The sequence below is a fragment of the Anopheles cruzii genome, chromosome 2 (assembly GCF_943734635.1).
Source record: "Anopheles cruzii chromosome 2, idAnoCruzAS_RS32_06, whole genome shotgun sequence".
NCBI classification, from domain to species: Eukaryota; Metazoa; Arthropoda; class Insecta; order Diptera; family Culicidae; genus Anopheles; species Anopheles cruzii.
The window spans coordinates 45764135-45823008 of record NC_069144.1 but is presented as its reverse complement, the minus strand read 5'-3'; the positions used below and the strand labels follow the sequence as shown (position 1 = coordinate 45823008).

General features: G+C 50.9%; 11 protein-coding genes across 12 annotated transcripts; 7 read left to right on the top strand and 4 right to left on the bottom strand.

The window, feature by feature from the left end:
- The first annotated feature begins 575 nt into the window (after window positions 1-575).
- LOC128279153 (palmitoleoyl-protein carboxylesterase NOTUM) lies at window positions 576-2726 on the top strand. The gene is made up of 4 exons (XM_053017872.1): window positions 576-1002; window positions 1070-1366; window positions 1434-1640; window positions 1711-2726. The coding sequence occupies exons 1-4, from the start codon at window positions 576-578 to the stop codon at window positions 2724-2726; spliced, it is 1947 nt and encodes a 648-aa protein (XP_052873832.1).
- A 979-nt stretch (window positions 2727-3705) lies between these two features.
- LOC128279152 (general odorant-binding protein 67-like) lies at window positions 3706-4592 on the bottom strand. The gene is made up of 3 exons (XM_053017871.1): window positions 4348-4592; window positions 4019-4276; window positions 3706-3948 (listed from the first exon to the last, which is right to left on the bottom strand). Exons 1-3 carry the CDS (start codon window positions 4582-4584, stop codon window positions 3706-3708), a joined length of 738 nt encoding a protein of 245 aa, XP_052873831.1. The 5' UTR covers window positions 4585-4592.
- Window positions 4593-5743: 1151 nt separating this feature from the next.
- On the top strand, window positions 5744-6596 carry LOC128279151 (uncharacterized). Its single transcript, XM_053017870.1, has 5 exons — window positions 5744-5794; window positions 5874-5912; window positions 5981-6103; window positions 6164-6434; window positions 6500-6596. Exons 1-5 carry the CDS (start codon window positions 5744-5746, stop codon window positions 6556-6558), a joined length of 543 nt encoding a protein of 180 aa, XP_052873830.1. The 3' UTR covers window positions 6559-6596.
- A 257-nt stretch (window positions 6597-6853) lies between these two features.
- Window positions 6854-7615, top strand: LOC128279150 (general odorant-binding protein 67-like). Its single transcript, XM_053017869.1, has 4 exons — window positions 6854-6979; window positions 7045-7161; window positions 7226-7468; window positions 7532-7615. The coding sequence occupies exons 1-4, from the start codon at window positions 6854-6856 to the stop codon at window positions 7613-7615; spliced, it is 570 nt and encodes a 189-aa protein (XP_052873829.1).
- A 17-nt stretch (window positions 7616-7632) lies between these two features.
- LOC128267481 (probable cytochrome P450 301a1, mitochondrial) lies at window positions 7633-13668 on the bottom strand. Its single transcript, XM_053004321.1, has 8 exons — window positions 13518-13668; window positions 11010-11433; window positions 9580-9730; window positions 9399-9511; window positions 8685-9080; window positions 8446-8611; window positions 8122-8370; window positions 7633-8060 (listed from the first exon to the last, which is right to left on the bottom strand). The coding sequence occupies exons 2-8, from the start codon at window positions 11321-11323 to the stop codon at window positions 7734-7736; spliced, it is 1716 nt and encodes a 571-aa protein (XP_052860281.1). The 5' UTR covers window positions 11324-11433; window positions 13518-13668; the 3' UTR covers window positions 7633-7733.
- A 4007-nt stretch (window positions 13669-17675) lies between these two features.
- On the top strand, window positions 17676-23698 carry LOC128277416 (monocyte to macrophage differentiation factor). Its single transcript, XM_053015870.1, has 4 exons — window positions 17676-17698; window positions 20553-21072; window positions 21145-21507; window positions 21574-23698. The coding sequence occupies exons 2-4, from the start codon at window positions 20623-20625 to the stop codon at window positions 21880-21882; spliced, it is 1122 nt and encodes a 373-aa protein (XP_052871830.1). The 5' UTR covers window positions 17676-17698; window positions 20553-20622; the 3' UTR covers window positions 21883-23698.
- Window positions 23699-23849: 151 nt separating this feature from the next.
- Window positions 23850-24384, bottom strand: LOC128268323 (uncharacterized). Its single transcript, XM_053005381.1, has 3 exons — window positions 24251-24384; window positions 24057-24179; window positions 23850-23985 (listed from the first exon to the last, which is right to left on the bottom strand). Exons 1-3 carry the CDS (start codon window positions 24382-24384, stop codon window positions 23850-23852), a joined length of 393 nt encoding a protein of 130 aa, XP_052861341.1.
- Window positions 24385-24925: 541 nt separating this feature from the next.
- On the top strand, window positions 24926-25779 carry LOC128279149 (cilia- and flagella-associated protein 20-like). The gene is made up of 2 exons (XM_053017867.1): window positions 24926-25201; window positions 25270-25779. The coding sequence occupies exons 1-2, from the start codon at window positions 24926-24928 to the stop codon at window positions 25777-25779; spliced, it is 786 nt and encodes a 261-aa protein (XP_052873827.1).
- A 3526-nt stretch (window positions 25780-29305) lies between these two features.
- Window positions 29306-32160, top strand: LOC128277856 (regulator of G-protein signaling 7-like). 2 transcript variants are annotated; one of them, XM_053016440.1, is made up of 6 exons: window positions 29306-29424; window positions 29551-29728; window positions 29803-30521; window positions 30595-30708; window positions 30781-30906; window positions 30972-32160. In XM_053016440.1, exons 1-6 carry the CDS (start codon window positions 29306-29308, stop codon window positions 31297-31299), a joined length of 1584 nt encoding a protein of 527 aa, XP_052872400.1. In that variant the 3' UTR covers window positions 31300-32160. The 2 variants fall into 2 exon arrangements, with proteins under 2 accessions (XP_052872400.1, XP_052872399.1); XM_053016439.1 differs by having other exon boundaries at window positions 29314-29728.
- A 280-nt stretch (window positions 32161-32440) lies between these two features.
- Window positions 32441-33000, top strand: LOC128267829 (uncharacterized). Its single transcript, XM_053004765.1, has 3 exons — window positions 32441-32606; window positions 32745-32831; window positions 32891-33000. Exons 1-3 carry the CDS (start codon window positions 32508-32510, stop codon window positions 32915-32917), a joined length of 213 nt encoding a protein of 70 aa, XP_052860725.1. The 5' UTR covers window positions 32441-32507; the 3' UTR covers window positions 32918-33000.
- Window positions 33001-40044: 7044 nt separating this feature from the next.
- On the bottom strand, window positions 40045-45476 carry LOC128278228 (uncharacterized). Its single transcript, XM_053016906.1, has 11 exons — window positions 45367-45476; window positions 43240-45253; window positions 42701-43165; window positions 42482-42614; window positions 42047-42418; window positions 41654-41977; window positions 41400-41586; window positions 41162-41321; window positions 40962-41088; window positions 40315-40469; window positions 40045-40245 (listed from the first exon to the last, which is right to left on the bottom strand). Exons 1-11 carry the CDS (start codon window positions 45474-45476, stop codon window positions 40045-40047), a joined length of 4248 nt encoding a protein of 1415 aa, XP_052872866.1.
- Between the last annotated feature and the right edge of the window lie 13398 nt (window positions 45477-58874).

Below are 58874 nucleotides of genomic sequence, written 5' to 3'. Positions count from 1 at the left end.
TGACGGCCCGCCGAACTCGACGGGAGGCGGACACACTTTGATCGGCGCCGCACCACGCCAGGAGGCAGCGCGTGATCCTGGCGGAGATTAATTGGACCGGGGCGCGCACCGAGCCGCACGCACCCAAATGAATCGTTTGTTTACGGCCCGGGGTTGAGGCCCCGGTGATTGATTTATCGCACCGACCTCGGTGGCGTCTCGCGCGCGTGGTTCTATCAGACCGCTGAGTTAGGTGGCGGATGTCCTGTGGCGTTTCAGACGGCATCTGATGTGATGCCGACCTGTGGGCACCCGCGGCGCGCTATTCCAGGGCCGTTGCCGTTTCCGGTTGGCCGGAATCGCCGGGAATTCTTATTTCCAAAAGGCCGCCTGGCAGCGTGATGGACGGTACCTGGAAGCTTCCTAAATATAGCCGCGGGCCATCTGCGAAATCCGACATTCCGTAGTCAGAAACTCGCGGGGTTCATCGCTTGCGCGGCTGTTGATGTCTTTCGTTTGCGCTGGTCGCTGCCGGTGCCATCAAAGTCCAACTAACGTTTCGCTATCGTTTGCAGGTGACGGTACTGTGTCTGACGATGGGGAGCCACCGGGTCCGGGGTAGCCCCGCCAACATGAATCACCCGCACAGCCGGCATCACCGGGCCAACATCTCGATTGAGAGCAACGAAATTCAACGGTCCATTCAGCGGCTCGATGGAACGGGTGGTGCTCACGGTGCCGGCGGTCGACAATCGGGTGGCGGGGGCCAGGGCCAAGGTGGTGCCTTGGCAAGCGGCCTGCCGTCGCCTGGTCTGCTGAAGCGCGTGTTCCTGTCGAACCGAACGGTCACGTGTAACGATGGGTCTCAGGCGGGGTTCTATCTGCGCAAGTCGCCCGGTTCGCGCCGTTGGGTCGTGTTCTTCGAGGGCGGCTGGCACTGCTACGACCACAAGTCGTGTCGGACGCGCTGGCTGAAGCAGCGCCACCTGATGACCTCGGTCCAGTGGCCCGAAACCAGGGACGGTAAGTTGAAGGATGACGTGGCAGCCAAACCAGTGGCCGTTAATCTAATGTTTCCGTCGCTTCGCAGTGGGCGGACTGCTGTCGGCGCATCCGTCAGAGAACCCTTACTGGTACAACGCGAACCACGTGTTCGTGCCGTACTGCAGCAGCGACTCGTGGAGCGGCACCAAGGTGCGGCCGGACACGCGCGACGGGCTGCGCTTCATGGGGTCGCTCATCGTGCGCCAGGTGATGTCGGACCTGGTGCCGCTCGGGCTCGGCCACTCGCAGGGCGCCGACCTGCTGATGGCCGGCTCGTCGGCCGGCGGGCTCGGCGTGATGCTCAACCTGGACAAGGTGCGGACGTTGCTGCAGAGTGAACGAGGTATGTAGCAGGAGGCATCTCCCCACCGGCACCAGAAGATCTAATCGATTCTCTCAATTCCTGACAGGTCTGAAGGTGAGCGTTCGCGGGGTGAGCGATTCCGGCTGGTTCCTCGACCGGGAACCGTACACACCGGGCGCGGTGGCCGCATCCGAAGCCGTCCGGCAGGGCTGGAAGCTATGGGACGGTGCCCTGCCGCAGGCATGCGTCGCCGAGCACCCGAAGGAACCGTGGCGGTGTTACTTCGGCCACCGGCTCTACAACACGCTGAAATGTGAGTTCCGAAGTTTGCGGACGATACTCTGAGATCGGGAGATTCTAATTCCGGGCCTTTCCAATTTCAGCGCCCCTGTTCGTGTTCCAGTGGCTGTTCGACGAGGCGCAGATGCGGGCGGACAGCGTGGGGGCACCGGTGACGCCGCAGCAGTGGGACTACATCCACGACATGGGCGGAGCGCTGCGCGAGTCGCTTAGCAACGTGTCGGCCGTGTTTGCGCCGTCCTGCATCGGCCACTCGGTGCTGACCAAGCGCGACTGGCTGAAGATCCGGATCGACGACATCTCGCTGGCGGACGCACTCCGCTGCTGGGAGCAGTCGGTGAACGGGGACGGGCGTCAGTCGCAGTGGCGCTCGGTCAACCGGAGCCCTCAGAAGCTGCACCGGAAGCACAACCAGGGCGCCAGCCGGCGCAAACAGCAACCGGCGGACGGTGACGCCGGCACCGGGCGGCCTCCCCAGCGGCCCAAGCTAACCAAAGAGGAGCGCGAACGGCGGCGCCAGGAGCGTCGGAAGCGGCAGCAGCAGCAGCAGCAGCGGAAACAGAGCCCCGAGTCGGTCACTAAAGTTCCTAAGCTGGACCGCCCGTCGAACGGTACCACTTCCGTCCAGCGACCGAACGGTGGCCACACGAGGCGCCCTCCGCAACAGCGGCGCAACAACAACAACCAAGCGCAGCAGCTGAAAGATCCCCAGGCGCAGCAGCACAAGCTGCGCAACCGGAACAAGAAGCGGCTGGGTGGCGGCGGTGGCGGCGGCGGCGGTGGTGGGCACCGGAACCGCAACCGGAAGGCGCGTGGCAACGGGGGCCGGAATCGGGCGCCGGCCCAGGCGGTGCCGGTGGCCGAACCAAAGAAGTGCTCGCTCCGGCTGCTGGAGCGCTGCAGCTGGCCGCAGTGCAACCCCGTGTGCCCGACACTCACCAACCCCCTGACGGGTGAGGAGATGAAGTTCCTGGAGCTGCTGGCCTCGTTCGGGCTGGACATGGACGCGGTGGCCACCGCGCTCGGCGTCGACATGCAGACGCTCAACAACATGGACCACGCGGAGTTGGTCAACCTCCTGACGCAGCAGGTGACGTAGTGGTAGCGCAGCAGCGACTCCTGCCTCCTGCCATTCCACCGCAACCAAGAGAAACCAAAACCGCCCCCAGACCCGACCCGACCTGCGCACCCGTCCGCTCCAAGGTCCGCTCCAGTATTTATTGCCTGATATTAAATGTGGCCCCAGCCCGGCCCAGTCCAGCCTGGCGGCCCATGCCTGTGAATACTCCGCGTGAAGAACCGTTCCGGATCGGACCAGTATTTCCAGACCAGCCCACTCCGGGAGCCCAGAATGCCGACACCCAGACATCGGAGACACCGTCCGGTGTCTCGGAGCTGTACATTCGGTCCCGAATGCCGACGAACCCGACGGCAATCCGTCCGTATCCCGCCGGAAGCGACGCACTTCCCGTAGCTGTGTAAATACTAGTTCTCCCAAGCCCAAGCTGCAGCAGAATCGTAGACCGTAAGGAACAGCCCAACACCCAATGCCCAATGTCCCCCGCCGGAACGAAATGACTACCTCACCGAATGAATGTATGAACGAGGGCACCCGGGGAATCGCGGAGTCCGGAACACTCTAGTCAGAGTGGCCGCTCCCGACTCCGGCCGCCACGCGTGTGTTTTTATAGGTTAGGGTTACTCTGTATTATCTGTACCTGCGATTAGTCATAGTGATGGTATAGTAAGTGCTCTCGCGCCATCGTGCGCCCTTCGAGAGTCCGTCTCGGTCAGCCCAGAGGGAGCCATCGAGCCCCGCTGCCTTGAGCCCGTTTTTTCTTCGCGTAGCTGGCAAACGGTGGAATTCTTCCCGCCACAGTTGTACATAGCGCGTCAAGCTGCTGCGCTCACGTCTCTTGATTAATTTATGCTAAGGTCCAGTATGTGGCCACTCCTAATTTAAACAACCCAGCGATCGTCCGGATCCCGGACCGAATCCCGGAAGAGAATTGTACGAAGAGTGTAATAAAACAATCGGAAACCGCTTATCCACCTGGCTCCACTCTACGTTTATTCGCTTAGACCACGTAGTCGTCGTCGGTTGCGTCCCCCGGGTATCCGTGAGCTTCTCCGGTCCGCCTCGGGTACGGGCGACCGTAATCGTCGTCGTCGTCGCCGTACGCCGTCTGATCGTCCCGTACGTGGCCTTCGTCATCTAGGGCGATCACTTCGCCGAGCGATTTATAGGGACATCCGGCGGCCAGCTGCTCGCGCATGACATCGCAAACCCCGGAGCTAATCCACGCGGGTCTTGGACAGTGCTGCGCGGGAACGACGGATCGCACGGTTAGTATCGCGCGGTTTCGTGGTAACCGTCGACGGCCAGCTTACCATAAACATCTGCCCGTGGACACAGTCCCGAAAAATGTCCTCAGCCATCTCGCACTGTTCCATCTCTTCGTCGGTTCGCACGTGGCGACCCTCGAGCGCGGTCAGCCGTGGCTTGCAGGTCCGCAGCGCTTCCACGATCACCTGGGCCCAGGACGCGTCCAAACCGCGGGTCTGAAACCGTGGACGGAAGATACGAACTCGTCCGATCCGGTCCGTCATCGTCACGTTCAGTTTGTACAGACCGCACTTGGCCGCACACTGTCCGGGCGAGAGAAGGGAGGGTCATTCCACGTCACATGCTGCACGGGGGGCCCTTGCACTACCCTTACCGAGCCCCGTTCGTAGCGGCCCTCGTCCACTTCGGTGTGGACGAACTGACACCGGCGCACGGTGTACCGGTTGATCCACTGCGGCTTGGTGCAGCACTCGCCCGGGCTGGGGAAGTCCTCGTGGCGCAGGCAGCGCTCTTTGCCACGCAGAAGCTCCTCGCTGTCGGCGGTGGCCACCGAGCTGAACTGAACCAAAGCAACGACCAGAAAGCCGCAGAACGCTACCGAACGGGTCATCCTGTCCACCTGGTACGCCATCGCGGAACTGAGTGAGCCGGACCCCGGAGCCGATCGATGATTTATGAGGCTACGCGGACGATGGCCGGATGTTGATAGGGAGTTCCCCGGTCTGTTACCGCATTGGCCGTTATCGAGATGGCTGGTTATTCGGTTGCCACCGTGAGTAATGTAGAACGACTGCAGTGGCACTTTGGTCACGTTTGTCTGGGCGTGCGTGCGCCAATGCGTCGTGAATGTCATAAAATTTGTTTCAATTAAATCGTAGTTATTTTTATTTTCTCGTGTCCATTTGATTTTATCGTGACAGATGGAAACTTATACCCAGAAATTGATAGTAACTGTTTGAGTGTAAAGTGGTCAAAAGTGGTTTTTTTCCTAGTTGTAGGCTTACATTATTTCGATGAAAATCAATTCGGTGCCGGTTTCGGTTTGAATCAGTAAACCGATTTATGTTAAACAATGGTTAGTAGAGCAAAGCAATGGACGAAATGAAACCGGCAACAGCAGAAGTCGAGTCCGATTCGCATTATCGTAACCGTCATTTGAAAACTTGAAAAAAATCGTCGCGGATTTTGTGCGGCGAAATATTTCGCGAAACATTTCACGTCATCTAACTTGTTGTGTTTCGCGGATTGTTAATTGAATTTACTCTCTCTTATCGACTGCTTCCGGTTCCGGAACGTCTGTCCCATGAGACGCCTCATAGCGCAACGTGTGTAAGAAGTGAATTAAATAAAATATCTATCGATTGCATGTAAATATGATTTCTTTAAAACAATCGACGTTTGACTATTGTTCCGTTGCAAACAAAGGATTGTGTTGAGGCAGCACGAACCGAAAAGGGTAGCCTAGTAACTGAACTGAACTGAATTCCTTGAATTTCACATTTTCTTTGGAATGCGTTATGCTCCGTCCGCAGAGTGTGATGAGTCACAAAAGTACAGACGGCAAACCCAATTCAATACGATGAACAATTGATCGTGCAATTGACCAAATCTTGGCTGAAAGTCTCCCCGAAACGTTTTTTAATATGCACTTCCACTTCGCGTTAATTGCAGGTCACCGCGAATCAGATTGTCACTTCCGATTCCGGCGTATCGAAAGCGATGGGGCCCAGCTACATCGAAGCACATCAGCCAGCCAGTAGTGTTCCGAAATGAATCCACGAACCGTGGCGAACGCATTCTGCTTCGTGGCCATCGTTCAGGCGAGTATTTCGTGTGACTCCAAAACAAGATCGACGCCAAAACTAAACTCTTGCTTTCCAATCGTTTTCGCCCGGAAAGGTATCCGCCATAGTGGACTTTAACATCGACGGAGATCCGGTAAGTGTATGGCACTGGCGCTGGGTGAGTGTTCAGCGATGTAAGACCCCGGGGCGTTCCGCTTTCAGAAGTCCGACTCGCAGGTCTGCTGCAAGCTGGAGTACGGCTTCCCACAGGACCCGTTTCATGAGTGCGTCCAGCAGGGGAACCTGGACCCAGGGAGAACCAACGTGACCTACGAAGAGCTGATGGTAAGGGCGCACAAAATGGGAGAGTCCTGTTATGGACATAACTCCCTGGTTCCATTGCAGTGTCTCCACAAGTGCTACTACGAGAGTATCGGCATGTTTTCGGGCTCCAAAATGATCGTGGCCAAATACCGACAGTACGCCGAGAGTCTCGACCAGGAGCAGCGGGTCGCGTTCAACCGTTGCCTGGCGGTGTGTGTCGCGTTCACCGCCAACACGATGCAGAACTCCAAACTCCTGAAACAGATGGCCTGCTCGCCCGTGCCGTATCTGTTCAACCGCTGCCTGGCGGAAGTGGGCATCGCCGTGTGTCCCACGGCACGATGGATTAATGGTACGACGCACAGGTGTGGCACGGGTTGACATGCTGAGCTATCGTCTATCCCTCTACTCTTGTAGCATCATTCTGCGACGAGCTTGCGCAACGGATCAAGCGAAAGTATGGGATGAAGCCATAACGCTGCGATGCCCAGCAAACGTAGATGCCGCTCCGAACGAAGCAATAAACTGGGTGGCGGACAAAAACACACGCCACGGTTGAGTGGCCACGTATTATTATTTGGCTTCATTTTGGGATTTTGGGTCTCCATTCAAATGCCGCCGGTGGGCTCTGCTTTCCGGTGTTTGTGTTCCGAAATGGGGGGCTCCTTTTTTGCCCCGATACCTCGTCCAAAAGTAAACATTCGAACAGACCTTTGGTGGTTGCCATGCATTCAGCGTTGACCAACGACTCCATGCAGACACGATTCTGGGATGGCAAGCGGCACACGATTCGAGCTGCTGCGCCTTGTGACGATGCTGTTTGTGATCTGCGGTCAGTTAAACAGCCTTACCGAAGCGGCCACGGCTATCGACTGCAATTTTCCGCCACTGGAAGTGGTGAGCAACTGGACGGGTCCGGAGCGGCAAACAGGGTCCTAATCGGGCAACGTGTTCCATTGCAGCACCCAAAAGACTGCTGCCAATTGCCATCGCTAATCGACGAGGATCTCCTACAGCACTGCAAAGCCCTCTACGGTGGGGAGCCATTACAGCGCAAGCTCATCTACGAGCGTGGAAAGGTAGGTTCCCCGTAGACCCTACCACTGACCACTTAAATCTGACTGGGTTGACCCCATTTACCAGTGTTTCATAGAGTGTGCCCTCAACGCGACCGGTACGATGGTGAACGGGCAGCTGGACCAAGGCCGAATAATGGGACTCATCGAAAGCGGGACGCGCGATGATCCGGTCGTCATGCAACTGCTCCAGGCTAACACCATGGCGTGTCTGCAGCAGTGGGTGGCGCCACTAGCGACCCCGACCACGGTTGGCTGCGGCAGTCAAGGCGTCGACTTTGTCGGATGCGTCAACATCCAGAACTTTCTGGTAAGTGGCGCTTACGAGTGCCGACGAGTGGTCCGTCCCGCTAATGCTACCTTCCTCCGGCAGAACTGTCCCCTGGCCCGTTGGACCAACAGCGACGAGTGTAACAGCCTGAAACAGTTCATCAGCCTGTGCCCTCGGCCACTGTGAGTCTCGCGACGGGGGAGTCCAGAAGAGAATATTTGATTTATTACCTAAACATAAAAACCGCAAACAGTAGTAGTAGAAGTAGTAGTTAGTCAGATCTTCCCACCCCCGCCACCGGGTCCTAGGCCTCGCGCGGGGTCATTTTGAACTTAAGTGCCCCTTCCGGGGCGTACATGAACGTGACGACGTAGTCGAGCGGTTTGTGGTGGTACTCGAGTTTGAACGAACGCAGCAGCTTCGCCAGCAGGATCTGCATCTCCAGATCGGCGAAGCGCCGTCCAAGGCACATCCGGGCCCCGTAACCGTAAGGGAGCGATGCGAACGGGTGCAGCTGGTCGCCGGAGCCACCCTGGTTCGGCTTCAGCCAACGCTCCGGCTTGAAGCGCTGCGCATCCGATACGTACTCCTCCATCGTGCCGAGAACTAGGTTCGGGAACACACACTGCACCTACAAAATCAGAACGGAGTGTTAGCGTTTAGTCTATCCCCGGACAGCGGACGTTACCTACCCCCTTCGGAATCCGATAGCCACAGATGACGGTGTCCTCCTGGAGCGTGCGCCCGTTCCCGATCACGGTGCTGTACACCCGGAGCACCTCCTTGATAAATGCCTTCAGGTAGTGCGCCTGGTCGAGAAGCTGGATCGTGAGCGGGGTCTTCGGGTCCGGTATCAGGCGTTTCAGCTCCTCGTACAGCTTCTGCTGCTCGGCCGGTCTCGTCGCCAGCTGGTACAGGATCGAACAGACCGCCATCGAAATCTGTGTTGAGGGGGAGCGTTGCGGTTAAGGGGCCACATAATAAATCCAGCTTGCTGCCGAGGCCAGCCCACATACCGTGTCGATGCCAACTAGAATCAGATCCAGTGCCATCACGACAGCCAGCTTCTCGTCATTTTCACTCTTGATGACGCGCTCCAGCAGCGAAGGTTCGCCTTCCAGCGCTCGGCCCTCGTTCTGTTTCATCCTCTGGGTGGCGTTTTTGATGTACTTCATGCACACTCTGCAGCGGGAACCAGAGATAAGACCTGGATTAGACAGCGGGATACCTGATGGGGCACCCTTGGGCGACTTACTTCACAAAGTAGTCCATATTGTTGACGTAGCGTGACCAGAGCGGCGTGGGAAAGTAGCGCCAGTAAGGGGCCTTCAGCTCGAGGGTGGCCACATTGCGCAGGGCGTACTTGGCCGCGTTGATGATCTGCTGCGGTTCGGAGCTGGGCTCGAGGTTGGGCTCGAGGCAGCCGAGCCGCGCATCGAGCGCCACCAACCCGATGCACTCCAGGCTCCACTTGTGGATCTCGTTGTCGAAGTCGTCCGGCAGCTCGCTCCGCTCGTCCAGCAACGCCTGGCAGCGGTCGATGAACTCCTCGGTGACCTGCTCCAGCGGGGCCACGTACCGCCGGACCGTCGACAGCTGGAGGACCGGTTTTTGGACGCGCGAGCGAAACTCACGCCAGGGTTCCCCGTGGCTATCATCGAGATGGGGGGGAGGGCAGAGTGGAGAGCCGGTAAGCAAATGGTCAACAGTTCCCAGGGTCACGTGTTTGCACACGTAAGTGTTACTTCCACCGAAGCCCGAAAAGGGGCTTGAGAGCATCATCATCACCGACTGCTCGCGGGAGATCCGCAAACGGGCGCACAATTAAGCCGCGGCCAATTTGGTTATCTAACGTCATAGGAGCGGGCTTTTATGGCAACTGGGGGATAGCTGAAGGCCCCACGGCAAAATAATTGCTTCCCTCCACCACGGGCGCGCAGAGAGTGAGAGACAAGAAAAGGTCACTTACACGCCAACGACACCCGGAAGATCGCCAAAGAAGTCTTTGCGCAGTTCACTCTTGTACTTCACGAGGCTGGGCATCGACGGACGGAAGGGCGTTGGTCCCTCGTTGCGGTAAACCTGTGGGCAGGAAATGGTAAGGCTCGTTAGGTTCAGAATAGCGCCGGTTTCCGCGTCCGCTGCGTTACCTTTTCGATTTCGTCACAATCGTACACGAACAGCAGATCCGGACGGCCGATCAGCCCACCGAGGCGCACGATCCGGCCGTAGTCGCGGTGTAGCAGAAACGATATCATGGCCACGTCTGATATTTTGTACTGCCCAATAATCGGGAACACACTGCAATAGGGAGACAAAACGGAAGTGGATCATAGCGGGTATTCTTCCAAATATTTCTTAACACAAAACCCAGTTTATTTAGCACGATCGGAGGACAGTCGCTTCCTGAGGCATTTGTTGTGGGGACAACCAGTGACAGATAATCCCACAGAACGGTGTGCTCCGGGAATAATGATCAACCAACAGTAGGCGAGTTGTGTATGAGATCGGTGATGTCATCTGCTGAAAGTAAACTCGTTCACAGCCTACCGAGAGGCCGATGGGCGATGGTTCCAAAGGGCATACAGTTCCAAAATTTACAATGTTTTCTTCGTCCGCTGTCAATAAATAATTCTTAGCACATATCAACAACAATGTGCTAGACCTACGAGCCAGCTCCACCTGACGGAGAGTATTGTCGGGAAGTTACGGGCACGATTCTGATGGAACCATTCCACATCGAAGCATGCCTGAGGTCCAAGTGAGAAAAGTGACCAATTTTCAGCAGATTCAGATGATTTTACTGAAAAATTAAGCACCATCACAAACGGTACGAAACAACAATTTACTGTTATTTGCTATCTAACCTACAGCCACTTTAGAGCAAATGAGCAATCGAGCGGTACCGGACCGCTCTGCGAAATTCTGCGTGCTGGGAATTCTGCGCTCTAATGAATTATTAATGACCAGAACCGCGGTGTGCAATGGTGCGTGCTAGAAACACACACACACAAACAGGCACAGGCCAACATCAGAAACGGCCGCCCAGAGTAAACAAGTTTTTCCTATTGCTTGTTTGCGCGAGACTACCGAGTAAATGCCTGGCCGGATAGAATTTGGGTTCGGTTTTTTGTGAGTATTTTGCCCACACTTTTGCCACCTGATTCGCACCCGCTAATGATCGGTTTTGTGGAGCGTCAAACGTTCAAATGAATGACTACATAATATGAAACAGTTTGATTCTAGGGCGAATGCCGTTTGATTATCACCTCCCGGCTACTATTTCATTAGTATGGGAATTCCAACGAGAACGATACCGACGATCAGTTCATTGACATAGTTCCTTCCGGGAACAGGTTTATGATCGAAATTAGGCGCCCGAGCACCTCTAAAAATCTGCCAAACCTGGTTCTACGAATTCCCCGATATTGCGTCAAGCAATAAACTAAACCAGTTTTGCGGACGGCCGACAGTTTTGCTGACGCAAAACCGACTCGCCTCTGATCGGAATGTATCGCACGGTGATCGCCAGACGTCGAACCAGTTGTGCAGTCCGGCTGGAATGCTGGCCCGTACTTACCGCCAGGTGTTGCCCAGTATTGGCAACGGTTTCGGTCCGGGTACCTCCGAGTACGGCCGAGCGTCCTCCAACCGGACGGTGTTCCGGGCGATGGTGGCTGGCTGCTGGGCCGCGGGTGTCTGTCTGGCGTCGGCCACGTTGCCCTGTTGCAGTGCTCCGACCATATGCGGACAGGAGGCGGTCGAGTGTGTGTAGCGTATCGCGGATCCGTCTGTGCTGCTGTGACGCTGCTGCTGGCCGGATCGTGGACCTCCTTTGGCCACAGTGACCGCCGTCGTCAGCTCACGGATCAGACGGTGCCGGGTGTGGTTCATTGTTGCGGCTGCTGCTGTGCGATCGGAACACTAGAACCCTTGAGGGGTTTTCTTCACTACACACGGCACACTGACTCCGGGTTCCGGAGGTTGTCCTATGGACCGAAGAACTGCAAAAAGAATAATCGGGGCTCGTCACAGATACATCCTCGGATTGCTAACACACACACACACACGCGATGAAGACGATCGCCAGGATGCTATGCTGAATGGGCTGGTTGGAATCGCCGTCGGTTGGCAATCAAAACAAATATGCTCGTTCGCCGGCGAGGTGCGTGAGAAAATTTGAAACGGATCGTTTGGGCCACTTTCACCATCATATCGTCGGGGGGAGCCCGGCGTTACACAGTTTCGAATCGCGCTCTCTACTCTTCACGCCATCACGTGTCGCAGAAATTGCGACCATCAAACGTTGCGCCAGCTCGCCCTCTGTGGCAACCGCGACTGACCAGATCACTCGGCATCGGCGGTCAATTTCCCGATCGGTCGCTCGCCAAAATGGCCGTGCCGTGAAATGAGGTGGCCAAGGTGGCGTAAGAGTTTAATTAAAATCGGTTTCAAATCGGTTCCAACGGAAGGCTCCTTTCTGGTTTCTGGCGGAGTGCCACGATCGTGTCCCCCCGGTGAAGGGGATCTGCAAAAAAAGCCACCGTCGTCGTTGCACTGAAAACCTGTTGCAGCAGCCACCGCCATCGGTGGAGTCGGTGCAGCCCGTTTTCGGAGCTGCACCGGCGACGCGGTGGAGTCGATTAACTGACCCACTCTTCAGCTGCGGGGCGACAGTCAAGTCGTCACCCAGCGAGTCAAGGTTAGCGAGGCCTGGCTCCGAAAAGCAACGGCCATCGGCCGACCATCGTGTCAGGTGTTGAAACCGGTCGACGAAGTGCGTACTGCGCTGGGTCGGAGTTTGGACTTTGTGAAGCTCACACGCGCATCTTCGTCGATGAGGTTTCCAAATACTCCACGCCTAATGACGCTGAGGCAGCATAGCTGAAGATACCCCACACAATAGGCCCCCTCCCGCCAAAGGTGCTGCACAAAGCACCATCGGTGGCGAAGGTCTTCGACGAGAACCATCGTGAGATTGTCACCCTCTGAACCCACGGGGGGGCTGCAAGATATGGAATGCCGTCGGGGGGGTTCATTGTTGGCCACTTGCGAGGTGCGTGTGCGGTGGACCGTACAGCCGTCGTCACATCGCCGACCAAAAGCTGTTTGCGTCTGTTTTGCTGCTTCGGTAATCATTGCGGATATTAACACTCCCCCCGACTCCGTTGCATCCGATCCAAACGAAGACGAAAACATCGAAAACTGTCTAGCCCGAGGGCAAACGTGTAAAGTGCTGTGCAAATAGGGCCGCGGTTCCTGTAGCTGCAATCCCAGTTCTGCTGGCGATGCCAGTTCTGCCGGTACGCCTTAATCGTATCTCCGAATCTCGCTGAGTCTCACTGGGTTTCACCTTCGGTTTCGATTCCAAGACGCAGACACACATGGTGCCTCCGCCGTCACGTCACGGTGATATCGGTCGAGTGTCTCGAAGCCGTTTGCCACGTTGTTGGCCGACCATCTTCGGGGCCGTGCGTGCCAAACGGTGCCAGCTCGATTTCACTTCGCGCGCCCCACCGATCGGATCGCGGGGCCTCTTATGGAAATTGTTTGATCGCAACCAAACCCCTGCGGCCGAAGACGGTGACACTTCTGGCTGCTTGGTGATGCGGCTGCCTGCCGATGCTCAAATAGTGAACGTCTCGGCTAGTGATAGGGCCTTTGGCGTGGCCTTCCCCGAGCAATCGATCGCTCGTTGGGTGTGTTCCAACTTTTCGGCAGCTGGTGAGCAGTCTTGCGTCGCGAAACCTTGCAACCTTGGCCTTTTTCTGGCTGTAGACGCTTAACAATCACCAGGACAGAAGCAGCTTGGGACACAAGAAACATACAAAAAGCGTCCCAATCGAAGACCTCGTTTTGGGGGCCCTGGAGAGTGATGCAACGTGAGTCGCGAGCTCTCGGTGGCAGTTTCATTCACAATCCGGTTTGGAGGTCAACACCATTCAGACCCGCGCTAGGGGTTGTACGGGGTTGACCACAGCGGCTGGCCCCGTCGTGGCCCCCGGCGGGTACAGCATCTTTTCGACGGCGCTGGCTTTCGAATCGCGCTCGTTCCAAACAATATTATCTGCGGTGTAGGATGTATTACCGGCACTCGCTCTAAAACCATATACAATAGTCACACACACACATATGCGCACACGCGCACACTGTTGGTCTAAATTTCTCTTCCCTAACGCGCGGCACAGTTGCAGGGTGGCCAAAAATCCCGTTGCGTGGTTCGCGAACGGACGCCGCGAGTGACTTCACCGAGTGGATGCGCGAGAAACACTGAATTTTGTCGAACGCACAACGATCGTACCTCGCGATCGCGATTTACGTCAGAGAGAGAGAGAGAGAGTTATCGAGAGAACCCGTCGACGTTGCACACACATACGTATGCGCCCACACTATGGGGTAAGAGCGGTCATAAACCAACTTTTAAAAAGTGAGGATTTTACCTTTATTTTCCTAAAATAGATAAGTTAGCTATGAGCGATACGAATTTTTTACCTTTCAGCTTGCGTAGATTCTGGCAATAGATCCTTTTTCGCATTTCTTTCACGTTAGATCCTTAAAATAATCACGTTTGGCATTGCTTGGAATTAGTATAGAACACTACGAAAAAATACACTTTATCAACTTTGTTAATGCGGCAAAATTATGTCGGTGCTTGGCGCAACTAAACTAGGCATTACAGTTAAAATGTAGGTAATTTTAAGTGATTTCCAGTAAGTTTTGCATCCGTCTCTATCCGTTCGTGTCCGGTAGGCTTATTTAAAAAAAAAAAAAGGCTGTCGGATCGCCGCGCCTCTCGATCTCGCCACTGGGCACCATCCTGACGACCAGCGCGGAGCTCGAGCGAACCCGGAGCGCCACACCGAGCGATCGGAACAACAACACGGCGGCCACCGTAGCTGCGACGGCGTCGTCCACCACGATCAAAGCTAGTCCCAAAGGGAAGCAGCAATCTCTCGGCCTCCGGCCCAAGTCGCTCGATCGGAGCAACAACAATCCGTTCGGGGTCGGCAGTCCGCTTGCGGCGAAGACCTTCTCGATCGCCGGGGCGATCATCCGTCAGAGCGGAGGATCGCTGGCCAGCTAGCAGGCATCCCTGCTGCGGAGTTACTTAATAATATTACTTACTACTTACTTAACTTACTTATTTACTCAATAATAATATATACAAGTACAAACTTAAAGTTTAAAAATTAAACATTCGAGCAACATTGATGGCTCCAGAGAGGACGTCTCAAATCAGTTACAAAGTTACGGGCGAGACAGGACGATCACCACCACCACTATGACACAAAACCCACTAACTCTCTGCAAACGATTCAGACAGAGGATGAAAAGATATCTGTCCAGGCATCCAAACTATACAAAGTTTACAAATTATATCTTTCAACATATATTCTTGTTGTTTCTGCAGTTTGTTTTTGTTACGTGTGGCAAACACGTCCAAGCCAATAGGATTCTTGAAAGGATTCGTGGTAAGCGTTAGTTGTTCCGTCAGGGGTTGCCCATAAACAACAAACGGCTTAGTTGTAGCTGATAAAAATTTTACAACAATGCCACGGCTTAAAGTGTCCGAGCCCGCTACCATAAACCAACTATCTGTATCATTAGAAAGGTTGTTTAAATACAAATTCTTCCTAATATGCACTCCTCTTTTCGTACGGTACGGAAAAATTGGGTCACTGCGTGGTCGTGCTCTTTCTCGTATGAGCAGAGCCGTTGCTGTCTGTTGCACCGGCGAATGTTGTTTCGTGATGTCGACTGTTTGTCGCAGAACACTAAGATCGTGTGCAAAAGGGTTACTCGATTGTCCCGGTAAAGGGCCAAACCTTTGTACTTCATCTCTTATGTGAAGCATGCTATTAAAACTATCCGTTACATTGCCGAACAATTTCTTGTGCTTTTCTACGTACGTACGCAGATACTCTCCTGCAAAGTTTCGATACCTACTAAATCTTGCATGGTTGCATATGGCAATGGCCGAATGCAAATAACAGAAGGCTTCGTAGAGCTCCGCGTGCCCGATATTCTGAAAAAGTACAATGCCCACCACATCCAACATGTAGCCCCACATTGGAGGCGTCCAGAGCGGAGTTTCTTTTGCAAAGTGCCTTGCGGTCGCACACCTTTCACGTGGGAATTGCACTTTCGATAGTGCGTGTTGCACTAATTCCACATATTGTGGCTTCATTTCCTTGACACGATCATTATTACAACCCTTGATGAAAGTAAAAAACAGTATTTGCATTGCTTCCAAATGCAATAAATGGCGATCGTTGCCTACTGTTACATCCTTTACAATATCTATCGGGAATTTCCCCAAGGGGGTAGCGATAACCCGATGCTTAGTTTCCTCTGTAATGGTGCATGTTGTGCTGCCGTTTGTAGCGGCTGTTCCTGCAATTAGAAAAATACATATTATGATTAATGTATAAATAATGGATGTGTCATGCCACCTACCTTTTACGAAAGCTCGTGCCGCGGAATCGGTAATCACTGCTCGTGCTGTGATGCCGACCGATCTACCATTATCAAGTACCAATTGGCGTGGTTGTCCTCGTCTACCAACAAACGTCTGCGCTTCGTCGCACAAACGGCCGAGGAAGTGTTCAATAGGAGGCTTACCTTCGCCGCAAAACACGACGATGATGAATGGATTGCCCAGTTTGGTGTTTTCGTTCAAACGCCCTTGAATAACCCATGAGGTAAATTTGGGTTTTGACAGTTGGGGCAACGGCGCTACTCCGACGTGGATATCTAATTCTACGTTGTTGCTGGCCACATTGGTCACGTTTTCAAGAACTGCGGCTTCTGCAATGGTAATGTGAATGTAATATAAATATATTTAAATATACGTAACACGCAGGCGAACTTACTTAAACCACGATACCACATGAAGCCAACCACGTTGCCATCAGAGTCACGGATTTCTTCGGGCTTGATTTCCCACCCTGTCCCATGTCCCGATGGCCCCTGCAGCGCGACTCGGGCATCCTTTGGCATACCGGGGAAATATTGGCTCAGCTTGCATAGAATCTGCTGCAACATTGCTGGCCCGTGTTCGGGGTATTGTTGTGTAATGTGTGCTATGTCGCGTACCACTTCCTCCGCCGTTCGACGTTCTTGCTCCGTGGCATCTTCGAAGCCTCTGCGATCCTCAGCGTCATCGTCGAATTCCATGTCCGAGTCGTTGTCGCTGCTCGAGCTCGGACCTGTTTCAGGAGCTTCTTGTCGTTGCTTGTACGGTCGCAGCTTCTGGCTCGGACCTGCTACAGCAGCCCTCTGTCGCTGCTTGGACGATTTCTTCCGGGAGGCCGACCGTTGTATGATTCCTTCCTTGTTGGCTTCCGTTTCTGCAGCAAGGAAAAAAACATATCAAAATATGTTGAATGTAACTGAGTTTATAGCGTTCGGTGGACCGCGGCAACGTGTCCACCCTAATTATCCTATAACGCGGCTTAAACAGTACGGCTTGACAAACGGTTTGGCGTGGTGAACGTTTAGAGAGTGTGGAATTGTTGAAATTGGTGCGTGCGTAAGATTATGATTCCGCTTGCCGCGCAGCTGCCACTGCCACTTACCAGCCTACCACTTACCAAAACCTAAGTAGAAGAGCGAATGATGATTTTCAAACGAAATTTTCACGAAATTTTCAACAAATTACGGTGGATTTTGCGGGAATTGAAACGATCTGTAGAACAATTAACCTCAAGAATTTTGAACTGTCAGTTCGGTGACAGATCTCAGATGGCTGCAAAACTGACAGCACAGCAGATTGTTTGGTGTAAGTTTAAATAATAAACGGTGTAAAATGCAGCATAAATGTTTTAGATAACGTAGGGCAACAGACGCAAGAAACTCTTCCAGAGAGAACAATTTAGAAGACACTTTTATTATAGCAATAACAGATGTAACAGACACATAAGATGTTGAATTTAATCAAAACAAAAACGTTGACAAAAGTCCGTAGATAATAAAACAATAAATGTAGTGTATCAGAAGGTGTTCAACTGAAGAAAAAATAAACTCTAAAAAAGTCCAAAAAGCCCACTGAAGAATCGATAAAATACTAGATTTTTTTTTATCTGTAAAAGAAAGTCTTGTTCGCCAAAAACTTATCATTCAAGAACATATAACATATTTGGTCAGGTTCGTCATCAGCAAGGAAGGTTGGTCAGGTTCGAAGTTACAAAGTTGGGTTGAAAAACCATATTAGTAAACCTTATTAAAAAACAAAATTCAAATGTCAAAAAAAATCGCGCGTGCTCGGAGGTAATTTTCGTTGCTCGGCGAATTGATGCCCTGGTTTCTAGTTATGCTGTTTCAGTATTTCTTCTTAGCGTTAGCATCAATCAATATGTGAAAATACCGTGTGTAACGGGAAAGAGTACCGAACGGTGATAAGTTTCCGTCGAGCAGAAGGAAAGATCTCCCAAAGCCCCGTTCTTTGGCCAAGTGTTCCCTTCTCCAAAACGAGTGGGGAGAGCATAATTACAAAAGTGTACCGCCGTGTACTGCATGTTTAAAAGCGCCAGCTGTGTGCTCCAGTGCCACAAATAAGGCCCGTTCCGTGGCAAGGGTTTCGCAAACTCAATTACAGGCCCAAAAGGTGCAGTGCAATTTCTGCCTGACCAGAAGCGCGGTGGTGGTGCATTTTCTCGGTGCACAGAATTTGCGCAAACGATGGTGTTTATGAATAGAGAGATTGTGGCTATCGCTGAAAAGGCAAATTCTGCGCTGGGAGCTGGACGGCTGAATCGTGTGAATGCGAACCGCCCAGCTGTTGAAATTGTAATTGAATAATTGGCTCAAGACGGCCATAACCGACATTCAGTGTGCGAGCAACACGCAAACAAATCCGTACGGCTTCAGCGGATGTGGACTGTTTTCGTTTTCGAGGGAACTTCCTTTTCCATATCTGTTGTTTGCGATCGATGCACATTTCCTGGACGCACCGTGGAGTTGTGTGTGGGTGAACGAGATGGCTCACGAGCACGAGTGAAACGGCAACACTCTACGGGATAAATGTCAACGGCTGCTTTGTTGACATCTGCTGCAGATGACAGATGAGGGCGGATGAAAAAAGCCGAACCATGATAACCAATTATGCAGGAAGCCAAACACTTTCCGTGGTTCCTATCAATTGATGTGTGTCCGGTCAAAGTACGGCCTTGGGTCCGGAACTTGGCCATCCTAATTCCATCCGACTTTGCTTTATCCTACTTTAGTCCCGCAGTTTATGTTATCTGTCCACGGCTCGATGTGGTGGGCGATGACCTGTTGCCACCTGTCGCACATGCTGAAGGATTCCGTTCCGTTCGTGCCATAATCCAATTTGCGAACGAGGAGTTCAGCTATTTTTATCTAGGAAACAAGTGGTGACCGTTCCCTCGAAGAATGTTATCCAGCGACGACGATGGTGGAAGGATGTTTAGTGCCTCATTTGAAATTGATTTCACGCCCTGGCCTGTCTCGTTGATTGATTCGACCCATCAGCTCCGCTAGGCGCCTGTGTAAATCGATATGTTGTAATAAATGTGACAAACGAAAGGCATAATCCGGTCAGCATCGTAAACAGTTATAACTATCGCGTTTTGCTACAAATCAGTGGGTCGATTTCATGCATCATTGGCCTGCACTTGGAATGGACCTCGAGCTCTCTCCGTCTTAGCGTCGATCAGTGCGTAGAAAAGAGTATTTTTAAATACATACGCTTTGGCTTTTCTTTTCGCCTGTTTGCGTGTCACGTTACATATTCGGTGGTCAACCGAAACTTGTAGAAAAGGCGTAAAAACAATCGTCTTTAACTTTCTTTTTCTGTTATCAGCATTGAGAGCTCATGTCACAAAAACAACGAGAATGCAAAAATGCTGATTCAATTATACTTTTGCAATCTGTGTGTGTTTTAATTCGTCCAATGTTTCGCACATAGTTTGCCGGCAGCAACCGGCCTAATTAGATTTGAATGTCATCATCAACCTTACAATGTAAGCCTTCTGGTCATGCTTGAAATAGATTGACCTTCTTTTTTGCTTCGTAAACCAAGGGTTGTGAAACTGTTGAGCCGCTGTGTTCATCGGCGAATTCTTGCCATATTTGTTCGTCTCTTTGTGGAAAACATCTATCGCTGGGCCACACGCTACGTTCTAGAATCGTGGCTGAACATTTTCCTTCTTTGTACCGTCCCTCTTCGAATGTTAATGACTCTCTGCGCCGGACACTTACAGAGGCTGCCAGAAGGCGAATTGCGTGCGTCATCTGTGGCTAATCAGCAAAACACCAAAGTGGAACTTCCTACCGCCGAGTGTTCAGTGCGCGAGGTTTTTTTTTAACACATAACGTGTTTTTTCAGCATGCTGAGGAGGCCTTGAGTAGACAGAAAGTTCGACGGCTGTGCAAATAAACACACGCCCAGAGAATAACGAGCAACCGGTCAAAATATAGAACACAGCGGCGTAAATGAAGTCTTGCCAAGAAAATAAATGTTTCTTCACGGTCCGATCGGTACTCCGGCTCCAGCGAAAGGTTGAATTTTGTTTGTAAACATCGTAGCTCTTATCTTGTGCCGGGTCATTTAGTTGCGATACGCGCGTCGAACACACCGTCCACGCTGTCTGCCTTATCTAGTTTAGGCGGTCGAACGTTCAGTTACTTTTTGAAATATATTCCTTTTCTTTGAATCGGTTGCGACTTCTTGCAGAACATTAGGTTTACCACCAATTAAAGTCGTCCTGATTGTCACAGTTTATGTACCGCAACGGCATACAAAGTACCAGCCGGCATAGAACACGTGCTGGCTGCTTGCAAACATTTTATCGGTTGTTGAACTGCCCTGGTGTGAACACTCGTTCAACAACGATTGCGCTCTTGCTCTTACAAATGGAAATGTATTTTTAAACCCGGTTTAATTTGAATTTTATCGACCTTGACAATGAAACATACGCGGGTGCCGCGGGTTGCACGGTGTATTTCGGGTGGCGCTCTCGTGAAACAAGCATGCTAATGGTTGACCCGGCAAAAATCTCGCTTTGGCCCTTCTAATTAACCCACCAAATGAAAAGTTTCTAATAAAAAACAGCAATCAGCAACCGCTTAATGAGCCTATGTTTTTGTAACGGATTCGCAGATCGTACCCGTAGTTCCCAGAGTGAGATCGCAGCCACGTAGCCACCGTAGACCGCTGCCGAATCGACAAGATGCAAGATGGACTCATCTCACGTACCGGTGCATCGATCTACAATGGCACGTTTACCGGTGGCGTTGGCAACGGTGCGGGAAACTACAACAACGGGATAGGCGCCCCTGGAGGACAACACTTTTCCCCAAGCAAATGTTTCAACCCCTCCCGACAACAGCCCCCCTCACCGGGACACACGGCCAGTCGGGCGACTGACAAGTTCAAACTTTGCGGTTACGATGGCAACGTTGGCACGGGTAGCGGGCAAATGGGCTCAATGATTGACGAGAATGGGTCGATAATGACGGGTTCCGGCAACGGACCGACGACGAAGGCGGACATTTTTGGAGTGCTAGAATTTTGGCTAAAGTTGCGACACGATCTGCGAACGCTTCCCTGGGAACAGCTAAAGACAGTCAAGCTGAAAAACCCTCGTGCCGCCCCCGGTTGTGCATACATTCCGACGCATGTAAGACATTAAAAATCCTGAAAGCCGCTAGTAAACATGCTAACAATGGTTTTGAAATCTGTTTTCACCCAGGTTGAACATATTGCAAACGTGCTAACACACGGCCTGTGGGTACTGCCTTCGATCTATGCTGGATTCCACCTGTACTTCCGTAGCTATTCAGCCGCCCAAACACTCGCGGCCGTCATATATGGACTCGCCCTGTCAATGCTTTTCCTCGTTTCAACCTGCTATCATGTGTGCGTGTGCTATTGCCATCACAACCGCCCCCTAAAAAATGTGCTGCATCGGTGCGATCGTGCCATGATCTACATCTTCATAGCCGGTTCCTACTACCCATGGCTCAGCCTGGGCCACACCAGCCACCCGCAGATCGTTTCCGTCGTGAAGTGGACCATTTGGTTGATGGCCGCACTTGGTATCATCTATCAGCAGGTAGGTCGCGAATGTCGGCCGGGATTCATCACGCTGACCCCAATATCTGTTTAATCTTTCCCGTAGATGTACCACGAACGGTACAAGTGCCTGGAAACGTTCTTTTACGTTGTGATCGGTGTCGGTCCGTCGCTACTAATCGTGCTTTGGGGTCACGAGTTCACCGGAATGGCAGAGCTGAAAATCGGAGGTATTCTCTACATCGTCGGAATAGGGTTTTTTAAATCTGATGGCCTTTTCCCGTTTGCCCATGCGATCTGGCACCTGTTCGTGGTGACCGCCGCGTGTGTACATTATTTCGCGATCATGACTCACCTGTTCCCAGTGCCGCTAGTGATCGTCGATATGGCCGACAGCTTGATGGTAGGTGGTTGAACGGTCATCCCTGTGTCTCAAAGGGGACGGTATTGTTTTGGTAAATTGAAGCGACTTCTGCCTGACTTGTTTCTTTCAAGTGAACGAAACGGTAATTTATTTCGCTTCTCGTTAGGTATAACGTTTTGTTCTATTTGTGCAGTAGGGTTCCTTCTCTATTTGTTACAATCTTTTTGTCGCGACATCAAACATTACGTTAGAACGATTTTGGTGATCGTGTTCGAAACGATGGACGAATGTGTCATAGATGCTATCTATAACGAGCGGTGCTGAGCTGGATCTCGAAACCAAACCGATCTTTGATCATACGTACAAATTTTGCTCAAGTTTTCATTCGTTTCGAAAACCATGGTTAGGTTTGCAAAATACTCAAACGATGAATATCGTTTCACTATAAATCTTTGTGTTCAAGTTACACTGTCCAGTCTCCAACCTGTGTTAGCGTATGTCGGAGGATAATGCACTTCATCCGCACTTTTGTGATATGTAAAACGACGAAAAAAGCGAGATGTCATTTAGTATACGTTATTGAAAAAGAAAAACATTCGGTTGTGGTTATGTGCAGTTTCGTTCTGTGGTTTAGTTCCATGTTCCTGGCAGAATAGAGAGCTGTTTGCCTGTACCTTTGTAGCGTAAGGTTAGTTTAGTAGATAATCATTAGTATGGCAAAAGGGATTGGAAGTACAGTAGAAAGGTTTGGGGCAACGCTTGTGTAAGTTAGCCACTGGCGATCATCAACGTCAGATCACTGGCAATTACTCGAAACACTAAATGCAGCTTTTCGATCTTCTATCGAATAATTCTACGAATATTTACACTGAAATTGAAATATCGCAAGTGGAAACACGCAACCGCTAAAACAAATGCATCGTAACAAACGGCCCATTCGAGGTGATTTGTTCCATTAACTATCGACACCATTGGTCTTCTTGATGGACACACACACCAGTGAAGAAAACATTGTATGCATCTTTGAATATTGTTGGATATTCTATCGGATATTCTATTGGATATTCTATGCATGTGAAAACCATGAATTGCGGTGTAATAGACGTTCATGTCCATATCTTGGCAGAACAACGACAAGTCTGAATAACGATAGGATGGGGGGGACTGCGCCAATGACAAACATGACAGACAAGCATTAGAAACCGTCTACTATCGCGTAGAACAGAAATAGACAAAAACGCAACATAGTGATATTCTCGAATGTTTGAAATACTCTCAACTAGAACCCACCAACGAAACTATGGAATCCATTTGCTCACTATCATTTTCTCTATCGGAAATGTGCGTATTTTTCACTCTTTCTAACTTTCTTACGGGAACGATCGAAAACGGGGTAACAAGTATTTAATAGTAAACAAAAGTTTTACCAAAGTGTCTACAAGAATAGGCAACGTCGTCGTTTAAGTGCACCTATAAGGATTGCCACCATTAGGTAAAAACATAATAGTAAAACAATAGATCTAAAACACAACATACCCACCCTACGATTGAAGATGACGACGGATATGTTCTCAAATTATGTGAACTTTAGAAACTGAACAAGATTGATATTTATCCAAATGCCAAATGTGAGTACCAAGTGTTATTAAATAAAACAGCATATATTCTCATTTTCTCAACGGTATTCCGCACCGCTCACTTTCAACTTAAAGTTCACAATTAAAGTGCAGTTGCACGTAACGTGCAGATAGTTGCAATAGACCAATTCCACATAATGTTACAGTTACAAGCACTTATCGATCGAGGAACGGAGCCAAACAGAGCTGGGTATGGCTGATATTGCCGAGAGTGGAGTTGAAATACAAAGTAAATGTCTTAGAGGCGTGTGTCAAGAGTTTTCGTTCCGATAGTTTCATTCCGCAATATCACACTATTCTTGCAACAATTACCGTTTATTGTTTATATTTTTAGTTAAACTATTTGCAGGTGCTAACAGAAATGGCAGCAGCTGCGACAGGTCAGTACACCGGAGCCTTCATAATTTCATGCAGACGGCGCGTCTGTCGCTCGGAGTGACGAAAGAATTTCCCCAAAACGAACTCAATTTCCTTGCGGGTGTGGAGCGGTGGCCAGAGTGTGGTTATAGCAAAGTGTCTGCCGACAAACAGGAGGTAAGCGAACATCGCATGAGTTTCCCAATTGTGGGACCATTACAAACTACCAACCTGTGAAAGCGCATCGAATCGTAGGCCGAGTTTTGCATAAGTTCCAGCATCTTCAGCTCCTGATTGAACTGTTTTTCGTACTCGACCAAACTGGCATGGTACCGTTGGCGACAGACGGCGGAACTGAAAAAGGGCAAATGATGTGCTCGGTGGCCAGCTACTACTACGGTACCTACTATCGGGGTGACACTTACTACGGTGGTTGCAAGTTAGTGTAGCTAGTATGGAGTGACTCGTCCGATCTCGCGCCAGGTTTCTGTCTCTTCGTACCAGACTTGCGTTTCGAGTCACGCCGTTTTTTACGCTGCTGTTGTATGTTGCGATCCATGGTTGGCCTTTCACGACACAGCACCAAATAGACAAATTTATCAAAGTTAACCGAACAGATGTTGCTGCTTCCGGACGAACTTCAATTGCACTAAAACCCATAGGAAAGAATGGCCCAAATGCGACCAAACGTTGGCGCGCACCGTTGCCATGGAAATTGTTTCTGAAATACCGATAGTCTTCCAGTTTGTTTGGTTAATGTAGGTCAGATCGAGGGAATGGCGTAGTGAAATTTTTGCAAAGCATTACGTTCGTTTGGTGGGTGGTGTGGGCTGTTGGTGAACTGAAATTTCCTTTTCATTTGCATCCTTTCGATTTTAATGCCATCACAGTGTGTAGTGCTGCCGTTAGCAACGGTATTATTTAGTATTTAGTGGGTAAATCGATCTCTTTGCGACATCCTACAATGGAAACGCACACATGATAGAATACTGTGTTGCATCACAGCACACATTGGTATTGCTACGTCGAATCCCAAGTTGAGAAGGCGTTGTCGCTTTGGGAGGAATATTTTTTGAACCGACTTTCGCCAACACCGGGCCATGTTTCGGCATAGCTTTCAGCATAGATTTGTTACGGTGTACAGCAGTGCCGGAAGCAAACCGCTGACCATCTGGGACGTGCATACGAAAAATGGACACACCAGGCGTTTGACCGACGAAGATCTCAACTCACTGGTCTTCGAGCTGATCGGCGTCAATGTGGCCACGACCTTCATGGTAGCGCCCTGCGCCCCGTGTCCGTCACTTAGTATCAAACTTCCGTTTTTGGTAATGTTGTTGAAAAATTTGAAAAAGTTCTTCTCCTTTGAGATTACGGTGAGCATGCCAAGGTTTTGTGGGATGAGGAGGCTCATATTTTCATGGTTACTTCCTTTTCGTGCCAGATCCTTGACGACCGCCAATCGCTTCGTAGGCTCCGCTTGTCGAACTATCAAAGCGAAACCCGGGTGCATTGCTTTGGCATTGCGATGCCTCTATCGCTGGAACCCAACTGGAACGATGTTCGGTTGAATCTGGCAGATTTGACTCGACGCGCCTATGGAACGAACTATGTTGAAGCGGTTCGCATCCAGATTCATGCCAACGTGCGAATCAAATGTATTTACTTCAGCGACCAATTGTACACGAACGAGGAAACGCCAGCCGACTTACGCCTCGTGCGACCGTTAAAACCGTCTCGAGCTCATCATCCTAGGACCAAAATGGGCAAAATTCCAGACGAACCTATTGAAATGGTCCGACCTCCTAGCCCTGAGCTTCAGCGGGAACCTGAGAATATTGCGACTGAACCGGAAGCCATACGTCCTCCAACACCCGAGGTTACTCCTCCGACCGCTGAGACTGCGGCACCAACTGAAACCGTTGAAACGGCAGAAATAGCGGAAACTGCATGAGAAATTTAAAATGTCGCCGGCCCGTTACAGAGGAGGGCAGCAAGGATTTTGCGATTTCTGCTTATTGCTTATGATGTTTGGATGAAAACTCTATCAATTGGACAATTTGTTAACAGATTTTACAAATTGATTGTAGTGTAAATGTTTCTTCCATGTAAATTGTTGTGATAAGCCATACAAACATCAGCCAGCGAAAAGCCTGCGCGTGAGCAAGCTCACCATCGTACGGTGAGAGGTGAGAAAAGTCCCTCACTTCAACATTCGATGGTGAGAAGAGGCTCAGCTTTTCTCCAATCCCGACGAAAGAAACAAAAAGACTGTGGGAAAGAGAGACAGTATCCGTTTTTTTTTGCGTTTTGTTTGACAGCTGCGCGAAGTTAGCAAACAGAGAATCGAAGGGAGATAGTGAGAGCTGTGAGAGAACGCGAGGCGAGTGAACGAGAGGGCGCACATTCGGCCACAGAACTCTCAATCTTGAATCTCTGATCGGATAGAGAGTGCAACAGTCGAGAGAGAGTGATTCTGGAATTGCTTTTTTGCCATCACGAGGAATTTTCGCTGTTCTCGCAACGAGTTTGGCGTGAACGGAACGTGCGTGCTAATCAAACACGGAACCGCGTCGGGGGACACCGAAAAAAGGCTTACGGTGGTGCCACACCGTGAAATGGTGGTGCTCGTTGCGGCCCGTTTCAGGCGGGCAACCGACCATCTGCCTGCTCTGCCTGGCCATGTGCCGTTGCTGGTGCGTGCGTGTGTTTTGTGATAGGAAATCTCTGTCCTGTGTCGAATCAAAGATTGCGTCTGCTTTAATGTGCCCGCGTGTGTGAGCGTGAGGGAGAAAGGAATGCGTGCTTGTGCTCTCCTTCATTGGTGCTCGTTCTGGCTTGTTCGTGGCCGTGTCCTTCGTTTTCCTTGAAAGGAAACTATTGTAAAGCAGTGTTTTTCTCTCTCAAATGGTTTCCCTGTCCCTGTCTGCCTGTGGTTACTAAGTTTACCGTTTTTATGACGCTGGAGTTTTCACTCGAGCATCAATTTTCCGTAGCCTACTCTGGACCCGTGTGCATCGTGCGTCGGCTTAACCGCCCGTTGGCGGAAACGTCACGCTTTTGTGTGTAACGTGCACACACACGCACACCGAGAACCCTTCCTTTGGAGTGCGCTGTGCGTGCGAGAGCGTGTTGTTGAAAGGCTGGGTTGCTATGGTTCGAGCGACGCAAACGGCCCGACCCGATGCATTCGACCAGAGTGAGGGCCAGCGCCGATGTGCGACGGACACATGCAAACCAATCGAGATCGAAAAAGCGTTCCGGATTTCCGGATATCAGTCGTTTAACCTCGCGGAAAGTGAATCGACCAGGGGACGCCCCGTGCCCCGCAGTCACGGTGCGCTTTTCCTTCGCTCTCATCGCGCTCCTTACGATCCAATTTACTTCCAACGATCGTGTTTTTCAAGCCGAAAAGTGGCAGCAGAGCGCACGGTCTCGCACGATGATGCTGTGGAAAATTTACCGCCCCATCGTAAACCGTCGTCGACGACGACGGAAACCGCCGCCCGAGACCTCTCGTGTGGAGATGATGGGTTTCCCCGTCATAAACTGGCGGGGGGCGGCGTGAACAGCGAGATCTTTTAGGGTGACCTTTTGCTGCGCGAGAACGGAAGAGTACGGATTCGATGGCAGAGGGCAAAAGCGGTCAGGTGCTGTCGCGTAGTGCGAAGAAAATCCTTCTCAATGGCAGCAAAGCTCAACAACAAACATCGCCACCTGGGAAGGTTTTTATTTTTCCAGTGACTGGTGAAAAGCGGTCCCAATCTGCCGCACCCAGCGACGTCGTCCCGAAGGACGATGGTGTAGAAATTTCATCAAGAATCCGACAGATTATTTGCCGCCGTAGGAACCAAGATTTTGTCTAAATAGTGCTTCAAACGCCAAATTCGTTCAAACTGAAATGGTTCCAGTGCGAGAAGTGTCTTTGAGTTTGTGGGGAACACTGATCCCAGGTTGTGGACGGTCTAAAAAAATCAGTTTAATATAAAATAACCAGAATTGCCTCGGTTGGTTTTACATGATTTCACGGGGGACAGTGAGAGAGAGACAAGCAAAGTGACCTGGTGGTGAATGTGTCTCGAAGAAGAAAGGTTCGGTTTTGCAGTGAGTGCCATCGTAATTTCCCGACCCGACAGTTGCCGGCTGGGTTGCGGAAAAACGGAAAATGCGTGCTCGCCCCCGATGTAACCCGCGAGAGCGCGCGATTGAGGGGTTTCCCCGGGGTTTTTTGTGTCCCTCTCTTCACGATCACGGTTCCGGGCGTGAGAACGATAGATAAACACAGTGCGGGAGATCGTTTGAAAATGGCACAAACGGTGTCGTTTGCCGCCGCGTGTTCGCGGATGGGTTGTGGCCGACCGAAGGACGAACGAAGCAATCCCGACCCGGCTAAGTCTGGCCACGACCCAATGTTTTTTTTTGCACAAAATAAAATCCCATGTTGGCGGGGTTTGCGAAATTGATGGACTCTCGAGAACCGAAGTCGGGTTTTCGGTTTTTGTTTGGTTTCTCTTGGGCACAAACTCCGTTCGTCGTGGCGCGGTTCCAGTAATGGCACACGGAGAGATGAGCGACACAATGATTTGTGTTGTGCGCCGTTTCATTGCGAGACCGTCTGCCGACTCGTGGTCGCCGTCGTCTGTTTGGCGGCTCGACGGCAGGATGATTGATTGCAGGCGCTGGAAAGTGAATCGTTTGTTTGTCAAACTCGGCGGCAGATGTCCGGAGCAGATGACCGAGCGCGTCGGCATGGCAAGAACATTAGAGAACCCCCGTTAAATGGCAGTCAGAAGCGCAGCTTGTTCGATTCATTTTCTGAATTACTGACCACCGGAGTGCGGATCTGGTTTGGTTTCTCAATTCCGCTTAATCAGCGGCGGAATGTCGTTTGTGATTGATGATTTTATGGGAATCTTCCCCACAACAGTCGAACAAACTTGAAGCACTGATAAGATAACTTCACGGTTTAATGCAAAGTACTTTAGCGATTTGGCTTACAACTATTAACGGGCCACAGAGATTTCGGAACAATCTTATCAAAAAATTACGGAGCGATTGGATCGCCCTCAGCGTTGGCATCGCTGTCGATGAACCGGCGCAACCCTTCGGTTGATGACTTTCCGCATTTTGATTGCATTACAAGCTGCGTACGAGAGCGTACCGCCGCGCGAGTACCGTTTGCATGCTCCGGGATCGCGTCCATATTCCACAGTCCGAATACAGAGTGCGTTTTCGTTTTCCCTGCTCGAGATAACCCTGAGCTGGACCTGTTTTTCCCTCTCTGTCTGTCTGTCTGTCTGACTGTTTGTTCTTCGCCGTCTGCTTCCTCGTTTCACCGTTTGCCGCTATTTACAGAGATTCGAAAAAAGCGGCATCATTTGATTAAGCACTTCCGGTTCTGCAGGAGGCTGTTGCACCATAGCGGACAGAACTTGGCGGCACCTACACTTCGTGCACCGTAGCCTCCAGAGTTGTGGATGATGGTAACGATGACCACGGAAATTGATAAAGACAAAGCAGTGACAGTGATAAGTGCACCGAAAAAGATGAACGCCAGCACGAGCGAAAAGGACACGGACCGGGAGCGCCGCGAGAAGGAGCAAACCACCGGAGCAGAGTCCATCAAAGCGGGGGCGGCGCAGGTCAGCAAAGCGGCGACTGTCGGGGTGGAAGATGGCACCGCCGTGACCGTCCCGCAGATAGCGAGCGATGGCCCCGGTAAGAGTGGAGGTAAGGAAAACAACATCGTTGCTGCCAGCAGCGGGAGCGGCGGTGGAGGCACGTCGGCCGCGAGTGCCGCGGGGACGAGTGGAACGAGCAAGGCCGCCGTACAGCCCTCGCATGCTCACCTAACGCATACGGCCCTGAACCAGGATGCACCGAACATTTTAGTCTATAAAAAGGTAAGTTCTGCGCCGAGAACCGGTCCGGGGCACGTTCTTGTCATTACGCTGTGCGTGTCGGTCTCTCGCCGCAGATGGAAGCAATCGTCGAGCGGATGCAGGGTGAAGAAGGGGGCGTCTCGGTGCGCACGATAAAGGCGTTCATGAGCAAAGTACCGTCCGTATTCACCGGTGCCGATCTGATATCGTGGATAATGAAAAATCTCAGCATAGAGGACGTGAACGAGGCACTCCATTTGGCACACCTTTTGGCTTCGCACGGGTACCTTTTCCCCATCGACGACCATCAGCTGACGGTTCGCAACGATGGCACCTTCTACCGTTTCCAGACGCCCTACTTCTGGCCTTCGAACTGCTGGGAGCCCGAAAACACTGACTACGCCGTCTATCTGTGCAAGCGCACCATGCAGAACAAGACGCGGCTCGAGCTGGCCGACTACGAGGCGGAAAATTTGGCCAAATTGCAAAAGATGTTCTCGCGCAAATGGGAGTTTATCTTTATGCAGGCCGAAGCGCAGAGCAAGGTGGACAAGAAGCGCGACAAGCTCGAACGCAAGGTGCTTGACTCGCAGGAGCGCGCCTTCTGGGACGTTCACCGTCCGGTGCCGGGTTGCGTCAACACGACCGAGGTGGACATCAAAAAGGCGTACCGACGGGGCGCGTCCACGCTGGGGTCCGGATCTTCCGGCACCGCCGGCAACAGCAACCCGATTGAGCAGCTTACACGCCAGATCAAGCTGCTCAAGTTGAAGCTCGAGCGGCGTACGATTAAAATCTCCAAAGTGGCCGAATCGTAAGTGTGCCGCCATCGTTTGCCGTCACCGCCACGATGTGTGCTTAACGCAACCGTTTTGCAATCATTGCAGCTACATTTCCTACTTTGAACAGTACAACGAGTACGACAGCTTTTTGACGCCGCCCGATCAACCGAACCCCTGGATTACTGATAACACCGAAATATGGGACGCTGACCGCACTGCGTGAGTTTCGCGTCGACTTTGATTGAGTTTGCTTTCGGGCTATTTACCTTCGAAATGCTTTTTCTTTTGCAGCAAGGACGTATCGCTGAAGCGTGTCAAGCGGTGGGGATTCAGCTTACGGGAGCTGTTGAACGATCCCGTCGGCCGGGAGCAGTTTTCCAAGTTCTTGGACAAGGAGTTTAGTGGCGAAAACTTAAAGTAAGTTTTGACCAGTAGATGTTGCGCCTTTCGATTGCGAGATTCTAGATGCATTTCTCCGTTAGGTTCTGGGAGTCGGTGCAGAGCATGAAAGCCCAGCCGCAGTCAAAGGTGAAAGAAGCGGCACACGCAATCTATCTGGAGTTTCTTGCACCGGACGCAGCCTGCCCGGTGAACGTTGATTCCAAGTCGATGGAACTGGCACGGGAAGCGGTCAGCAGCGCAGCACCACCTAACCGCTGGTGTTTCGATGTGGCCGCCGCCCATGTGTATCATCTGATGAAGAGTGACTCCTACTCACGATACCTGCGCTCCGACATGTACAAGGAGTACCTGAACGGGTCGAAGAAAAAAATCAAATCCATACCGAACCTGTTCGGTGTGAAACGTTAAAGAAGAACCCGACCCGATGCGGATGCGGTAGGGAGTACTGAGAGTTTTAATAGCCGAATGTAGCTAGTTCGTGCACTGGCGGGTTTGGTGGCGACACGATTGTCGTGCGAGAGTGTTATGTTTCCGTTCCGAAAGGGGATTCGGCGGAACTGTTCATAGAACGATTGTTTTAGTCACGAGCCATAATTAGCTATAGATCAAACGTATTGCGCGTGTGTATCGGTGTGTTAAAGTTGTGCCATTTTCATCGTGTTGCGCATTCGCCGCAAACCCAACCAAACCGCAACCTAACCAAAGGCAAACCAAACTAATGGAATTGTTGATGAATTGCATCGTACATTTTCGTGAAAAACTCGGCACACGATCGATCAGCCCGGAGTTCGATCGATTTGGTTGTAAAAGTCAGCCGGTTACGTAGGCCACCAGAAAATGTAGCGTATCACCATTACGTTGGATATATTCATAGTCAAAGTTAGTGAGATCCTTTGCCAACAGCTCGCAACACCATAGAGCATTGTTAAAAATAGGATGGGAAACCCGGAAGCCGTTAGAAATATATATATATATACAATTAACGTAAGGTAATGAAAACGCAACAACAAGACAAGAGCAAATATTATAATTATATTATTATATACAGAAATATACACACACCGCACCGGCCAGTGCGGGTGCGAGTGACGAAGGAAACGACGAAACCAAGGCACAAATAATCGTAAGACATCCACAAACCGTACTGTAAGCATTCCCAGCATTCGATCGATGAGACAAACAAGAAAAGAGAACTTCCGGTTTGCTGTCCGCTGCAGGGGAGTGGTTGTTTACAGTGGGGGAAGAAACATAAGTGAGAAATAATAATAGAAACAGAAAATATAGAATCGATAAAAAGTAACAATAAAGAAAATATAGAATAAGAAGCAACAGCCGTGTTTTTGGAGGGCCGCAAAAATCTTCACAGCTATTTATTACTGTGACGCTTCGTTTATTCGTTTAATATTGTTTATTCGATAACTGTTGTTTTGTATTGTTGAAGTTCTGTTCGAATGTCTGAGTAACGGTTAATCGAGTTGGGTTTCTTTTCGAGCAGTCGAGCACAGTCTAGCACTGCTGAAGCACCCTGTAATATCATTGTGAAGTGAACTGTCAAATTACATTTTGGTCGCGCTGAAAGAAGTCGCCGTAATTTTCGTCTGTGCAATCAAAACAGGATGTGGTTCGAAATTTTGCCGTCGTTCGGCATTATCACCACCGTTCTGGCCTTGCCGGGATTCGCACTTTATGGTTTGCACAAACTAACGCTGGGCAATGTAAGTACAACGCTAACCTACCGTAAATACTCGCTCGTGTTTCTGTGTTGTTTGCTGCTGGGCTTTACATAACAAACGAAGGGCCCGCAGTTGGTAAGCGAATGTAGTAAATAAATATTGTCTCCGGATCACTTTCAGGCTTATCGGCGCAATACCGACGAACGGTGGGAACGCCTCATGTACACGCGAGACATGCGGCTAACCGGTAACCCGTACCAGTGCAACGTAAGTTTTTCCCTCCTGTCGATTGCCGAGCACTACAATTTGTGTCCCCTTTCCCACAGGGCCTGGAAACGATTTCAGATAAATAATGGACTGCGGAACACAGGATCGTGCAAGAGTGTTGTTACCTTTGATGCTGGTTGGTGTAGAATAAATAGGCCGCGAAAGATTACATCTGAAGTGTGAAGCTTTTTTTATACCGAAAAGAACAGGCGTTCTGTGTAAACGGTTTGTAGTGCTTGCTTTAGCTGTAGTGCATTAGTAGTCTTACTTAGCTTTGTGGTTCTTAGTTCCCTCCATTTCGGATGCAAAAGGTAAGTCCCAGTGTGCGCACATTATTTTCTTACATAAAAAGCGTTCTACAATTTTATTTCCATAAGTATTTCTTCAATTGTTTTTTTTTTCACTATTGTCATTGCACATGTGATGTTAGTTGGTTTGTTAAGATGGCTTTCAACGTTACATACATCGTTTCACTAATGTGTGTTTAGTAGGTGTATACAAGTAGCATTCTTGAGCTAGCTCTTCTTTGGGGGTTGTCCTCTCTATCCATCCGTAGTAACGGCGATTTCCTTCGTCTATGGCGAACTATCCTGGCTACACGAAAAACCAATGCTCTAGCAATGCGTTGAGTAACGTCAACACCAAAAATCGACTTCCCTATGGTGCTAGGGCAGAAGGTCTTTCTGTCTCAATCTAATATCTGTATAAACTTCCTACTTAATCCATTTCTGATGCCTTAAAAATGTCAGCACATGGTATCTTAGCATACAACTCCTAATGCATACTTCCGATGCGTGTTTTTGGCGATCACTGCTTACAGATTCAGGTTAAAAGCGATTTATTTGTTGGCTTTTGAGTGTTTTTATGTACTGAACCTTACGGTTGTTTGTTTAATCGTATTCTGATTAATCTTGATTAACCTGACCACTCTTGCTAATACTCAAGTTGAAAACCGTGCATCATGGTTCGGACAACCGAAAGAAAGGGCCCCTGTGGGGACGCATTGTGTCGCAAAGGTTCTCAAAAAACGAGAACCGTCTTAACAGGACACTACCATGGTGAGCGGGTGCTCCGAAACGCTGGCCTTTTTGCGCCACACCAAACACGAAAGTGGTCGTGACTTTCCACAATTGACTCGGTACTATTATAGGTAAGACAAGCTGAAGTAACGTTCTACACAAAACCGACTGACGGATTGTGGAAGAATGAGTTGAAATGAGGAACACGATTGGAACACCCGAGTGGTGTACGCGGGACTAAAATACTCAATTTTACCTTTAAACTGTATCCAATGCCATTTGTCCTACAAAACATACAATGATTGCAGCGTATCCGTAAATGTGTACCAACGTTTGTAAGTAAATGCCTCATAGACTAAGTGACGGTCCAGAGTCGTGTCTGTATCTGGATGCTGGGCTCTCTATGCACTACATATTAGTCACGTGGTCACGTGTGGAGGAAACTTTAATTTGCTCACCGGCAAACGCCCTAAGGGGTTAATAGGTTTGGTTTTGATTTAACTTTGTTTAGCTCACTGTACTTCGGTTGATTACATTTGAACACTGAATTTAGTTTCGGGTGATTCTGCACTTCCGCGCCCGCATACCACTGAGGACAAACACTACACTCGTTCCGGTTTCGGTAAACCTCTCAAGTCGCTTGTGCAAGATTTTTTTTGCGTGTTTGAGTTTGTTTAACTGTTTTTAAAATAAGCTATTCTTCCACGTAAAAATTGCAAAGCATTGTTCCTTTCGCTAGCACAATTAGCAGCCGCGCGTTACAGTTACACAAGAAGCGGTGGAACACAACGTTTTGTTTAATTCATTGAATTAAATTCTGTTTTCTGTGGTGCTTCTCTGTCATGGTTTCTACATTACGTCCAAAGCACAACTGGCCTAAGGTGAAAAGGGTGATATATTTGAGGGTTGTGCGATCTCCGGTTTTTTGAGTCACTTGTCTATGCTTTACTGTTGAATGTGGCTTGTGGGCGCTCTAGAAAGCAATGTGTTTGTTTCGGCTGATTTTTGTGGTGTGTAGGCCTCTGCCACTGCGGACAGCGCAGTCCCATTCGTTGCTGTGACACTGTGACACGTGCTGTAAGTTACATAGTTTACAAGGTACGTAGCGGCATCTTCACTTCTCCCGTCCGGTTATTACACGCTGGATACGAGCGGTTCGATTACTTTGGCCCTAATTGTACAATCGTAAGGAGACACAATAATTCCTGATTGTTGCGCAGATGGGCACTAAAACGAGGGAAAACTCGCATGGCTCGCATGGTTCTAGCTTTGTACGATAAGTTTCCAGCAATCTTTTTTCTTGTTTTATCGGATCCACTCGAAACATGCCAAATGTTGAAGTATGCTTGAGTATTTATGCTGCTGGCGCTACCGGTGAGATGGCCTGGGTTACACTTTCGTTGATGCTGCACGAACCCTACACGAACTACTGGTCTTACGCTAGTACGGTTTGTCATATGGTTTGAAAGGAGGTTACTCGCTCCGTGGCACATTGCACATGCCGCACGGTTCGGTAAAAAGATATGCCTTGGCTCTCTGTATATGAAGAAATACATAAAATCTATCATATCCTTTTCTCTCTATTTGATTCGTTTGAATAGTTAGGGTTTTGTTTAGAGATATTTAGTGGCGGCTATGCTAGTTATATGCTATGTAAGTGAATCGTTCGCATATTAGCTAATATCATCCTGCTGCTAACACATAGTATCGTGCGTCGTTAACATTTGTGTGAAACAAATCAGTAGCGTGTTGTAAAAATCAATCCTCCATCGGAACGGGTCGCGGGTCTGGGAATGGCTACAAAACACCATGCTGCTCCATCGATCGATGGACTGCGGAAGAAAACATTTCGTGTGTGCTGCTTGCGAGCAGACAATCCAAAAAGCGACAATTCATTGCGTTGTGGTGGTTTTCTGGTGTTCCGTTCCAAGCGGTGTGAGCGGTGCTCGAACGTTTAATAACTATTTGGTTTGGCCCTAGGCACATATATTTCCATATTTCGGCAGACGAGACGAGAAGACTTTCTCCCATCGCCATCCGGTGCTTGACGACGTTTGTGCTTTTGTAGTACTCTGCTCTATGATTTAGTTAAAGCTGAAACCCACGCATATGTATGATTCGGTTGTTTTGTTACTTGATTAAACTTGAATCAGTATTCATTCACTGTTACACTCTACGTTGTGGTATGTTTTGTTGTTTGCAAGTTTAGTTTACTTCACATGGTTTCTGAATTTTTTAAGTTTCTTTTCTATGCAACTCACATTTGTGGTAAAAATCGTACAGATAACGGAACGATAGTAGTTTGACACGGTAGCATAATGAAGCTTTGAGCTTTTACGGGCCACTACGGTTAAAGTGAACATGGAAAGCTGCTGCCTAGGTGTCAAGATCTTGACTCAATAAACATTCATTCGATAATAAACATTCAAAAGCTAACGGAACGGTTCTACTAGACTTGGTGTGAATACTTTTCTGTTGTCTCGTTGTGCTGTCCGATCCCTTCACGATCGTCTCTATCGCGCCCTGCTTAGGAAAAACAATGGAAGCCTTCAAGTATGTCACAGGCCGCTATAGAAATATTTGCTACGCGATAGAGTTTGTGTTTTGTTTCGATCGATGCGTCGTCGATGGATTACATTTAGCTGTGGGTGTATAAGAGTTTCTTAGAGCTTCTATCCATTCAATGCTGGTTGTTCGTAAAATTGGGAATTCTAAATACACTGTTCAGATATGTGTGTGTGTGCACTAAAGTTCGACTACACCTCCCGCACAGGGCAGCCTGGATACTGTCCTCAAGTCAGACTCTAGTTCGTGTGTCCACAAAGTTGACCTCTCGAACAGGGTGCCCTGCCACTGCTGCTTGCCCTCGTTGCTTACTGAGCGTACTGTATTGCAACTAGTTTACATAAGACAGGTTTCGTTCTTAGCTTAGGATATTCGTACTGTGTTGATATACGGTATTATTGTGTTGTGAGAAGTTAGGTTCTCTCCGTGGGGGTTGCGTCTTGTGTGTCTGTCCCTATTTATCATATAAATACATTCACTTTCCGCTCGAATCGCCCTCCCCGGCAGCGGCCAATGTAAGACAGTGTGTATAAAAAAGTGACGGAATCACTACTATAGCTGATCGAGTAATTTATTGTGTGTGTGTGTGTGATTTAGTCGCACTTTCGCATTTATCCGCTATAGCTACAAAACTTGTACACAATATATTTTACTTGTTACTCTAGTGTGGTTCTAGTTCGTATTTCACTCTTTTATGACGCTGCCCATTTGCGTCCAGTACTCAACCTCTCGTGGGGGATAAATTTTCATTGGGTCCGTGTGCCATTCGTTCTGCATCAGAGATCATGTGAGTGAGTGGATTTTTGAATTTTATAGCACTCGTTACCTACGGTCACTTTTTATGTGGACATAATTGTACGCCCTGCTAGGGCACTCGCTTTAGAAATATACTACTATAAAGATCTATCATTTAGATAATGGTTCTACAATATTGATATTTTTGATGCCCATTGGGTAGTTTATATCCCCACATATACACTTCAAAAGATGAAACGGAGACCCTAAACTGTCACACATCAACGCCCGGGCCACCACGGCGAGGCCGTGCACTACTTAGGTGATAGGTGATTATCCTCAGTTTGTACAGGATTCTACTGCGCCTACGGGATACATACGGGGCGGGAGGCATACACTCACTAACACGGTCACAGGATACAAGAAGGAGGATATGTCCCACACACCAACCATTGTCCAAGCTAACCGCGGGGATCAGAAGCTTTTCTGCAGCAAACGTGTCCTGTAGGGGTCAGGTATGTGGGGTAAAAAATGGGCTCTTATACGCTACGGCATCAGTATTCGATTGCAATCCACACAGTTCACCACGCACACCGTGTGTCACAATGGTCTCTTATTGTCCGTTTGCTTCGGCTTTGCACATGTCTGACCAAACCTGCACTCAACCGAAACACAGGAGTAGTCCTGGTAGATTATGCTTAGGTTTGATATTTGTTTAAAGTTGCCTTTACTGATAAGTTACTGGTTTGTTACGATTTACTATTGTCCGCTCACACACGCACACATATCACGCTCAATAGTATAAAAATACCTTCTAATATCTCTCTGGGTGTAATTTTCATCTGTGTTTTGCCCTGCTTGAGTTTATCTATTTAAATACGTTCACATTGTGTGTTTTATTGTCCATCGTTTTTTAATCATGCCCTTATTGGTTTAGTTAATTGAGACACATTCGTTCCCCACTTTGTGGGCACGTCTTTTAATGTATAATACTCGGATATAACACTTTCACATCAAACAACGCCCTGGGGTTGCATTAGGTTTTTGTCTTATTTTTTTTCGTTTCCTCGATTGGATAATTGATGAATTGTTGTTAGTGCGTGTTGTGCGCCATTTCTTTCCACTTTCAGTGTGGCTCCGGTAAAGCAAGAATGGGTTTCTGTCTATTCGATGCGTCGCTCAATATTCCTACGGAGCAACGGTTGAAATACTTTCGAACGCTGGCTATGTTGTCCGAATGACCTATGAGCAACTGAAAATATACGTATAAAAATGTATATATTCGTCTACGTGAAAGCTCCAAGCGCAAGTAGTAATCCAACCCATTAGACCTTCTTTTAACGGAACGATCAGAAGCACGTTATATGTAAATAATTTAACACGTCTAAAATCGATAGTTGTTTAACATACGTTTTCCACCCAACACCGAGCAAGCGGGCACACCCTGCGCTGGTCTTTTTGCCGGTTGGCCGGCTGCAACTTTCATTAAATCTCATCCTAATGCAACAACAGTTCATTAATCAATCGAATCCTTCCGTGGGGCGATAATATAAAAACAACAATCAGAATCATACGGCCGGTTCTTTAAAACGGTTCTCGAATGTGAATTAAATCTCTCTCCCTCTTCCTTTCTCTCTTTCATTCGACCATATTATCATAACATCCCTGAAAAGCTCTCACAATTTTTGCCCATCGTCCCCCCAACGTGTAAAATCTACATTCCTTAAACTCATCAAACAGGATTCAACCATCCCAAACGGCGGGTGCCCAGCGGCTTTTGCATGGATTTGGTGGTATTGTATAATCATGCTCTAAGTGTGGCTCCATCAATGTCCTTGCTACTTCCGTGACTCTTTGATAACTGAATGATAATTTTTAAGAAGGGCGGGATTTTCCCAACAACAATCTGCTACACAGCCACCCAGAACCGAGGTCAGTCAGCTAACGGTTGTTGGCCGCAGCGGAACCGTGCTTCCGCCGTTCGTCATGTGATAAATCATAGTTCGTTTCCGTCTTCCGGGCCCAAATGTATGTATATTTATATATATGCACAGCAAAAATAGTGTAATATTGTTTCTAATTTATATCAATAACTTTGTTGGTTAGCTTTTGTGTTCATTTCTTCTGTGAGTTTTACTCAATATTATTGTCACAATTTCAATCTAATCTAATCAAAATAGAAACTGTGCCGACCATTTATTTAACGGTCCGCGGCTGTCGGTTTCCTTTTCGTGTTACCGTCACACGATTGAGCTTAGAGTTTTGTGCTTTATTGTCCGGGTTACGCCTTTTTTGTCACAAATGACTCACAGTTGGTTGTCTTCCTTCAACGGGTGCATTAGTTTAACGTGTGCGCTTTCAATAGAGAGAATATGTTGGGAAGTTTTATTGTCAACACGGGTACTGGTACCTTTTGCTTCTTTTCACTTTCAGCTGTATTGGATTTTCGAACTCTCTATGTGAGGGTTTAAAATGTTACTTTTTCTGGTTTTGGCAATATCCGGTCGGATATTTGAACAGAGGTGACTCGATGGACTCGACGCGATTGGTATGCAAGACTCGTCTCGGGTTGCTTAGACGAGGATGGCTCGTTTGGAAGGTGACATTTGAAAGCTGTGCGGAAACGGAATGTGCCAACTATTTGACAAGTGTGAAGCGTAGACAGGGAAAAGAAATAACGGAGCTACCGCCAGGCGGGGATTACAGCCATGAGCCACGTGTATCGTAAGTACGTTGTCGTTGTAAGATTTGTAAGATGAAACAAAAACTAGTATCGGGCAGACCGCCAGATTATTGTCGATTCACGTTCAGGTCTAACCGGTTCTCTTTGCAGCTTTGTTGTGCCCAGTTGTTCCGTCCTCCGCATAGCAATAGACGGCGCAGTGGTAGGGCGATTATCGGCCGATCGTGTCTGTTTGCAGCACCGAGTGGTTGTTGATTTGTGACATGATCCACGGTATGAACTTCGGCACATTGGCGTAGACCCCGGGCAGCTTGGGATGGGCACAACGCACCCCCCAGGAGACAATGCCCCCGACGAACCAGCGGTCCTTTTCGTTCGGATACGGACACAGCAACGGACCACCGGAATCACCCTGAGAAAAATTGGAAATGATTTCCCATTTCTTGAAACGCGCCCCAAGAAGCCGGTACCGGTATCCTACCTGGCAAGCGTCGCGACCCCCTTCCTGGTATCCGGCACAGATCATGCCTTCGGTCACGTTGAACGTTTCCAGCCACTCGGCACACTGGCTGCGGCTGACGATCGGGACAGTCACCTCGTTGAGGGTGGGCTCGTACGATGCACCGTTCGGTGTGGCTGTGGAAATGTGGACCGCCCCACCCCGAGAGGAGTGCTGTGATTAAGATGTCAAACGGACCCCGAGCGAGCCGCCAAAGGTGTTGCGAACCACCACAATTTACACCCAAATCCCTTCCCAAAGGGATTGGCCACAGTTTACGATGGGATGGCATCACCAACAACCCAACCCAGCATCCAGGTTGGTACTGAAGGGGTCGGCATTAGGTTCGGCCAGAGTCGCAGATGGTGAAAATATTTCCACCGGAAATTGGATTTCACTCATCTATTTCCAATCAACGGACCTGTCGTGTGTGTGTGTGTGTGATTTCTGTTCCGTTCCTTTCGTTGCACCCCCCGTTACGGTACCCCACAATTTGGTCCTTTTTCCCCGGGAACGAAAAAAGCAGCGCACCAACAATCTGGCGCATTGTGTGCGCGTTTTGGACACAAGGAAATGCAACCGTAACCTGGCGCCACGTGCAGCCCGCAAGAAGAGCGTTTGGTACTTACAGTTACGCTCTTCCCGTTTGCCCCACCCGACGACGGTGCAGTTGATGCCGGTCGGCAGCTCGCGGATGTTTGGCGGCGGTAGGCATACCGGCAGCAGATGCTCGTGGAATGCCACGCGAGTAGCGAGCTGAGGAAGCCGAAGAAAGCCAAGCGAAGAAATGTAATGCCCGCAGCTCAAGGCCAACCCCGTAAGCGCTTACCTGGAACAGCGCGATGTCGTTGTCGTGCGGAATGAGCAGGTTGTACATCGGGTGCGGGATGACCGTTTTCACCTTCACCTTCTGGCCGTAGTAGGTGTGCGAGTGGCGCCGCGTGATCCCGAGCTGGATCGTCCAGTCGTTGACGTTGCGCATCGTTTGACTGTGGTGGGGGTTGGAAACGGACATGTCACATTGCTGACACCGGGAACTGGGGTCAACCCCGAGACCAGGGACTTACTTTCCGATACAGTGCGACGCCGTCAGAACCCACTGGTCGGCAATCAGCACGCCGGCACAGTAGAACACCTCCTCCGGGCCACCGAGGATGGCGGCAATGAACGGCCAGTCGCCCGGATTGGACGTCGAGCCTCCCACGATCCGTTTGGTCGCCTTGAAGTACTTCTTGTTCGGCACTTTGCCACACTCTGTCGGAGACGGAGCGCGTGGGTCAGATCTCAGACCTCTCGGGATCACAGCCCCCCGGGAACTTACCGAAATTGGAGCACGTCAGTTCGGCCACCGGGTAGCGCGAGTTGATGTCGCAGCTGTTGAACTCCTTGATCAGGTTGGTGTGCTTCTTCTGGTACATGCGCCACATGGCCGAGGCGTCCTTGGTGCTGATCAGCGTCCGGTTGGAGCCGCGCATCGCCGTGCGGCTCGAGTTGACCGAGCTGTAGCCCAGCAGCGAGCAGATCATGGTGGGCGAGGTGGCCGGATCCCAGTTCTTCACGCAGGCCGGTGCCCACTGCTTCAGGTCGGCCTTGTACACCTCCAGTGTTCCGCGTCCCAGGTCACCGTTTCGCTCGCTCAACCGGACTGGCCGGAGAAGAAGAAAGACACCCCGTCATTAAACCCACGGGAACATGGGCGGCCGGCGGCACTTACTGCAGTTCCGCTCGTCCTGCCCGAACGGACAGTCCTGCACGCCGTCGCACACGTGCTTCTGGCTCATGCAGCGCCCCTCGCCGCAGTGGATCGCATCATCCCCGCAAAACTCGCAATGCGCCTCATCCGTCTGGTCCTGGCAGTCGACGTGTCCATCGCACTTCCAGTCGGTCGGAATGCAGCGCCGCTTGTCGCACAGGAAGCCCGAGCACGCCATCGGCCGCCGGGACCGGATCATCGATTCCTTGTACTCGGCCATCCCGACGCACTCCTCCTGGTCCGAGACGGCATTGTTGAACACTTCGCACCGCAAGTACTCGGGCAGCTCGAGCCCAAAGACGTCGAAGAAAAAGCTACATCGGCGCATAGTCTCTGCGGAACGGAAGCAAACCGTCAGGGCGTGTGTGAGGAGCCCCGTGACCCTACGCAACTTACCACTACACAAATTTTCACACGGCGGTACGGTTGAACCGGAATGACCGCATTTAGGCACAAACAGAGAGCATAAGAACAGTGGGACAAGCTCGTAGCACTGCACATCGACCAGCGCCTCGAAGAGGTCAATTTCCTGCGGGGGGGCGATTAGACGTTAAAGCGCTGCTTAGGGCCAGGCCCCCCGGCAGGGACTTCGCAGGCGGAGTGTGTGTTACTTACGATCTGCGCCTCCAGCTGGCCAAAGTGTCCGATGTAGTTCGGAAAGACGGTGTAGTTGTAGGGGACCCGGTGCTGCTGGCAGAACTTCACGATCACGGGCAGACAGATGCCGGGGGCCGGATTGCGGTCGCCCCGTGGGTGGTACCCGAGGGCGGGATCGTACGGCACCCGGGATCCGGGCCCTCCCGCTGGCCCCGACACTGAGGAGGATCCGGATGAGATGGCGTTGATGGCAGTGCCACCATCCAGCGACACTGAGGACGCTGGAGGCACGGCCACCGCCGTACGGGTGATCGTTTGGTTGACGAACTTGATCGTCGGGTACGCGTTGAAGTACGCCGCCAGTCCGCCGGCGATCGCGAGCAGTCCGACCGCGTTGAGCAGTATCTGGCAGAGGCGAAACTTCAGCCGCCCGCTGGTGACGTACGGGTTGGAGTTTTTACGAGCCTTCAGGATCTGAAACTTCTGGAACGGGAAAGAGAACGATCGCCCATGAAACGAATGAACCCGCAGGGAAGCCGACCCCGGTGCTACTGTACCTTGTGCTGCAGGCTCACGTTCGAACCGTTCGAGAGCCGCACGATGGTCTGCAGACTGGCCGGGGTCGAGGCACTCTTGATGATGGCCGCGGTTCCGTTCGCATCGCCCGGACCGGCGGCACCCTCCTTGGCGATCTCGTCCAGGTTCTTCGCGATCGCCTTCGACACCTTGGGCATCTTGGCGGCGTGCGACAGGAGCGGCGCTTCCATGATCTTCGAGTTGTAGCTCGGGCTGGACGTTTGGCTGAAGCTGTCACTCGAAATGCTCGAGTCCTGGCGCATGCTGACCCTCGGCGGCACTGACCGCATCGCCGGTGCTCCAGCGACACTCTCGGCGACGGCGCTCGTGTTGTTCATGCTGCTACTGCTGCTCGTGGTGGTGATGGTGGTCGTCAGCGTTCCAGTTCCAGCGGTGGCCGACGTACTTGCGGTGACGGTCGGCGACACGTCAACCAGGGCGGCCAGGCCACGGATGCTCGACCGGTTGTTGCTGGGCGGCTTGCCGTTGGACGCTGTCGTCGAGCACGCGAACAGCGAGCTCTCGATCGACTTGCCCTGATAGCTCGGGCTTGAGGTAATGGAGAACGCGTCGCTCGGGTCCTGCCGCTGGCTCGGTTGCAGGTGCTGCCCCCTGGACGGTCCCGTCGGTCCCAGCATGTGCTGCTGGCCGAGTGGCGGTGGCCGATGAATGTTGCGCCGTATACCGAGCGGGCGACTGTACAGCTCCTGCAGGCTCTCGAGGGCCGACTTGTGCACCGTGGCCACGTTGTTGAGCTGCGTCGGCTGATGCTGGAGTTTCTGGAGCTTCCTCGTCTCGAATGCCTGCTGCGATCGAGACGGTGGCAACGGAGGCGTCATGCGAGATCCGCCCGGTGGCGGCAGCTTCGGTTGCATCACGATCCCGGCCGATCCTGGCTTGCGGGTCGGGACCGTGGGCAGTTTGCGCGATCCCTTCCCGCCTTCCAGGCTGCGCGGCGAACTGTCGTCGAGCGAGCTCGGCGACACGGTGCTAGTGGCGCGGATCAGCGGAGACGTTTTCAGGTCAAAGTTGAACACGTTCTTCTTCAGGCTGAAGGGCGAATCGTTCAGCGGCAGCGACTCGATCGTGTCGGTGCGGTGCAGCTCAGACGACAGGAAACTGTCCAGCGACGACTGGGTGTCCTCGGACGAGAACCGGCTGCGGAACGACGAGGAGGTGCCCTTGGCCGACGAGCTGCTGCCGCCGGTCAGGATGGAGCGCTCGGTTTCGTTCGCCGACACGTACCCGGTGTCGATGGTGGTCTGCGACTTGTTCGAGTCGCTCGACGAGCGGTTCGACTCGATCGACGCCATCTTCTTGCCGAAGATCACGAAGTCATCCGGCTCGCCGAGATCGTCGAAGCTGGTCGCACTGACACTGTGACAGGTGCCGCCGCCGACGCCGCCACCACCACCGCCGTTGCTGGTGATCCCCGGCGTGTTGGCGGACCGATCGCTCGCACCGGCGCTCTTGGCGCTCTTCGGGGCCGAGTAGTAGCTGAACGATTGATCCTCGAACGCGGACTTGCACAGCCGCTCGGAGCGTACGTACTGGGCGTAGGCCGCCTGCTGTTGCTGCTGTGTCGCTTGGTGGTGGATCTGTGCCTGAAGTTGCTGCTGAAGGACGTGGTTTTGCTGGTGCTGCTGCTGCTGATAGCTATCCAGCGCCAGAAGCGAGGCACGCTTCTGCAACTCAAACGACGACTCCGATGGCTTCCGCGGAAAGTTACCCTGGAAGGTGCGCTTCGGTACCGGGGGCGGCACCAGCGGACCGCCAGGCCCCGTCAGACCCTGGTTCGATTTCTTGCCCTGCCGCTGCGGTATCTGGAAGTTGTCGTTCTCGATCATCGGGAACGAGTCGGACGAGTGGCGCCGGGTCCCGTTGCCCTTCGGTGGCGGATTGAGGTGGATCGTTTCGTACAGCTTCTGCTTGTGCTCGAGCAGATCGAGCAGCGAGTGGTTGGGCAGCGCTAGGCTCGATGCGCGCGTCACGCCGCTGGATAAGGGACAAAACAACAATTCGTACACAGAACCACTCCACTGTCGTTATCAACGGCGCCGCGGCTTGCGCGCGTGTGTGTTCGATGGGTCCCTGGGCCCAAAACTTACCGCTTGTCCCGGTCGTCCAGCAGGCTCCGCTCGCCGTAGTTGAATGGACCCGCGTCGCCGCCAGCGGGGTCCGGCGCGTACGAGCAATTAGCGAATGACGACGCCATCATCGTGCGCGGCGCGAGACGTTACACTTTTCGGGTTCGGGTTGATGGAAATCACAGACTTGAGTGCGAGAGCGTGCGAAAGCGAGAACGAGAGAGATAGGCAGAGATGCAGATTAGTTCCGCAGAATCAACAGGCGGCTGTGGAGTGATACTGTCCGGGCGAGAGAGCGCGAGATCGGTTCTGGGTTCTGGTTTGTGTCTAAATTCAACGCAGCTCAGCAGCGTATTGTACTCTCATTAAGCGCGGCCCCACACGACAATGGGCTTACGCCAGACGCCACGACCACGGTCTCACTACAAGCTGTCACACTCTGCAAGTCGAGTATCGCAAAGCGGGCGCATAAGTTTGTTCCGAGTGTAACCGATTCGCCTCTTACTCCGGCTAGGTCAAAAATGGTAGCACAACCCTTACTTCCGGCTGGGGGGTCCTAATCCGAACGATGGTGGCAATTTTTCCAACCCCGCCGGGGATTCTATTACACCCGGGGACAAAGTCCATTGACGGGGGGATTGTTGTTCGGGTCGGATGTTAAACGACATAAGCCGTTTGGCGTGATTCTCACTCAAACCGAACGACATGCCGCGACCCTATTATACGCGACATGTGCGCTACGGTTGGTGCTGTTACTTGGCACCCCTCGGTATCGTCCTGGCCGCTGGCACAAGTGGTGCGCCCGTGGAAGGCTTACTTTTTCTCCTCGTCCGCCGCGTGCCATCCATCAGTCACCACCGATCACGCACTGCCGGCCTGCTCACTGTTTCCGCTCTCTATTGTCGTTGAGTGAGAAATCTGTCGCTTAGAGCATGACATTCTACAGAAGAAAGCCATCAGCCGCGGCAGGCGGGACTAGCGACAAGCGACAAGCGACGTCTTAAAAACAGCTCCCCGACACGTTGTCTAACAACCGCATTAGATCCACACACACACACACACACAGATTGGGCCCTTTTTTCTGGCCGTCTGCGATGCTCCATTGTGTGTTTCTTCTCTGTGGTGGCACGGGGTCGGGACGACTGCCTTTCATCAATCCCGGGACCAGAACATTCCATCAATGTAAGGGCGTCGTGCAGACGGCAGGATAGCAAAAACACACACACACACACACATGCCGGGAAATCAAACATATTCCTGGGCCGCATATATCGGTGTCCCCGGATCGTGTCCTCGTCATGCGGGTTGTGTTTTTCCGTGTCCATGATCCTTCCGGACGGATGCGCCGGCGAGAGACCGGAAGGTGGACGGCCGGCCGGGGAAGGCAAAAGTAATAACACAAAATTTGTTATCGAAACAAGCTCATTCCAGCGTAACGAATCGCGTGTAAGACCGGAAGTGAACTGGTTTTTTTGGGTGGAGAGAGGGCGTTCCGGAAAATGGCAAAAAAATGTGGTCCATTTCGACCAGAAGGCTAAGGAAGGCGGGTTGGTTGGTTGGTTGGGTGTGTCGACCCAGGCGGCGGTGACTCTGGTAACTAGGCAGACGAGACGGCTGGAGACGCTTTCACACAAGTGAACGGATCTAGTACTCCTAAGAGTGTGGCGCTAGTCGCACGTTCGGTGTTGTCAATCCGAAATTCAGCGTAAATCCAAAAGATCTAGAATTCCAACGAACGGAGTTAGTGGAACCGATTGGAAGAGTTCATTATGCGTGCGACGAGACGATGAACGGTCGATTCCGATGCTGGCCGATTGTCGGATGGAGCGGTACAACTTCATCCGGACGGAATCGTTACCTGATTTCCGAGAGCTTCGCTTGCCGGAATGGAGCAGATTAGTTGTGTCGGTGTGTGTTCCAGGAAGCTGTTACCACTCAAGGTGAGTAGCTCAAGAATGATTGGCAGTTATCAGACACTCGCATTCTCTCACACACCCACTTCCTTGTCTTGCAGGTTGTCCCGGTTACTGGACGATACGATGGAACCCTGTGCGGCGGGGGGCCAACGAGTTCAAAGATTCAAGACACTTTCGACCAAGATTGGCTAACGGCTTCCCGGAACTTTCACTGCTCGGAGCTGTGGCAACATTCTCGGTGTGCCCGTTGCCCGGTCGCCGGAGAGGCGTTTAAATTAATTTACTCTTCGATTTGCAGGCCCCGGATCGAGCCACCCGATGATAGAGTTCTACTTATCGCCCCGCACCGTGGCTAAAGTGTCCCCAGGGAATCATGTGGAAAAAGAACGGAACCCGCGCACAATGAATCGGAGACGAAGCGTGCCATGGAAAATTGAAAACGAAATTCAGCCTGGGCTGGGCTGTGGGCGCCGGTGGGGGTACGGTTCGGGAAAACTTTTGCACGCGTTCCTCGGCACTTTCTTGGCCACGGTTCCTTGGTCGCCCCCTTTCCGAGGCCACAAAATATTAATTTGCTACCTATTTTGGAGTCACTTCGTCCACCTAACCTAGCTTCTTTGTCCCCAGAGGAAGGCCGGTGTCCTTTTTCCTCGTCCTCGTGGGGCAGCGACAGCAGCAGCCGAAAAAAAAGTGCGACGAGGCGTGCTCAAAAGCGGATTCGGTCCAGACCGCAAAGACCACTTTACCCGTGAAGGGTGCGCGGGTCGTACGATTCCGACGAGGTTGGAACGGGGCACAGGAAAATCGATTATCTCCAAGCGAATCGTTTCGCTTTTTTTTTCGTCCCTTTTCGGGGAAGGGCGAGCTGGTGCTTGCGCCCTTCCCCCCGCATCGGTGGTCAACATAATCATCGTGCCTCGGTGGGGTACGCAGCATCAGCATGTTATCATCATCGCCATCATCAGCGTGCTTATCATCGTGCACCGCCCCGCCTCATCCCAACCAATCAGTCATCGTCGTTGTCAGCGCCATCATTGCGATCATCGGTTACCAACCGGCGCGAACGGGAAGGCGAAGACATTTAGCATACCGCGCGCGCCGCGCTACGTTTAATCGTAAAAGACCGCCGAGCCGCCAGCCGGCGCGTGTGTCTTGGGGACGGGACGCAAATTGGGTGGTGGTGTAAATTTCCTCCCTTTCAACCCACACAGCCACTTGAAACATCTCTCGATCGTTCTCCGTTCGTTCGGAACTCGATTTCCAATAACTGTCAACGGGATGGAACTTGCAAACTGCGTCTGTGGGAAGATACGTGCGACTGTGTGTGTGTGTGTGTGTGTGTGTGTGCGTTGGCAAAGGCAAAAATGTGTAATTGTTTTTCGCTGTTGGAAAGAAAATTTAAGTGTGGAAGATTTGCTTCCTTCTTTTTCGCCGGCACTTTCCGGAATGCGCCCTGCGCTGCCGCTTTGTGGCGGATTCAGTTCGGGTGGTTCGGCCGGAGAAAAAAAAAACCCGAGGACGGGAATACGCCAACATAATCACGTGAGCCCCTTGAGTGGCTCTTGAAATAACAGTGTATCGACTTTGGAGACTCCTTTTTTCTGGGCTTCGTTGCAAAAAAAACTAATTTTTATGAACAAACGCAACAAATTAGAGTTTGTCAACAACTCTCTCTCTCTGCTACCAGCGGGTCGCAAACCTCTCTCTCCGTATATAAGACCTATACTAGAACTAATTGTACCAGGTGTAGATCAACGGCAACTTACAGCAGGACTGGTTAGTAATTAGATTAAGGCTTAAGCGGTTTAGTTTTTTCCTGAAACTTTTCCTATTATTGGACATCCAATCCAATCCAATGCTACGCCACATTTGAAAGGACTCACAAGCGATTAACAGCGAACAAAAATGCGGAAAATCAAATACCCAATGCGCACATACTACACAACAACTCTCTTAAATAGCGGAATGTTTTTTTTAAATATTACCTATCTATTAGTAACATAGTTTGAAAAGTACGTTCCTCTTTCAAACGCATCAGAATGACCGATTAAAAAGTTATGCGCGTTTATGTGTCAGTAGGTTTAGTACCCGTGTTATAGTTTCTTGAATCGCTGGAATGTCGTCGTAAAATGATCCTTTCATGGCCAATTCCAGCTTACGGAGGGTTGTCAATGACACAAATTGATTTTTGTTTCAAAAACTCCTTAGCTGCGACGGTCTTGTGAGGAGATTATCCACCATGCATTCAGGTTGTAGTCGTAAAATTCTTAACTATAACCGTTTCAGTACTTTTAAATAGTATTCCCCGTTACTCGCCTTACCGAATTCTGTGTGGATTTATTCCTCCGAATTGTAAAACTTGATCAGAATTGTCTTTATTCTTGACTTTTGTTTCGATTTGGTTTGTTTGGTTTTGACTTCGTTTAAACCACACAAAAACTCTTGCCCTACTAATACACTCATCACCGTAAATGGGGGTACCTTTAAAACTAAGTTACTTAAGTTTTATGTTTTTTAAGACATACCGTGTATCTGTATTACTACTAATATTCGAGTAACTTCCTACACCAGCCATGACGTCGGGTGTTTCCGCATCTTATCATCAGGGTTTTTGGGATAACGCCATCTCGATCTCATCCCGAAGAATTGTTCTGTCACGACTAGTAAATGGGATTTTTGCGGGAACATGGATAAACCTGGGACGTCTTGTGCCGTCTGATTCCGACCAGCTATCCATTCCTGCAGCCCGGAGCGCGGTTTGATGTGATTAGGATGATTGGGTGTCTCTTCAGGATTGTGGCACGTGCCGTGGCGGTTTCCTATGTGGTGCGCCACCGTTTCACCGGCAACATTTTTATGAATTTGTCTCACCCAAACACGTCACGAATGTACGTGTGAGATTCCAACATGTGCCCGGCCGGCACCTGTGTGGTGCTGTCCACAGAGAGGACAGCCCCTCAGTTGCCTGCGCACAAACTGTACGGCACGTGTTAAAATGAACTCACTTTAAGAAGGGTTAAGTATGGAAGAGTGGCCAGTTTTGACCCAGGGGCGAGCCAGGAAGTGGGTCCGTTTAAAATTTCATTTAACGGCGAACCGCTTTTCGCATCCACCGGACGCTGACAAGGATTGACAAGTGCGCTAATTGCGCTGTCATCATATTTTTGCCGACACCACCAAACTGGGCGAGCGTGTCAATATTTGAAATTACTCCCTCCCTAACAAAGGGGCCGAATATCGAATGATGGAAAATTCCGAGCCTCCCCGTTGCGACGCTCGCAATCTAAGGCTAACCTTAATTACTGACGTTTAAATGAATGTTTCGATTTTCCGTTTAATATGGTCACCAAACACGCCGATTACCAGGGTTCACGGGGTGCCCTCTTCAGTTCTGATAGTGCGAGTAATTCTATTCGGATTTTATAATCCCATCGATGGCTTCAGAAACCCAGCAACCAAGGCCGGAGCGTGGAAGTTTTGCTACTCTTTTGGGCGTAAGCGCGCCCCGGGGGGCCGATGGGGAACTTTAAGCTGGGTTGTTGCGGTGCCCGCCGCCGCCGGCGAGTCAAAGCTCATCAAGGGGTTGGGTTTCTTGACGGCTACCAAAGTTGAGGGGCCACAACCGGAATGGGTCGGAAGGCAGACACGCTACCGCGTCGGTCTAAAGTGTCGTTTTAATTAGGATAATTTCGTTTTCGAAAGTTAAGTGGTGAGTTTAATCTACGGGGCCGTCCGGTTAAAGAGGTTCGGCCCAAACACGGCCATAAGGAGAACGCACCGCGCGCACCGTGAGCGAGAGCGAGGGCAAAAGCATGCTCCCCCTGCGGGATTGATGAAGACTTTCGGCGGAAGTTTATGATTCAGCCCCGTTCTCCGGCGCCGGAAAACAGGCAAAGAACCGCGTGTACACTTCACAAAACTGGCTCGATAAGAGGTTTCGGAGCGAGTTTGTCTGCGAATGATGAAGACTTTTGCGACACTTTCGCCTGTCACGTGTTTTTTTGTGCAGGCAACAATGAGGTTGGCCACACTTTCGGTTTCTGTCCCCAGGGTACCGTGTTTGCTGACGAACGTGCCCCGTCTCCGAGAGTTACGAGTGGCACTGGAAAATCTTTAAGTGAACTGACCCGAACGGTGGCTCGGTGATCTGTTTTATGAACCATTTACGATATTTCTTAAGCGCTTCTCACAAACACACTTTAGTTGTATCCTGCGGAGTCCGGGAGCCCCTATAAAATAGAGTTCAATGGTGCAGAGCAAAAACAATAGAAGTGCATTATCTGTCTATGGGCACGTTTGAGTGTCACGGCGATGGTTCAGTTGTGCTTCATGGTACTGCTGCTGATATGGTTCAGAAGTGCATCGGGATGCACGGCGGAGACCTAAAGCGTTTATTGCCACACCTGTGAGCACGTTATCGGCACACGCGGCAAGTGACGTGCAGTCCGTTTCACGTCTCAAACAAATAGGATGGTGCATCTCCGAACGGGTAATCCTTTTTAATTTCCTTGATGCTTGAAGGGAAGCAACAAAACTCATCATTGGCTTGTGCAGGTTGAAGGTAGACCGTAGTCAGAAAAGCGAGAGTTGAAGGACGATTGGGGAACATGTGTAGGGCACCGTAAATCGCGCCCACTTCAGAAGTCTGCGAAGAAGTCAACCTATTGTCATCACACGAGCTGTATTGACCACGGACCCGGCCTCTGAGGCGGCCTTCGCCGTATCCCGTGGACACGTGGAGCCAGGCTGGCGAGAGAATTGAAAAATGGCTTCTCGAGCGCAGTCGAGTGGAAAATGGAATAGCCTGGCCGGTGGCAGCGTGTGGTGTGCGAGGCCAAGTGGCTGTAAAATTGGCCGCCGTTGCCTCTCCCGCCATCCCCTAGCGCCTGTCGGTCGAGTTGTGATGACCTCGTCTCTTCCCACCGGTCGTTCGATGACGGCGGCATGATGTAAATTCCCTGGCTCGCCGTTTTTTTTTTGTTGTGTCACCCAGAACGTGTGCCCCACGTGCATCATGGTTTTCCGTGGTGTGTGCAACGTTTTGTGTGCATAGCGCGGATCCGTGGAATAAATGGGCTTACCCCGGCCAATGGCCGGACGAGCGCACGTTCTTTCTTAGTGGCACGGTGAAGAATGTTCGGTGTTCGGCGTCCGCCAGCTTCTTCTGGTTTATTTATCGGAAAAGCCGACGACGTCGTCGATTTTCCCGGCCACTTTCCTTGACCATCGGCAGTTAGGAAAGATTTAAACCACAACACAAGTATGGCTATTGGTGAATGCCATGTCCCGCTGGATTACACCAATACTTGAACCAAACATTCTAGACATCTCTTGGATCCTTAAATCATCCCTTTTTGCCATTGCTCAGCTGGCGTTGCGACCGAAAACCGTTTGGTGGCAGCTATTAAAGGGGCGCTTTCGCTCCAGTGAACCCGACGGGTACGGACGCTTACGATTAAGGTTCACACTAATTCGGTGGGTTCGGCCTCAGTCAATGACAAAACAGAATTTATCATCGCAAAATGACTTTCTCTTTCCGGGCACCAATACTCAACATTTACCCTGAACGTTGGGCTCCGCCGGTGGAGAATGCCCCTTTTTGGGGGGGCGATAAAAACGACAATGGCAGCAGTTTTTGCTTCCCAGAAATGGTGGCGCTTGCAAAAAGTGAAATCGTCATCATGTTCACGCCAAAGTAGCAGCAGCAGCTTTTCCTCCCAACCTTTTCACCGGTTGTCGAATTCATCAAGGGCATGCCTCTGCCGTCGTCATCATCGTCATGCCGCTCCCGAGGGATAATTTTAGGGTTCGGGCGCCCGCGGCACGTGCAATTCCTTCCCGGAATCGCAAGGATTAGGAACGGGACGGAGACGGTGCGTCGGCTTCACAAGGGGGGATTGTTCGATTCGGAATGTTTCGGATCACCGATAAGCGACGGCGGTCCGGTTTGGGGCGAAAGAGTTGCGTGAATTCCATTTTAAGAATGGTGCCATATTTTTTAGATCAATTTCGTGTGTTTTCAAGATTGCTCGTCCATCAACCGGGGATTGCTACCTTTGCGGGTACCGGACGGTGCTCGGCGATCGGATCGGATCGGCGAAGTTCAAAGTCTTACGGACCCCGGACCGGAGGATGGCCACCACCGGGCACGCTTCGTCTGAGTAGCGCCATTTTCAGTGAGTTGATTCGTCCTGACGTGTTACTTATCGCTATCATGATGACCCAACGCGCGCACACACACACACACCCCCCGGGGACGAGGTTTTCGGGCCGACCCGGGGCCGTCGGGACCGTTTTGGTGCGTATTTCTATCCTCTACCCAGCTGAGCCACGCCGGTGACAGTCGCAGTGTTGGCAGTGAACCTGAAACCGCCTTCAGCAGGGACGGCTTATGGGCTGAACTGTATGTACCGTTTGACCACTTTCGCTTTCGAGTTCGGCCGGTCGGCCGGTTGGGGACTTATTGTTTCACATTCGAACCTGGGGCTTAACCTTCAGCCTTGCCACCTCGAAACTGTCATCGAAACCCCACCGGCGCTTCTTGGAACGAGTGGTTCGAGTTGAATTTGCATGGTCCACACGCTCGTGTGAGGCCTTGCTATTGACATTATCGTCTGAACCCATCGGAGGCTGACGTTCCCGTGTTGTGGTTACCGCCTGACGTCAGGGCCCTCCGTTGTGCCCGGGGGACATCATAAAATTTAACGTTCGTCCAAGCGATAGGATCCCGAGTCCGGCAGGTTGGCAGGATGCGGCAGCACACTTGCCGTACCACCAACCGGGGTCCCATCGCCGGCGGGGGTCCATTGCGCGAAAGAGTACCATCCATCGCCCCGTCTGTGTGGCGATCGATGACGAGCGAAGAGCGACCGAAGATTATTAAATACTCCATAAGCCAAGTTAAATGAAAAAAGTTTGCGCCCACCACGGGCAATCAGAGTGCAGTCGGAATGCTGAGCGATGGACGCAGAACTATATCCTGCAGCGAGCGAACGAGCGCGGAGTGTTAATGCGGAGTGTATCGACGAAGTGGTGAAGTGGCTTACGACCGGTGCTTGGAACCATCGTCTAAAGCCACGAAGCCAGCGCATTGGCCATTTGAGTGGATTCCAAATGGTTGAGTAACGCGGATCCCAACAAGTATTTAGTATATGAAGTTTACTAAACCATTTAAAGTGTTTTTGAAGCATCGCTAGTAACATGATTAATTTAATTTACTTTTACTATTTAGTTATTAACTCTCCGTTGACCTTTAAACATGGCATTTTTTTGCTACCGGTTAGTTATCGACTTTCCCACGCGCACTACGTGGCCGTCGTGTCCGTTCGTTTGCTCTTCCAATTAGGTCGGCTTTCGGAAAACTCTCGGAAAGAATGTTGGCGAACGGAATGGCCAGAACCTCAGAGTAATTTGCAGAGGAGGAAAACAAAAAAGACGGAAAAACATTCCAGCATAATTGTGAACCGGAATGGTGCTCCGCGCTCCGCTGGACCACCAGCCGCACCGGTGTGCCGGTCAGCGATTTGTCAGTCCATCTGTCATAACCGGAGAGCGGCAATCAAAAGTTTATGCGGCCCTTTTTCCGCAGCTCCAGCCCGTTGCGGAGTGCGTTCGGTTTTATCGTGTGTAGCTCATAATTGTTACTATTCAGCAAACTTTCTCGTCTCCTCTTGGTCGGTCCGCAGTAGAGTGTCCCTCTCGCTTGCTGTGGGTTCGCTGCCGGCCGGCGGGGCAAGATAAACGCCGAAGGAGTCCGAATAAATGGTGCCTAATTTTGCGTCCTCACGCGGTCGTCGCTTCGTCTTATGGGACGTCATAAAACAAGCGTGGCCCGGGCCGACCAGAACGCGTGGTGGTTTGTGGAACTAGTAATGTTGCGTCCCGACAGGCAAATTAGAAACCCCTCGGGCGATCGCGATATAACGCATTGGGGGTCGTCGCAAAGGGGATAAAAAACGGAGATCCATTAAAGTGAACCCCCCCCCCAGAAATGCCGTCCATTCATCACCATGGCAAACAGAGTGGCTCGCCACATGCCTCTTCCCCACCGGATCAGTGGGACCGGTCTGACTGGCCGTCGGAACCGTGGTTCATTATTCAACATTGATTCAGGCAGTCCGGGGGTCCTGGCAGATTCTTTATCGCCGAGTGATCGGGCACGTGTGTCAAGGAACGGACCCGTATCAGCCGAGAAAAAGATAACATCCTGCGTGTGTGTGTGTGTGTGCCGGAGACGAAAAAGGACACAAAGGGCGTCAGGTTTTTTGTTGAAATGTCAAAGATGCACAAAAAACCGCTCCCTTTGGGGGGGGGTTTATCGGGCGTGACCATTTTATGTTCGTGCGCTGCAGGCGAAAGGGTGATCTGGTCCGTTTTGTCCTTTTGAACCGAGCGGGGAGCAAGAGCATTCAAATCTTATTTTTTTCCTGCCCATTTTTACCTGTTGGGAAATTTGCAACGTAAACGTAAGCGGTGATGGACATCGGCTACCGAACGGGGCCAAAATCTATATATATAAAAATCAAGTTGTGTCTGTATGTCTCAAGTGAACTCCGAAACTACTAGACCGATTGACTCGAAATTTGGTATACAGGGGTTTTAGGGGCCGGGGAGTGTCGTTATCATGGTTAGAAACCCCTCACCCCCTCTTTCTTTGCCCTCCCATACAACTAACTGTTAAAAACATCAATTACTCCACAAGTTATGAATCGAATTTCATCAAAACTTGCACAATAGTTGATGGTTACCCGAGAAACCATGTGACAAAATTTGGTCCTTGCAGGACGAGGGGAAGGGGGGGTCCCCATTCAACCCCAATCCTTAAAATACGTCCTAGGGCAATATGGGTATCGTTTCTTAGGTTTTGGTGGTCTGTAAATCGATTGGTTTCACTTAAAAGCCTTTCCTTCCTTCTTCCACCTATCACCATCCTTCATTCCATCCATCTTGAAGTAGTGTGATGTTGGGGGGAACTGCATAGTTTGCGTTTAATTTTTAAAGAAGGTGAGAAAGAGAGGAAGAGAGAGATAGAGAGGGAAAGAGAGGGGAAGAGAGAGGGGGAGAGAAAGAGAGGGAGAAAAAGAGAGGGAGAGGGAGAGGGAGAGGGAGAGAGAGAAAGAGAGAGAGAGAGGGAAAGAGAGAGAGAGAGAGAGAGAGAGAGAGAGAGAGAGAGGGAGAGGAAGAGAGAGATAGCAACGGACTGCTACAGCCTTCTAGATTTCAATTAGGATCATACAATAAAAAAAGTACATTTCACACCTCCCGGGATAGGGGCTCCCATGCAAACGTAACATAAAATTCAGCATAATTCGGGTTGTTTTCGAACAAATCGAACCAAATTCTGCAGGTGGGAGTTTTTGGGAAGGGGAAATGTTCTGGTGAATGTTTGAATCCTCTCGCCACTTTACAAAGGGTGGCTCCCATACAAAATTTTTGTAAGTTTTAAACAAAACTCGAAAAGTGTTCAAACAATTTGAGTCAAATTTAGCTGGTGCGAGTTTTGCCATGTATCCAACGGGAAGCGGGAAGAAAATCCAATCGGATACATCACCGGGAAGCCCGATCATCTGAAAAGTAGAAGTAACGGGAAATGCAAAGGGAAGCTGATCGGATACGTCACCAGGAAGTCCGTTGAAACGTCGGATAATCGAGAAATGAGGATGAAATGAGGCGTGGCAAAGCGCGCCGGGATCAGCTAGTATAATATAAAATTATCGAAAAACTTATTTAGAACATGATACGATTAATAATTCCACTTCTCGTTATTTGAACCGTTATTTTATGACTGCATTTTCGTAATTTAATATATTTTAAACCCATTTGGGAGGGTTTAAAATATTGACCCATAAGTCATGGGGCCAGTTTTGGGGTCGTTGTTGAAACGGTTTAAAATCTGTGCAAAGGCTGAACCAGATCATTCAAGCAACAAGGTCACCTAAAAGATACGGTACGGTCTTCTGTTACCGTCCAAAGAAAAGGATTACGGCAAAACCTAATCAACATTGTGCTCGGCCCGGCGCCCGTGGTGAGTTTTCGGGAAACGATTATCCACCCAAAAGCCTTAGGGAGCGTCGCAGACAGGGAGTGACCGTGCATAAACCAACCGCTGGGATGCCGGGTGAAATTACGAAACCATTTTCAATTATGCTGCCGCTTGTTTTTTGCTTCCCTTTTCCCGGCCTCGGTGCTAATAACCGACGGGGACCGAGGGGACCGAGTTTCCTGCATCGTCCCAGGAGAGGGTGTGTAACCCTGGTTTTGGTGCGCGCGTAAGATAAAGCTCCACATTTGCATTCTAGTCTCGTTTTCCCGCAGGATACGATCGGGCTACATCCCGGCCGGCTCCGGGCGCGCCCCAAAGCTCTTCACCATTAATCCCGTCTTATGCGCCCGGACGGGCCATTCGGGCGAGGAGGCGCGGCGATGTGGATTTCTAGGATCGCGCAGGATTTAGTGTCGAATAAGGCTCCTGCCCCCGGGAGGCGGGCCTCCCGGGCTCGGGCGATTCGGGTGAGTTTGAGAATGTCCGTGTCCTTCGTAGAATGTTTTTTATTTGCTTCTCTGCTTCTTCCCACCATCACACTCGGGGGGGCTCGATCAAATGTCACATTTCGGCGTCCCGGAGGACCAGCTCGAACCGGTTCGATTCTCCGAGCTGCCGAGCTTGAGATTCTTTACCGAGCTTTCCGACCATGTCACGTTCCATCAATCAACCCCCACCCGGTCGGGCGGTCAGGCGAGATGGTATATCCCGCCTGCGGCGGTGGGTTTTTCGAGGTCACCCGACCGAAGTCAATGACCACCCAGGAAGTCGGCGTGCGCAAAGCTTTCTGTCTCTTCGAATTGCAGGATCGATTATCTGCCAACGTTCACCGGGATGCCCCTTTGCCGGGAATATGTAATGAAAAATGTGAGACCTTTACCGGTCCGATTCCGGACCGGTTTTCTTGTCTGGCGCGAGAGGACGCTCCGGTTTGAACGATAATTATCTCGAGTGGTCTGCATTGCAATGATTTGGAAAAGTAAATACCACGGCCGTGGAGCTCACAAAGAAGCGAAATAATTGTTTCAATGAGTTTGCTCTCCCTGTTAGCCGGCGTGCTGCATTCGCGTTCACCGAGCCCACCAAGCTTCGCACGGGGCCCGGAAAGATCAACAATTCCTAAAAACACTCAACACCTCCAACCAACCCCGCCAATGGGCCAACTGTTGCATGGCCGGCTGCCGCACACTTGGGAGTGGAAAAAAATACCGGAACACTGTTGCTTCGGAAGCTGCAGGTTCGGTTCTCAGTAACGGAATTGAATGACAATTCGTCTAAATTATGACTTCGGCACAAACGACGAGTGCATTTGTGGAACTCTTTTCGCGTTGCAATAAATCACTCGACGCAACACTTCATAGGCGGCCGACCGACACTGACCACGGCCCCGGGCATGATGGATCGACTGGACATCACCGGGCTTCGACTGCCATCGGACGGGTGATACATCAAACGGGTACGTTGCGCCACGCGGACCTTGAAAACCGTTGCCGTCGACGGCGCATAAAGCTGCACAACGCAATATCGCTCGCGCGTAGGAGTTTGCGAGCGAGTGCGGCGCAATAAGCCAC

What these genes read in the sequence shown, in the direction of transcription:
- LOC128279153 (XM_053017872.1), top strand. Translation starts at nt 576, where the DNA reads ATGGGGAGCCACCGGGTCCGGGGTAGCCCCGCCAACATGAATCACCCG. An exon ending in GTGGCCCGAAACCAGGGACG is followed by an intron (nt 1,003 to 1,069) that starts GTAAGTTGAAGG and finishes GTCGCTTCGCAG; the next exon opens with TGGGCGGACTGCTGTCGGCG. An exon ending in GTTGCTGCAGAGTGAACGAG is followed by an intron (nt 1,367 to 1,433) that starts GTATGTAGCAGG and finishes AATTCCTGACAG; the next exon opens with GTCTGAAGGTGAGCGTTCGC.
- LOC128279152 (XM_053017871.1), bottom strand. Translation starts at nt 4,584, where the DNA reads ATGACCCGTTCGGTAGCGTTCTGCGGCTTTCTGGTCGTTGCTTTGGTT. An exon ending in GCCGCTACGAACGGGGCTCG is followed by an intron (nt 4,277 to 4,347) that starts GTAAGGGTAGTG and finishes TCGCCCGGACAG; the next exon opens with TGTGCGGCCAAGTGCGGTCT. An exon ending in TCCACGGGCAGATGTTTATG is followed by an intron (nt 3,949 to 4,018) that starts GTAAGCTGGCCG and finishes GTTCCCGCGCAG; the next exon opens with CACTGTCCAAGACCCGCGTG.
- LOC128279151 (XM_053017870.1), top strand. Translation starts at nt 5,744, where the DNA reads ATGAATCCACGAACCGTGGCGAACGCATTCTGCTTCGTGGCCATCGTT. An exon ending in TTAACATCGACGGAGATCCG is followed by an intron (nt 5,913 to 5,980) that starts GTAAGTGTATGG and finishes TTCCGCTTTCAG; the next exon opens with AAGTCCGACTCGCAGGTCTG. An exon ending in TGACCTACGAAGAGCTGATG is followed by an intron (nt 6,104 to 6,163) that starts GTAAGGGCGCAC and finishes GTTCCATTGCAG; the next exon opens with TGTCTCCACAAGTGCTACTA.
- LOC128279150 (XM_053017869.1), top strand. Translation starts at nt 6,854, where the DNA reads ATGGCAAGCGGCACACGATTCGAGCTGCTGCGCCTTGTGACGATGCTG. An exon ending in TCATCTACGAGCGTGGAAAG is followed by an intron (nt 7,162 to 7,225) that starts GTAGGTTCCCCG and finishes CCCATTTACCAG; the next exon opens with TGTTTCATAGAGTGTGCCCT. An exon ending in TCAACATCCAGAACTTTCTG is followed by an intron (nt 7,469 to 7,531) that starts GTAAGTGGCGCT and finishes TTCCTCCGGCAG; the next exon opens with AACTGTCCCCTGGCCCGTTG.
- LOC128267481 (XM_053004321.1), bottom strand. Translation starts at nt 11,323, where the DNA reads ATGAACCACACCCGGCACCGTCTGATCCGTGAGCTGACGACGGCGGTC. An exon ending in TTCTAGTTGGCATCGACACG is followed by an intron (nt 8,371 to 8,445) that starts GTATGTGGGCTG and finishes CCCTCAACACAG; the next exon opens with ATTTCGATGGCGGTCTGTTC. An exon ending in GCTATCGGATTCCGAAGGGG is followed by an intron (nt 8,061 to 8,121) that starts GTAGGTAACGTC and finishes CTGATTTTGTAG; the next exon opens with GTGCAGTGTGTGTTCCCGAA.
- LOC128277416 (XM_053015870.1), top strand. Translation starts at nt 20,623, where the DNA reads ATGCAAGATGGACTCATCTCACGTACCGGTGCATCGATCTACAATGGC. An exon ending in GTGCATACATTCCGACGCAT is followed by an intron (nt 21,073 to 21,144) that starts GTAAGACATTAA and finishes GTTTTCACCCAG; the next exon opens with GTTGAACATATTGCAAACGT. An exon ending in TTGGTATCATCTATCAGCAG is followed by an intron (nt 21,508 to 21,573) that starts GTAGGTCGCGAA and finishes TCTTTCCCGTAG; the next exon opens with ATGTACCACGAACGGTACAA.
- LOC128268323 (XM_053005381.1), bottom strand. Translation starts at nt 24,384, where the DNA reads ATGGATCGCAACATACAACAGCAGCGTAAAAAACGGCGTGACTCGAAA. An exon ending in ACTAACTTGCAACCACCGTA is followed by an intron (nt 24,180 to 24,250) that starts GTAAGTGTCACC and finishes GCCCTTTTTCAG; the next exon opens with TTCCGCCGTCTGTCGCCAAC. An exon ending in GATTCGATGCGCTTTCACAG is followed by an intron (nt 23,986 to 24,056) that starts GTTGGTAGTTTG and finishes GTTTGTCGGCAG; the next exon opens with ACACTTTGCTATAACCACAC.
- LOC128279149 (XM_053017867.1), top strand. Translation starts at nt 24,926, where the DNA reads ATGTTTCGGCATAGCTTTCAGCATAGATTTGTTACGGTGTACAGCAGT. An exon ending in TCTTCTCCTTTGAGATTACG is followed by an intron (nt 25,202 to 25,269) that starts GTGAGCATGCCA and finishes TTTTCGTGCCAG; the next exon opens with ATCCTTGACGACCGCCAATC.
- LOC128277856 (XM_053016439.1), top strand. Translation starts at nt 29,315, where the DNA reads ATGACCACGGAAATTGATAAAGACAAAGCAGTGACAGTGATAAGTGCA. An exon ending in ACATTTTAGTCTATAAAAAG is followed by an intron (nt 29,729 to 29,802) that starts GTAAGTTCTGCG and finishes CTCTCGCCGCAG; the next exon opens with ATGGAAGCAATCGTCGAGCG. An exon ending in TTTAGTGGCGAAAACTTAAA is followed by an intron (nt 30,907 to 30,971) that starts GTAAGTTTTGAC and finishes TTTCTCCGTTAG; the next exon opens with GTTCTGGGAGTCGGTGCAGA.
- LOC128267829 (XM_053004765.1), top strand. Translation starts at nt 32,508, where the DNA reads ATGTGGTTCGAAATTTTGCCGTCGTTCGGCATTATCACCACCGTTCTG. An exon ending in ACAAACTAACGCTGGGCAAT is followed by an intron (nt 32,607 to 32,744) that starts GTAAGTACAACG and finishes GATCACTTTCAG; the next exon opens with GCTTATCGGCGCAATACCGA. An exon ending in GTAACCCGTACCAGTGCAAC is followed by an intron (nt 32,832 to 32,890) that starts GTAAGTTTTTCC and finishes CCTTTCCCACAG; the next exon opens with GGCCTGGAAACGATTTCAGA.
- LOC128278228 (XM_053016906.1), bottom strand. Translation starts at nt 45,476, where the DNA reads ATGATGGCGTCGTCATTCGCTAATTGCTCGTACGCGCCGGACCCCGCT. An exon ending in ACTGACGTGCTCCAATTTCG is followed by an intron (nt 41,587 to 41,653) that starts GTAAGTTCCCGG and finishes CGTCTCCGACAG; the next exon opens with AGTGTGGCAAAGTGCCGAAC. An exon ending in ACGACATCGCGCTGTTCCAG is followed by an intron (nt 41,089 to 41,161) that starts GTAAGCGCTTAC and finishes CGGCTTCCTCAG; the next exon opens with CTCGCTACTCGCGTGGCATT.